The sequence below is a fragment of the Lotus japonicus genome, chromosome 3, assembly GCF_012489685.1.
Source record: "Lotus japonicus ecotype B-129 chromosome 3, LjGifu_v1.2".
NCBI lineage: Eukaryota > Viridiplantae > Streptophyta > Magnoliopsida > Fabales > Fabaceae > Lotus > Lotus japonicus.
Genome location: NC_080043.1, coordinates 91,869,500 through 91,929,459, shown reverse-complemented (window position 1 = coordinate 91,929,459; position 59,960 = coordinate 91,869,500). Strand labels below are relative to the sequence as shown.

Sequence of the window (59,960 nt, the reverse complement as noted above, 5' to 3'; positions counted from 1 at the left end):
TCTTTTTAGTTGTTCAAGCATCTGCTTTGAACTCTCAACCCACGATGAGTGAGGAATTGCAGCAAAATGGACATACCTCGAGTCAAGTCTCTCCAATTGGTCATGAACTTTAATATCCTATGCAAAATGCATATACCTTGAGTCAAGTCTCTCCAATTGGTCATGAACTTCAATATCCTCTGCAAAATGAACATAACTTGAGTCAAGTCTCTCCAAATCTTTCCGTGGTTGATCAAGAGGCGGATATGATAAACAATCATGATGACATATCTAACCGCCAAGGTTTGGTTCCTTTCATAGTTAAAAATTTTGGATGTTTGCATTCATGATTTATCTGTCGTAATTACCCATTTATTCTTACCTTATTTGGATATCTCATTTGTTTACATGTCTCTTTTATAGATGTTCAAGCATCTGTTCTTTTGAACTCCGAACCCACGAGTACTGAGCTATTGGTGGAGCAAACTGCACATACTGCCTTGAATCAAGTCTCTTCTGATCCAAATGATCTTTCGTGGTTTCCTGAGTTGGAGGATTTAACAACGGAAAAAGTCTGTCCAAGTTTTCCTCGATTTGATGAGCTGGATATGTATATGATCAATCATGAATATGATGACCAAGGTTGGTTCCTTTTAAAGTTAAATATTTTAATTTGATGTTTGAATTAATTCATGATTTATTTCTCTTAATTACCCATTTTTACTTTTCAATATCTCATTTAATTATTTACATGTCTCTTTCAGATCTTCAAGATTTGGTTCCTTTGCCTTTCCCCTTTGAATCCAGACGTGAGACCCCGGAGCCAAATGCACAGGCCTTTCCAAATCTTGCTCCTAATATTCAAGTGAGTTCAATAACCTATTGCGTATATAAAATACAATTTCTAAATCGATCATGTTATTTATTGATTCATATATATGTGAGTTAGTGCATCAGGCAATTTTTTCTAATCTATATTCTCTCCTTAGTCTTTTCCCATTTTGCTTCCATGTCCTTTATATTATTCAATCAATCAATCAATTTTTTTATTAATTAATCAAGCAATTTATTCATTCAACATGTTATTTATGTGAGGAGGATGAATGTAAACTATATTTTACATTTTGCAAACATCAAAACTTTATATTCATATCCATGTTAACTAGAGCTTAGCTAGATTGATGTTTATGATTTTTTTTAGGGAGAAGCTTCTCATCTTGCAAATGAGTCATTACCTCACTCTACTGCGGAATCAAGTGGTCTATTGTTGACTTCATCAATATTGACTTTTGAAGACTTTTATGATGATTTGCCAATAGTGACTTTTGAAGACTTTTATGATGATTTGTGAGCTCTAGTTTCACCAACAACTTCTAGCGAAATTGATGAAATGATCTATAAACTTTTATAGAGAGGAACAATGTGACATGTGATTTTGGCTCGTCGCAACTTCCTTAGTATGTTAGATTTGCTTAGTTCTGCTGTTATTTTGTTAGTTTTGATACATGAGATTTTGTTATGTTTTTCTACGTAAATCCTAAGTGTTATGTTGTTACTATGGTTTTCCTCCGCCATAAATGAGGCCCTTAATAAAAGTTTGGAGGTTCCGTCCTCCTTTAAACAAATTCTAAACACTTTAATTTATTTACCTTATATTTTGGTCTTTTATTGTATTGTGCTCATACCCATCTTTTGTTCAAATTCTACCATGTTCAATACAAAGTATAGAGTGGCTTGAATTGAAATTATATGGGGATTGTTGTTTCATAATATCTCTTAACATACTCTTCGATCCTTGCAATATTGGTATTCGGCATGCTGACTTATTCAACCTTGAAATCGTTTAAATAGGCTTATTGAAGCTTATTTAATATTTTCTAATAGATAAGCTCCAATAAGCCTATGGTCCTGTTTGTGAAAACAACTTAATTAAGTGTTTGTGGTCATAAGCGCTTATGACATAAGTTTTTATTCATAAGCTATTTTAAAAAGTTTATTGAAATAAATTGAAAATAAGCTATATATAAGCATAAGTTATTTTTCATAAGTTTTCCTGAATAACTTATGAAAATAAGCTGAAAATAGATTATGGTAGACCATAAGGTTTTTGCATAAGCTCTCTTAAACACCAGCATAAGCGCTTATGCTATCAAATAAGCTCAAATAAATTCTTCCAAACGGAGCTTATATCCAAATAGGTCCTTTGGTACTTGAAGTATCAACCTCATGTCAGAGAATTAAAAAAAAAAAAGTCTCGAGATTTAGTGGTTTTTGCTATACTGAGTGAGTGGTAAAAGCTAGAAAGGGTAGATTAAGAAATGAAATAAAAGGTCAAAAGTTAAAAAAAATTGATTTGGAAAAAAAATTGAATCCTTCTCAAGCTAATTCCAAAACATGGAAACATGAATATTAGCTTCAGCGACTGCTCCATATAGGATAAATCAATATAAATATAGTAGTAACTATACTCTCTTGTTACTGGAGCCAAAGATGATGTCAATTAATGCTATATAGGATTTAAATTTGGTCTATTGCCAATGGTTCCACACTAAAAAAAACTGTTATTTAGTGGGGTTTTTTTAGCGGGGGTTTTTAAAACCCCTGCAAATGTCGTTAACTTTTTATAATTACGGGGGTTTTACTAAACCCCGTAATAACTCACTGATTTTTTTCTAATTTTCCCTCGTTCATTTCAGATCTCTTTCCTAATTCCCTATCTCACGACCCACACCTCTCATCTCTCTGCAACTCTCACCATGAAACCCTAGATCTATTCCATGTATGCACTAGCCACTATGAGTGACCAATTTCATGCCGGAAAATGTTACTTACACACCTCAAAAAGAGGTGGAAGAGGTGGAATGAGGTGAGAGATACGAAGAAAAGAAAAAGTAAAAGAGAGAAAGTATGAGATGTGATAGATGATAAGATGAGAGAGGTAGAAACAAAAATAGGTGGAAATGAAGTGTTTAAAAAATGGGGTGTGTATATATCATTGTTGATTTCATGCCTCTGCTACAAAACTTTTACAGCAATAAGTGGCACTAAATCATTTTTTGATTGGACATGAAGTTTTACACTGAAAATAAATCAAATTCATTATTTCCATTATGGTACTCCCTCCGTCCCCATTTATAAGTCACTTTTACCTAATTCCCTAGGATTAAGAAAAGAAGTTGCTAGCATTAAATTTGTAAAAAGTTTTATTAAGTTTCCTAGATTACCCATCAACTTCTCTCTTCAAATTATTTTCTTTTCAAAATTACATTATTTCTTTCATATTAAATATGAGGGTAAGTTTGGAAAAAAATATTAAATGTTGCATTGATATTATAAAGTGACTTATATTTTGGGACTAAAAAACTCTCAAAAAGTGACTTATATATGGGGACGGAGAGAGTATATAACAAAACATGAAGCATTGAACACCATAAAAATTTGTGGATTAACACTAAGACCATTTGCAATGGTATGTTTAGAGGGATGTTGATGTTTGTTGAGGGTTTATAGTGGTTGTTGAGGTTTTGTTGAAGATGAGGTGGAAGAGAGAAGTGTTGAGAGGGTTAAACATTGTTGAGAGAGCTGCCCGGAGCCACGTGGCAGCACGCGAGTGGTCACGCCCAGGCGCGTGCACCACACGCGTCGACAGGGCGTGTCAGTTGCAGTGGAGGAAGAGAGAGAAACGGCTGGAGATTGGGTTGGGACGTGTGGCAGCACCTGATTGGTTGGGTGGATTTTTTTTTAAATCTTTTAAACTGAATTATCTCGTTAGGAATTTTTTTTATAACCAAAATTCATAACTTTTTTTCCTCTATAAATAGAGACTTGGTTCGTTTGATTTGGACACAGAAAAAAAAAGCAAGTTTTTCACCATCTTATTATCTTTCTCACCATCTTATTATCTTTCTATTAGCCTTTGTTTTGAAATTGATCCCAACAATTAGCATTTAAATTATTAAGTGTTTATTGTTTTGATTTAATTTAAAACAATAATTGTAATTTTATGTAAATAATAAAAACAAAAATATAAAATTAAATAAAAATATGAAATAAAAAAGTAGTGGGGTAGGGTGTTGAATGAAAAACTATTGGAGTGGGTAAAAGTTGAATGAGTGTTTAATTTGAGAGAGAAGATGATGTGGAGTGTTGGGAAGAGAAAAAGTGGTATTGAGAAGGGGTAAATTAAACAAATCATTCTACATGGTCTAATATACTAACCTGTTTGACTTCACCATTCCCCATAGACAATGAGCAGCCGAAAATCCGATTACAGCAGGTACAATATGATTTTGAAATATATCAAGTCCAACAAATATGCTATCATAGAAAAGAGAAGTCCTTTAGGACGATGTCTTCCGTGGGTCACGATGATACACTTGGAAATTTTTATTGTAATGACAGTAATGCCTGTAACATATTTAATTTTTGGACAATAATATTCTCATCTTCTCCACCTCTTCTGTGGCACTGTTCTTCACCCACGCATAGGCATAGCTCCTTCAAAATCAAATATCTGGTCTGTCCTCACCCACATAGCTCCTCAGATAAAAATCCATAGTTGCAACCTCTTCACCCTCACAAGTATAAAATTCAATTTCCTAACAAAACTTTGAAGAGAAAACCATGGTAATGGCTCGGTGGGAGAAGCCTACAAAACCCAAAACGTAATTGGAAGGTTACCGGGGCACTATCAAGACAGAAACAGAAAGAGAGGGAGATGCAGTGTCGAAGATCAATCAAGGACCGACCTTTCCATGACCAATCCAAACCCACAAAGATCCACCGAGTTTCCTCCATAAAGGACCAACCTTTCCATGGCCGGAAGCAAGCATGGCGGTGAGCAAGTATCGATCAGACAGGGAGATGCAATGGTGTTGCAGAAATGGTGCTGTAATGGTTGGGAGGGAGTTGCAAACCAAGGATTCGATGGAAAGCTTGAAGCTTTTCTTTTAGATCTGAACAGATCTGTCAAAGCTCCCACCGCCGCCGCCGCGCCGTTCTACAGAGGGACACAGCGTCGGAGAGGGACTACCAGAGGTGGAGGCTCTTCGACATCACGACGGTGGCCTCGAAGGCCAAAACGGCGACACGTTTCGGCCTCGGTGACGAGTTTGAGGGTTGTGCGACCGCAATAGAAAAAATTGATCGGGGGATTCAGTGAAGTGAGGGTTTGGGGATAAGGATTTTTCAGTAATTTTACATCTTTAATCTTAACCGTTGAATTTAAAATAATATATCTAACGGTGAATTTAACATGTATCACGGTGATTCACTTTTCAAGTGTCACACCGAAACCAAAACCGTCCTTTAGGGCCTTACCCCATCTATTGCTAACACGACAAATTCATCCTATTAAGTAAGGCATATGAGACAACTTGAACAGCAAGCAATCCAAAGTCCTTAAGACCTGGGAAATCAGAGTTGAGCAGCCAAAACTCAAATGTAAACTAAAAGTCTAGACAACCCATTGAAGGGTTAAAAGTGCTCGAACAAATTAATGACTGAAAAATATTTATAAAATTAATAGAAAATGTATTCTTTTACACAGATAAAGAGAGCATCATTTTTCTAACATAGTAATCACAATTGAATTGGAAAGTGAAGGCTTTTTCATAAAAAAGATGAACAGAACAGCTATCACAACAAACACTTATTTCATCTGCCATGACCAAAACTTTATTCCTGTCAAGCTCTCATGGCAAGTCCCATGAAAACTTGGTGAGGAGCAAGAGAGAGAGGAGGGGAAAAGAAACCTCCTCCTATAGCGCGCTATTAACGAGAGCCTGAGCCGGGGTTATACTCCACTTTACTAGAAAAGAAATATATGATGGAATCAAATCTCATTTAATTTTATTGCAATCAAATCTTTGGTTACATCATGTTGGGAATTCAAGTGTGAGTAAAGAAGTCTCACATTGGATGGTTAGAGGAGAGATGAACACTTTATAAGTGAAAGGACCCATACACTCATTGCCTTAAGGTTTTGGGTGAAAAATGTGGTGTCCAACCCACTTTTGTGTGTTCATGTAAGCCCAATGTGATGATCTCCCGGTTTATCCTCCTGCGGCCCAACAGTGGTATCAGAGCCGATGGTTAGTGCGATCATGGTGGCGGCTCCTTGTGTCGAAAGTCTTCCTAGCAATGGTGACTAGGCGGCGTGTCCCGTTGATGGAAATCCAACGGCGGTGCAAGTAATTGGAGGTTCCGCTTGAGATGGACTCACACTTGAGGGGGAAATTGTTGGGAATTCAAGTGTGAGTAAAGAAGTCTCACATTGGATGGTTAGAGGAGAGATGAACACTTTATAAGTGAAAAGACCCATACACTCATTGCCTTAAGGTTTTGGGTAAAAGATGTGTTGTCCAATCCACTTTTGTGTGCTCATATAAGCCAAATGTGATGATCCCCCGGTTTATCCTCCTGCGGCCCAACACATCATTGTATCACTATTGAAATTCCTCTTTGCATTTTAGCTTTAGTAAAGCAGCAATAAATCCAATTTCAGCAGCATTTTAGCTCTAGATTCATGTCAACAGTAAATCCAATCTCATTAGCATCTGACCTACACAAATGTCTACTGATGAACAAGGAAGGTAAAATATAAATCCTAACCACTGTTATTTACAATTAAAAATGGCATTCAATCAACCAACATCACCAATTCCAGTGGCAGAGGGTGTGGAAAATGGGACTTACGGCGGCGACAGTGGCGGAGGACTCGTTTCTTCCGCAGTGGAAGCTACGACAGAAGTTGCAGGCGGAAGATTTGATAGCGTTGAGGGTGGTTTCCTGTTCTCACCGCCATTAACTCCCCGCAACCGTCGAAGTTGTCGTTTATCGGAGCACACGTTGAGTTCCCGGCGATGAGGTACAAGGTGGTGGATTGGGATTTTTCTTTTGATCAAATCCTATTTAATTTCCACCGTTAGATTAATCCTACAGCTGAAAATTATTTTCATAATATAATTATTATTATTTAAATACTCAAATTATCTGAACCACTGGATTAAACATTAATGTGAGTTTTGTGGGACCTTAATTGTACATGTAACTTTTTAGTTTTTGTTTATTTTTCCCATACACCGAAAAGATAAGAAAAAATTGAATATCAAATTAATTAACAAACAGATAGATGGATAAATTAATCTCAAATAGATTTTAAATGAATAAAATATGGATTGGCCTTTTTTATTTTATATTGAATTTTATGAAGTGAATGATGAGTCTTTTTCGAAGAAGATAAAAGATATTCAAATGGGAGATAATCAGTTTTTTGTTCTCACCCCCTTATTGTTAAAGGTTTAATTTGCTGTTAAAAAACGATAAATATAGGCAAACACGTGCCAATTATCTTGAGGACATTCAGTTACTTTGTGTTTACGTTTGACTCTAACTCTTTTATTACCTTATCTTTAACTAGAGCAAGAGCAATTAACCACTATCAGATAAATTAACTGTCACGAGATTGTTGTGGTTTAACTGTTTAAGTAAAGGTCTTGAGTTTGAGTCTTTATAAATACAGTTAAATACTTGAGGAAACAATAAGAGCAAGAGTCTGTAAGTACCTTGAAATATTGGGCAAGGCAGTGGTGTATACTCCTACAACGATAGAATTTTAGGATCCTCCATAATCTTCTTAAAGAAGGCGGTGAAGGTGTTTGAAGCACTGAGTTTGATGGCTAATCCTTCTGAAAACCATAAGGTCGCCAATGTGAATCGTAACCCTCGTATTATACGCCAGTATTGGAGCGAGGCACAACAATGTGCTCTTGAAAATGAACTCGCTCGGTGAGTCAATCTCTTCCATACTCTTTTTATTTTAACTATTATCTATTGACTTGTTTTATTTTTCTTATGATTTTATTTATATTATTGAGGATCTAATATCATCACCAAACATTTATGTACCGATACGTTATTGTTCTAATTTAAGTAGAAATCTCAAGTTTAAGGTCTTGTGAAATATTTAATTGTGACACAAGTGAGTTGACTCACTTAATTTACCAATTAGTTAAGTGAGTTAGATAAGGAAGAAGTTGATGTTAAACTCCCTTTTTTTATATGTTCTTTTCCTAAATAAAAAGATGGCCTAAGACCCGAAACAAACTAAATTAAAGGGGCTTTAGAAAAATAAATTATGGTAAACTAAATTTCTACTCCTATATAAGAAGAGGAGATTCCTTTAAATGCAAGTCTACCTCCAAGTGAATATATTTTTATCAATTAGTCGCGCCTTGACTAAACAAGCAATTTAAGACGCAAGTTTGTTGCGTTTATTTTGGAAGTTTTTACCTTCCAACTTGATTCAGTTGTTTTGTCAAGATGTTCTTCTATAATTTATTTATTTTAGTTTTCCAAAAAAATATTTATACTTTTTAAACTTTAATTTTTATATTAATTATTTCATTTGAACTTTTTTGTAACAATTTCATATGAACTTTTTTAACTCACGGAAATCAACCTGTTTCACTTATCAACCTACATTGGATTGACACGGATGGACTATTTTCTTGGCTCGAGTTGGTTTCCTTTCCTCATTGTTAATTTAACCCAATCTACAACTCAGGTTATCCTTAAATAAATAACCTTGACCTGCATTAATTCTATGTCGCCTTCTATGTTTATACTTTTTTGTTTAGTTTTGTTGTTATGATTTTCACTTGGACTTGGTCCTTGTGAGCCATGTATATAGTTAGTCGTTATTAACTGATATTATACTTTTTATTTGCTTGTAGCAATGCATCAAAATCTAATATAATACGCTATGCAAAGGCTTCACTACTGCTACATGATAAGAGTATTCGGGATGTAGCATTACGTGTAAGGTGGATGAAGGTAAACTAACTTGTTATCTATTTTACTTTTGAAATATACCAATTGTATATCACATTTTGCAACAACACATCTGTTTACATATGAAATATTGAAAACTCCATGAAAGCATTTGGTGACAGAATCAAGCATGTGTATTTGAAGACTTCATGTCACTCGAGCATTTGATTTCATGTTCTGTGTCACATTCTGACATATTATACCAATCTTAACTCATCATATTTATATTCATGTTCCTTGTGTAACCAAAAAAAAAATATTCATGTTCCTTGGTTAGATATTTAAGAATTTTTTTTCTAGGAACGATCTTCTCGTCTTGCAACGAATTCATCTAATCACTTTGAAGCTCAACCCGGTGCTTCCTCCCATGCTCCAACAAATGGTATGAGAGAAAGTCATGGTGATATATCTCACAGTGCTCCAACAAATGGTATGATAGAAAATCATAATGACATATCTCACAATGGTCCGAGAGATAGTATGATAGAAAATCAGGGTGATATATCTCACAATGCTCCAACAAATGGAACGAGAGAAAATCATGGTGACATATCCCACAATCACAATGGCCCAACAAGTGTTATGATAGAAAGTCGTGATGACATATCTCACCAAGGTTTGTTTCTTTCAAAGATAAATATTTTTATGATGTAATTGTATGGATGATTTATCTCTCGTATCACTTTTTAACTTTGGATATCTCATGTACTTTCAAGCTTCTCCTCCTTTGAGCTCTGAACCCACGAGTACCGAGCTATTGGAGAGAATTGATCATTTTGCATGTCCTTAACTTTCAATGTTAAATATTTTCTGTCTCTTGTAGCCTTTTTTTTTTAACTTTTGGATATCTCATGTATTTGCATGTCTCTTTCAGATGTTCTAGCATCTCCTTTGATTGAACTTCCATGTGGGCAATGGGAGCCAAATGTACAGGCCCTGGATCAAGTGATCCCTTCAAATCATGATGTTCTTCAGGTCAATGATCATTAACCTATTTTGTTAAAATAATCCTTTTTGTTTTTAATTGATATTATTACTCGTTTGAGAAATAGTTACATGTCTCTTCCAATAAATAATGAGATATATAAAGTACAATTTAAATTTATGAATGAATCATGTTATTTTTTTAGGCACATGTGAATTAATGCACTATATCAAGTAATTTTAATTTTTTCAAATCCAAACTCTTTTTCCTATTCTGCTTCCGTGTATTTTGTATTATTAATTTATTGTTCAATCAACCATTTTTTTTTAAATTAAGCAATTAATTCAACCAATCATGTTTGTTACTGAGTGAGGAGGGTGAATGTTACCTTTAAGGTGAATGATTTAGTCTCATACTGTGATAGTGTGATTGATCGATACCGTACAGTAACAGTATTTTATCCATTAAAGTAAACTCTATATTCACATAGATGAAATATTGAGAACTCTATAGTCTATATAGTCATGTTCAATGGACTTAGATGTTTATGAAATGTCTTTTTCAGGAAAAAGATTCTCATCTTACGAATGAGTCATTTCAATTTGTTGCTGGACCTAGTGATTCCATGAGGACTCCACCATTGACTTCTAGAGAATTTGATACGAATGAGTCATTTCAATTTGTTGCTGGACCCAGTGATTCCACGAGGACCCAGTGACTCTGAGTTTGACTCTTACTTCGTGATTTGATTCCTAAGATATATTGCTAGCATATATTGTTCTGATATAAAAAGAATTGAATAATGTTTAGGTTTTCTAAATCATTCCTCTGGATAGCTTTACTCATGAGTCATGAGTGGATTAAAAAATTTATAATTCGTTTCTTTATTTTTTACAAGTAATCATATTAGTTCATAAGAGGATAAAATTCCACTCATAAGTGGATTAGACAACCCAATTGTTGAGATTTGATTCTTTAAACTTTGTAATTGACTATGAAAGTATGAAGTAATGTTCAAAAATCAAACTGGTCACTGAATTGGTTAAAGGACCGGTTTAAGATTTAATTGCTGAACCATGAATTGTGAAACTGTGGTAGTAATTAAATAATATTTTTTTTATCATATAATATTGATTGATACCTTATAAAATAGGAAATACTTGATTCGATTAGTGATTTGGATAAATTATGTAGTTGATTCGATCAGAACTAGTCAAGACTCGAGTGGTTAAATCAAGATTGCAACTCACGTTAACGTGGTCCCACATAAAATCAATGTTGTCAAGATCCGAATTTTGATATTATGATTTTATGATTTAATTTGCTATCTTTTTAGGGCTTTACAATCTGAATCCTATATAGATCTCATTAATTGGAGTATAATCTTTCAAGACTCTGATCTTTGGGGTACCATGCCACTACCAGGACACTATGGTGCCGTGGCACCACCCACAATTTTAGAAATTATAAACTGAATATAGCAGGTAGCCAGGAGCGTACGTATCCAGAATTTTCTTGTTGGGAGGCGAACTATAAGACAAAAAAATCTTCATTAAAAGTTATATAAACTTTAAATAGTAAAAAAATATTTAAATACAACTCTTCGTTCTTTCATAGTACTAAATTTATTTATTATGGTATCCCGATATAAACAACTAATAAATTTCTAAGAAGATCATCTTCAATTTTGTTGCGAAGCCGAGTCTTAACAACTTTCATTACAGAAAAAATATCGCTCTGTAGATGCTGTTGAAAAAGGGAGTGTCAAAACAAGACGTATCAATCTATTAACAAGTGAAAACATTGTTGTTTTTCCTGTTTCAACTAACTTTCGGTAAAACTTGGATAAACTAGAATTTTTTCCTAAATTAGGATCTCGGGAAACATGTAAATGATAATGTCTCAGTTGGAACAACAAATTCCTTCTTTCTAGCTTGGAAAAATACCTATAGTCGGTGACCATTTCACAATTCTTTGGGGGGCGATGGCCCCTGCCTGCCCCTCCCCAGATACGTCCCTGCAAGTAGCAAGAGGGTGGTGAGTCGATGGATAGCAAGAGGGCATACATGAGGTGGAAGAGGGAAGAGAAGCGGTGGTCTTCTACTCTTTTAGACAAAACAATATAAGAAAAGTCACAATAAAGCTTGATTTAGATTTTTTTAAAAGTGCGAATTGATCGAGAGGAAAGAAAAGAGAGATAGAGAAAGTAAAAGTTTTTTTTTCTTTATCGGAAAACTAACAAAACAACTAAACTACTGGAATAAAACCGAGTCCCTCAAGAGTAACACATCTTGCTCATCCTGAGGCCTCTCTAAAATATGAATCCCAACTGAAGACAACAATCTGATCCCCTGCGTAGCCAAAGAGTCAGCCACTTGATTGCATTCTCTTGGCACCCATGAAAGTTGTACCCTCCAGTTCCTAGCATGCATGTTATTGATGTCGCGGAGCTCTTGGCAGAATCTGCAGTTTTCTTCACTTGTTAAGGCTTGTAGTAACTCTTGGCAGTCCACTTCGCAGATCAGCATCCTGATATCTTTCTCCCAAGCCAATTCAAGTATTGTCTTTAACGCCACCGCCTCTGCAACTAGAGCGTTGTCACCAGCTGCATTGACATAAAAGCCAAGGACCCAACCACCAGATGTATCCCGGAAAACGCCACCACCACCGACGTGCCCATCTCCACACCGGTAACTCCCATCACTGTTAAGCTTGGTGAATCCCTCATGCAGCGGTGTCCAATGCACATTTTTATAAGCAAATGTCAGTTGTTAGTAATGTTAGTAAATTGGTCTTCTCAGGGTTCGAACCGTGGACCCTTCACCCTTAATCTCATCCAACCCTTATGTCCTTAGCTCTTATCACTTGAACTATCCTTCGGGGACGAGAAAGTAAAAGATTTGATGCATGATATTGAAGAGAGATATAAATCGAAAGTAAATGTGGAAATGAAGTGCAATCATAAATTAAAAATTCCTAAGAGTTTATTTATATTTTAAAAAAAATCGGTTTTTATTCTGCCTCTATGATCAAAATTACTTATAATTGTTGATTTGTTCAACTCTGCACTACTGTTTTACCTCATATCAAAGTTAATTTTAGATATATGCCACTAAAAAAATTTCTTATAAGCATTTGGCGGTTGCTCCGGTGAAACTCAAATGCTACCTCCGCCACTGCTTTGGGGGTATGATCCAAAATCCCGATCCGATTTTAACCAGTATTTTGGACTAAAAGAGAAACTCACCCGAGTTGCAAGATCTCCGCAACCGATTCCACAACCCATATCGATTACCGTAGCACATAGGTAAGTGAGTCGTCTTTCTCCAACACAACCCCATTTTAATTTTTAGAACTTTCGTTGAATTTATCTTTCAATTTTTTTTTTAAATAAATGTGATGATTTTTTTTTCGCTATGCTCATTTCCACCACCACAAATGCAGGATAAATTATATTATAAATTTATAATTTAAATTCATGTGTGAAATTATCTTTTTTTTTATATTGAAATTATCTTTATCATTTGTATAAATTTTTATATGTATGTATTTTATTAAATTTATATTTACATTTCTAGTATGATCTTACAATAAGATCTCAATCTTCCGATCTATGATTTGATTAAATTATAAGAAAAATAATGTAGCATTGTGGAAAATCATAAAATTTTATACTAAATTACTTTTAGCTATTCATATCAAATGCACAGCTAAATTTGCATTATGTTGAAAACTTGAACCATCCCTGCAAGTGAAAGTAAAGAGTGTTGGGCGCTTTTTTTTCAATTTGTTTTTAAATAGAACAGGTTGGTATTATTAAACTTTGGATTCTTTATTTGGTTTTTATTCTTTGTTAGAAAAATTAGTGGTCTTGAATTATTCCACTTTTTTTGGTAAAATTACTATCCACACCATGCATCTGAGGCAAACTTATAGCTTTCATGCACACAATTGATCTCAACTTATTTTTTTTCGTGACATAGTTACTTCAGAGATGCAAATATGCCGCTGCGGTAAAAGAGGACAAGGGTCAAGTTCAAACACAAACTTCAAAGGAGGCAAAGTGATCCCATCAGTTACAGTTTTAGACTTTTAGTTAGATTTGGCTTATGCTCTTCAAGAAACAGGGGAGAAAGATGACATGTAGAGGTGTTGTTTTGTTCAGAGTTATAAAATTAACAATGTAATGGCACATCGTGCCATGTATTCTATGGAGAGAAGCGAGATGGGAATTTATATACCCCAATTTTGATATGAATGTGAAGTTGTACAGATTAAAGGATTTTGGATATCCCTTGGTTGAGACTTTAATTAATTAGCATTAAGTATGTAGCTTTTTTGGAGGTCTGGGAAAGAATTTCAAGTTCCTTAAGGTACACTCATTTGAAAGACTTTGAGTACAGTTTATAGTTATAGGTTCTTTCCTTAAAATTAATGGTCTCTACCATTGCACCATACAAAGCTGTTACTAGCAATGCATTGCACACATGAAACATGCACATTGATTCTTCCATACAAGTTGCATTTGGAAATAGTTTATTTGAACTTATTTGACAATAATTATAAAAACAAGAATTTTTTTTTATCCAATTTATAAAAGTAGCTCATGGTGTTCTTGACTTCTTTCCTTACACCTCCAATGGTTTAAGTTGTTAAACAAAATGCACTGAATTATAGGATCTCTTCCCCTCCAGCCATGCAATATATGTTGACTGAATTATAGGATCTCTTTCCCCTCAAGCCATGCATTATAGGATTTCCGTAAGTTGTTATGTTAATTATTTAGCAGATTCATAACGATGACCATTCCCAATGGCACACGTGGCCTAACGTCAAGCATAATGATTATAGCATTAATTCTGCCAGAGATTGCAGCACAAGTTCTCTCCCCTGCAGTTGGTTCCGCCGCAGGTGATCTTTCATATAGAAATGACATTTTTATAAGCTTAAATTTATAAGTCAGTGCATACCAGATTCTCTTAATCAAGGTCTCAACTCTCAAGTATCATTATCATCCGTGGAGGATACTTACTGTTAGACAAACACAAAAATGTAAACATGTTATAATTTTTTCCATCAAACCTCTCTCAATATCTTGTGGTTTATGCTTGATAAGATTTTGGCCAAAAAGTTCATATAAAAAAATTCCATTCCATAACTCTAAAATACAGTTATCTATTTTAAGTAACAATTTTTCAAACTTACAAGTCAATCTCTAAATATTCGCATAGAATCAAATAAAATTAATTTAATTTTTTTAATATAAGTCAATAAACTAGTGTGAATAGGGGTGGAAATAAGTTAGGTTGAACTTTGCTTAAATAGACTTGACCTATTTACAAAGTTGAAAGTCTGAGTTTGGTCTGCTGCCTACCTGTTATTGACTTGTTATTATTTTCATGACAACAATTATAATAATCTTGTCAAAAAATTATTTTATCAATTAGAGCTAAAATGCTACAAACGCATTACAGTACTTTTTTTGTATTTGAAGGTCAAAAGCTAACTAGAAAGCGTGGTTTGTCTTATCCAGTATTAATTTAAATCTTGTAACAGGAGCACTTTATTTGATGCAGATAATGTGTCAGGATCCATTAGTCAACAAGATAAAACTATTAGAGTGGATCCTTTAGATAATTTCAAAAAGTACAGAGGAGGATTTAACGTCACCAATAAGCATTATTGGAGTGTAAGTCTCTTTGCCTCTTTGTTAGAATTCTAATACCTAACAGCAATGATATTTTTAACCTGTCCTTAATGTTTGTAGTCAGTTTTCTTCACAGGAGTATATGGATATGCCATTGGAGTGCTCTGGCTTTTGTGTGGAATGGTGTGTGGAGTTTTTTCACTAACAATCAACTTTTGTTGCCCAAGTGATGCAAGAAGAAGGATCAAGAAAATCCTTCATTGTAATCACAAGGGTTGTGGTATTTCACCATTTCCTCTGGCTCTAATGCTCATGATATTGGCTATGTAAGTCTTGATTCTTGAAACTTTGCTTATAGCAAAACAATTACATTTCTGAAAATTTTAAAAGTTACAATGGAAACTAAAAATGATCGCTCAAGTCCATTAAGCTACACGTTTAGGACTTGGAGGATTGTGTACCTGCCGGATTTTGAGGACCCTAGCTCGGTCCCGCTCTTGAGGGGAGTGTGCAGAAGCCCAGGTGTAAGCTTAAACTGTAACATCTGCTTAAATGTTACCTAGTTTAGCAACAACCCTGGTAACAATAATACTTAGGGGTGTACAAGGGACGGGTTGGGACGGGTTTTAGTTAACCCTAAACCGGCCCTAAATATTGATCGGGTCAATTCTTAGACCCTAACCCGTCCCTAGACCCGAAGAAACCCGACAATATGCGGGTCCAATTTAGGATGGGTCTATGTAGGACGGGACCGGGTTGACCCGAGAGACAATAAATATAAGACTATTTAATACTAATTATAAAATTTAAAGACAATAACATACTAAAAGGGTTACAGGTGAGAACTATTTTTTAGAAGAAAGAGCTTGAAATGATCAAATTCTTGCATAATCTATGTCATAATCTATTGCACTTGAGAGGTTTACATTTTATTTGATCTATATGCACGTGTCACTCATTTTGTTTGATCTCTCTTCACTTGTCTCACATGTGCATTACATGATTTTCTCTTGTTAAAGCATGAAAGTGTTCATCTTTTAACCAACGTTTATTTAATTAGTAAGATAAATGTTAAACATTTTCATATCATCCACATGGTAAGAGAAACTTGAGCATCATCTATCATATTTTGACCATTATAACAAATTAAAATTTTATAAAATATATATGTGGGACGGGTCGGGTGGCCCGAATGTCAACCCGAACCCGACCCGACCCGAAGTCAGATAACTCAATGATCAACCCTAACCCGGCATCTTTTAATGATCAGGCCGGGTTGAACCCAGCCCGAAAGGCTTGGACCGGGACGGGTTGGCGGGTAGGGCCGGGTCTTGTACACCCCTAATAATACTGCACTAAAGACCTCATAATGGGTAGGGGAGCAAAAACTGTTAGGGGAACCTAAAAGACAACAACAGACCTTTAAGATGATGTCTACCTCAACTAAATAGACATCTTCACTCACGTACGATTTTGGGGGCCCAGGTTGAGCATCCTTAACATTTGGTCTAATCCCCAGAATTTGGAGGGAACCATCTTTATTGACCTGAATAATGAATATTAGACAATCATTTTGGACAAGTGATATCTGTTATTTTTTTTAGGGCTGCAAGTGGGGTAGTTCTTGTAGGGAGTGCAAAATTCCACTCTCAAGCAAGAAGTTCTGTTCATATTATAATCAACACAGCAAATGAAGCGTCAGAAACCATACACAGTGCAACAGAAGCACTAAAAGGAATCCAAAATGACTTGGTGGAATCAAGTGTTGGTGGTGAGATTTCAGGACATCTTGACTCTACAGCTCATAAATTTGATGTTGCGGCTGAAAATCTTGTAAAGAAGGCTGCGAATGATAGGCGCATTATTAACAAGGCTTTCAAACTAGTGTAAGACTCTGTTGTTTCTCTTTTTCTTCCTGAAAAATGTAAAATGAAGAACAAATAACATGAAAATGAGAAAATGCTTTTAATTTCAGGTTTGTGATAACCATTGTGATCATAAGCTTGAACTTGATTGCGGTAACAACTTTGTCAGGTATGCCTAATAACTCCTGATTTTTTAAAATGTATATTTATGTCACATTATATATCACACCTGAAATGGATTCTATGCAGTCAATTTTTGGAGCTCACTTTAGTCATTAACTGAAAATTCAACTGCTCAAATTCAAAGAATATGTTTTATATATAATTTCTTAAACTCGAAAGCTGAATATCTAATCTTTATTTTATGGCTGAGATCTCTTGACTACAGTCACTGCACCAAAATTTAACTGCAGTGAAGCCAGATACTAATTCTCTCTTTCCTTTATCTCTCATATATTGGGGTGTAGACAACCTCAATTTGGTGTCTACAAAATATTTTCCTATGTCTAATTGATCAATACTCTGTGCACAACATCCATGACTTCTACCTTGACATCTGAGACAATTTCCAATTATTTAGATTTTACACCCATGATTGAAGAAAGTTTTCTACATGAAATAGGCATGATTCTTATAAAATGTTGGCATTTTCTGTCCAACAGCTTCAGGACTACTGAGGTTTCAGAGGGTACTTTACCCGTAAGTCATATAAACTCTATATACCTTTGCATATGGAGCTAAAACATTTATCCATGATTTTTCCCCTCCTCTTCTTTACAGTCTTGTAATACTATGCTGGTTGATGACAGTGATATGCTGGCTACTGTTTGGAGTGTATTTCTCCTTGGAAAAGTAAAACTAAATTCTTTCTAATTTACTCATTGTTTTGTTTATTGACTTCATTCTCATGATTTTAGTGAGAGAGAAGTTGGAGTTTAGTTATTGAGATCTGTTACCCCATTTTGCAGTTTTTCTAGTGATACATGCACAACTCTTTTCAACTTTGAAGAAAATCCCTATAACAACAGCCTAAGCTCCATCATCCCTTGTGATGAATTGCTCTCAGCAAAACCAGTCCTGTCTGAAGTTGGTTCAGGGATCTACAACCTTGTCAATGAGGTCAATTTTGTATAGTCTCAATCACCAATTTCTTTTTCCCACTTTCCACATTATGAAAACAGTCCAAGTTAGTAGTACCTCCCAAGTCATACAATACAACAACTATTTCTTTGGTTTTACTGTATCATTATTCATATTTTTATACTGCCTCCTCCAATTAGCTATTGTTAATTTTGCTTAAAATGTTTAATTTTTGTCTCCCTAAGTCATTTTTTCTGGTTCCATCTTGGATATAAGGTCATGATTCTTTGGTAAATTTGCAGGTGAATTCAAACATATCAAATCTTCAGGGAACATTATTTCCAAAAATTGTATATATATGCAATCCTTTCTCAGCTCCACCTGAATATTTATATCAACCAGAGAATTGCCCACATAATACAATTCAAATTGGAGATATCCCTAAGGTATGTCACAGATAAGGGACTTATAGTTATGAATTGATTTGTACTTCTTGATGTGACATGACCTAGCTAGGTATACTAACACTGTTTTAAATCCTTGATCCTGCTCTAAAGGTATTGAAGTCTTATACTTGTTTCGATGACGACAATGAAAATTGTGGTAATGAAGATTTCTTATCTGGCAGTGAATATGAGATAGTTAAGTCCTACACAAGTTCCATTCAGAACTTACTAAATGTGTATCCTAGTGTGGACAATTTATTAGGATGCCAGTTGGTAAAAGATGCTTTCTCTCAAGTCCTTCTCAAACACTGCAAGCCTTTGAAGAAATTTGCTCGGATGGTGTGGCTAGGAATCGTGTTTCTTGCGGTAATTATGGTGTTTTTGGTTGTGCTGTGGACAATGAAGGCACAACATGACCCTTCAGATGATTCAGTGCAGACACATTTTGTAACTGGAAATACAAGAGAATTGGGAGCAGTTCAAGAGATTTAGCACAACTAATAAAAATCATTTAATACATGTTTTGAAATCCTTCTATAACTTATTCTAAAGCTAACATCAATTTTGAGAAGAAGCTTTTGTCAGTAGATGGTGTCAATCAATTCTGAGGAAATGGAAACTGATCCAATCAAGCTCGACTGCATTTTTCTCCAAATGTGTGGGTTAAATCAGGTTATTAAGTAAGGAATGCTAGTGGTTAGCCTGGGTGGGTCTGTATTTTGTTATTTTCTTTTGCTTTCTTGAATGTGATTTTAATTTTACATATATCATAACTGCATACATGACTGAATAGGATAGTTTATTTTTCTCTTAATCACTCCAAATGTTGGTAAGTGGCTTGTTAAGTTAAGCATGCATCATATCATGCATGGATGTGAAACTTAGTACTTTAATTCAAATTAACACTCTAATATTTGGTTGGTGTGCAACTTAGTACATCCTATACTTTAAAAAGGTTTACTTAGTTCCTTAAGGTTTATCAGTAGAGTATTGTACTTAATTGACAGTCTTCGTAGTAACATCTTAAAATAGGTCATAGGGTGTTCTTCTTGAATCTGAGCAGATAGATCCTCTCAATCTCTAGTGGTGCACGGTTCTAATGAATCTTCCAACACGATGGAGTTACGTAGGAGACGATAGGAGAAGTACCTGCAAGGACACTCTAACGTTCAAGTTAGTGTGTGAGCAGGGAGATGAAAGTTGAGTGTCTTAAAAGAACAATGAGTCATCAAAATGAGTAATGCTTATGTAAATGAAAAAAATCAAACATGTATTTAAAGAGCATGGTGTGACTTTCAATTGAGACGCTGAGCCTTAATGAGGCGTTGAGTCTTAGTGAAACCTTTATGGAAGACTTCCGAGATAATTGGCTACGTTTGTGCATCCTTTAATCACTTAATGATTGTGTCAGCTTCGTTTTGCTTTGGTCACCCTGATCGCCACTACGACATTTGCTTAATTAAACACACCTTGCTAAACTATAATACTTAACAAGTTATTAGACGAGATAAATGATTGATATTATGATGAAGTAACCATAATACTTAATATTTTATAATTAACTTATTAATTTTATAAAATAATATTTAAATAACTTAAATTATTTTAATCTATTCCCTATTAATTTAACAATTAATGTTCTATAAAGCTAGTTAACATATACTTCAATTTTATCTTAAAATAACTCGATCCTTATTAAACAAAACATCATCAACTAAGATAAATAGTTGATTTGAATTGAGACATTACATTCCTGAAACTTGTCAAATCTCATTTAGAAGGATTTCAACATTGATGTGGATCTTATCTCGATCTTGCAAGAAGAAATCATTCATAACATTAAGAGTCGACTAGGCATGATAGATATTGTTTGAACTAGTTTCTTATCAAAGGCATGAATTTTTTTGGTGTTTTCCTTCTCTGCTTGAATATTGAACTCAATCATGGTGGTCTTCCTCGTGTGTGGATTCAGGATTTCATGGACTGTAAAGTGAGTAGCATGAACATCCAAAGAGGGCACTTGGTCTTGATCAAATTAAAGTTATGCTTGGATCTTGTCCTTGTAGAATAAGTCGAAGAAGAGATTAAAAGGTATATAAAGCTAGTATCTGAGACTAGTACTATCAAAGAGTTTGAGTTCCAAATCACCTCATTTGATAGTTAGGTTTCGGAAGATCTTGATTGCATATCCCTAAAGGACTTTTCGAATGTCAAAACACTTGGCCTCAACACATTTAAGCCCCAACATTATAGTTGTGATGGAAAAATGCATACCAATTAGGGTTATTTGGAACTTGAACTCTTTGATAGCACTGTTCTCAGATATTAGCTTTATGCACCCTTCAAAATCCTCTCTCACTTCTTATACAAGGACAAGATCCAAGCATTGCTTGAATTTGAACATGACCAAACGCCCTCTTTGGATGGTCATGCTGCTCACTTTGCGGTTTATGAAGTCCTTGAGCCACCCATGAGGAAGACCACCGTAATTGTAGTTGATATTCAAGTAGAGAAGGAGACACCAAATGATTTCCATGCCTTGGATAAGAAATTGGTACGAAAGTATCTATCATGCTTATCAATCCATAATGGTATGAATGACTTTTTTTGACAAGATTGAGGAAAAATCCACATCCGTATCAAAATCGTATCAAATTCTTTTAGAATGAAAATTGACAAGTTTTTGGAATGCAATGGTTCAATTAAAATCAACTATTTATCTTAGTTGATGATATTGAGTTTAATAAGGATAAGAAATAAGTTATTTCAAGATAAAACTAAAGTATATATTAATTACTTTCAAAAAACATTAATGACCAAATTAATAGGAAATAAGTTAAAATAATTTAATGATATTTTATAGAATCAATATATTAATTATGACTCTACCACCCAACCTATATGCTAACAACTTTATGATAATATGGAGTCCCGTTACTAATTTAAATAAATAACATGACTCTACCACTCGACCCATATGCCAACAACTATATGAATCTTATGAATGAAAAGGATAATCTTACCATCTTATTTTGTTTCTTTTTAAAGAACCACATTCAACCTATCCTCAAATTCTCTTATGTACTTTGCTCTAGCAATATGTGCATCAATTTTAAGAGATACAACCAGAAAAGAGAACAATACATAATATCAACTCAAGGCCCATATACAAACTTCCAATGTAGAATGAAATAATAAAGTATTATATTTTTCTTTAAAAAATACAATTAAAAGTCGGCTCGAAGAGGATATAATAGGGATATCATCTAGTGAAAAAAATTAGGGTTTTCATATCGTCTATCGATCAAATATTCAAACAAAATGATGATAATTTATAATAGAAAAGAAGTTCACGAGAATGTGATAGTTTGCTAGGGCGATTAGAGAAAATAATATAAATGATGTAAATGTCAACATAATGCTTATTTAGTGGGTGAATAAATTGAGTGACATTGATAATAACATTATCAAATACTATAAGTAATTTGTATGTGTAATATATATTATTAAGAAGAAATTAAATGTAACGGCGGCAATCCACCACATAAAGCATAGCTTGGATCCCGTCCAAGCAACTCACCATATCATCCATCATTATACAACAGTCGCAAATCACACACCTAAACTCTGAAAGATGAAAACAAAGAGTATATAATAAAGGACATTAACAATAGTTATTGGACAATGACTGAAGAGAATGCAAAATATTGAAATTCAATGAGCAACTCGTCATGGCTTATGGATCCATACGAACCACAATACCCCAAGACGTTACAAGTTTGACAAAGCAATGTTTGCTAGGTTTCGCCTTCACCGCTTTAGGTTCAGGCCAGAGAAGAATGAGATATGAGAAATGGATTAGAGGGATGAGAGGGAATAGAGAACAACACATGGATGAGGATAGATCAAGTGAGAACAATGGGGGAGTGGAGTGCAATTCTAGGATTCCAAGTGAAGGTTATATAGGAGAGAGGTGTAAGAGAGAAATGACTCGAGAAGGTTCCTGTCGCGGCACTAGGGTTTACATAACTAAGACGCCGCATGGTTGTCAGGTTTTGAAGTTGAAACCCTAATCTCCTTCTACCTCGTGTTGGGTCGGGCCCAACGGGTAACAAAATACACACCCAATATACATACCAACAAAAAAAAGCAGCAGCCAAAAACCCAAGTTTTTTTTTGGTCTCTGAATGGATTCATATTAAAAGACGACTAAGCCCATAGTAAGTGAGCCCAATTTGTGAGGAGTAAAGGGTTGGGCTGAAGAAGGACAGAAAGGTCATTAAGTTAATATTTAGGGGTATTGAAGTCTAGGCATTGGTATATGAACCCTAAATTCTCATCTCTGAAGTTGCAGCGTGCCGATACTGTTGAGGAGTGAATCGCAGCGAAGTCAACAATGGTATTTCACTCCATCTTCATCGATATTTCAATTTGTTGCAGTGTGTGTATGGTTGTTTCTGTGTGTTTGTTTCTGATCGATTTGCAGTTTGCTATAGGAATAGGGAACTGTTTGTCATTTTCCATTTTTTTGGTTCGAGATTTGCTTTGTCTTTCTGGTTTTCGCTCAATTCGACTTTTAGGGTTACATGAACTGTGAAAGGTGAAACGATGAGAGTGTAGGAAAAGTGCAGTATAGGGAGTGTGCTTCTCTGAGGAGGTAGAAATTTGAGATTAGAGTTTAGGGTTTAGTTTATGAACCCTAAATTCTCAACTCTGATGCGGGAGAGTGCCTATTACTGTTGAAAGGAGAGTGAAAATGCACCTTAGTGTTTTTCATTGGGGGGATGGAGGAGTTTTCATTTCCGATCTCATTTTTGCTTGATGAATGGTGGAAAATCACTATCAAGTGTTTTTTTTTGTGATTGGAATGTGCAAAGTTCTGATGGGGTGGGTGTAAATGAATTGCACATTAGTTTTTACTAATCCCATGTTTTCGTTGTACTACGCTACAAGTGATCATTGCTTTGAAGTTTTGCTCACTATTTCAGTATGCTTGGATTTGGTACCTCTAAAATATTTGTGTACTTAAGGAAAAGGAATGCAGAATCACATGCATGTGTATGAGTTTTATCCAAATTTCGACAGAGTTGTTTTTTACATTTTATTCTGTATAGTCAACCATCTCACTTAAGCTGGAGTTAAATGTGTCTTCTATATGATGTCCCTTTAATTTTTCAATTTGTACTTGGACTGTTGGTACTCCTTTTTATATGTTGTTTTTTCTATGCAGCCGAAGCAAATTCATGAGATCAAAGACTTCCTCCTCACTGCCCGGAGGAAGGATGCACGTTCGGTGAAAATCAAGAGGAGCAAAGATGTGGTCAAGTTCAAGGTCCGGTGCTCCAAATACCTGTACACCCTTTGTGTGTTTGACACTGAGAAGGCTGATAAGTTGAAGCAATCACTTCCCCCAGGTCAGTTTTTGAGAAATATTCTTGCTGATTTGCTAGTTTGCCTTATAAGTCGCATTAACATGCAAACACTTTAAATTTTAGGTGAGGTGAGTTACATTCAAAAATGAAAAATCGTATATTTTTCTGTCTTTGACCATAGGTTGGAAGTTGAAAGTTGTAATTATTTAAAACCACCTATAATTATGACCAGAAAAACACTTGAACAGTATTGCATACCTCAGCCCTTTCATGTCATATCTCAACTTGATTGTTATCTTCTCCCATTTGGGAACGACTTACACATGGTCATGAAATTTGTGGACTTTTTTTTGTGTTAGATCATTGGACTCACATTTATGTTTCTCTTTTGCAGGTTTGAGTGTTCAAGACCTGTGATTCTTATCTGGTAAAAGATGAATTGAAGATCAAGTTTTGCTTTGGCGCTTATGCTTTACATATATATTTTTGTCATTATGTGGCTTAGTTGATTAGCTTATGATTTTGATTACAGAAGCCCCAACTCCTTTGTTTAATGCAGTTTCACTGTTATTTAGCTAATTGATTAGACCTTTAATCCTATGTTGAAATCTTTCATGGGTTCTCTTCTCTCTGGATTTGAGCTAACTCAGCTAATTTATTTGGGGGTTACTTTCGGCTTCATCCACCAAATTCAATTTCAATCAGTGGAAAGCTTTTAGGAGGGAATCTGTTTAAAGGCCCTTGTACCAGTACCTTTTCTTTTTGTTAAAACCAGCACTTCCTTTTTGCACCATTACTAGCATCTTAGGGTTAACTTCTTTTTTATGATAATCAATTTTTAAACTCATAAGCTACTCACAGAAACTTCTCAATAGTTAGTGGTGGATCTTTGAAGGGATAGGGGGTAGCCATGCCCCCCCAAACTTTTTCTGAGTTACACATACATACATGGTGCTTTATATGGTTGAAATCTGAAAAAGGTTTTGCACTATGGAGGGCTCTTAGGGTCCAATTCCAAAGTTTTGTTAGCAGAACAAACAAATTCCCAGTGTTGTTTTGTGTCGTCATCAAAATTTAGGGTTCTTATGTTCTAGTTCAGGTTCTTCTTCTCGATCTGTTTTTGTTGGGTTTTCTGTTATTTTGTTATTCATAATTTCACAGAAAAAATAAAAGCCAATTTGCAGAGCAAGAGCGTCTACAAAATAATGGCGCACCTTGCCTTGAAGGTTGGCGAAAATAATCACTATTGCGGTTCTCCGTGCCTATCAAGTTGATTCACATCGTTTTGATAATGGCCTCGAACAAGTCGCTACATATATAACACAATTTTACTTTAATTCATTAAAGGACAAGGTGGAATACTGTTTGTGTGTTCAATGTTTCTTGTTGGATTTTTTCCTAGAATTTCCTTCTATTTTTTTTGGGTTCTAATCAATCTTTTTGAATTATGTGTACTATTTTTTTAATGTGAAGTATATTAATGAAGTTTATTATTGGTATAAAAAGATTAGCAAGTAGTGTTGTTAAATCTATGCAAAGTCAAATGTAGAAAATAATGATACTAACTGAGTTGTAGTGAATGAGGGTGACTATTTCTTCATCTAGATCTGTCAACTAGTTGATTTTTGTTTCCTTGTCCTTCTCAAAACAGGATCAAAATGGGTTTGTTTTCTAAAGGTATCAGTCTGAAAATCACACCCAACATCAAAATAGCCAAAGATATTGTGCATCTTCTTCTTTGTCTTATTCAGATTGTTCCCCCTAGTCCTTTATCTGTCTCTATGAGTTACTTCGATTCATTCCTCTAACTTATAGCTACCCGCCACTCATCTCATTGCTTTAAGTGAATTTCCCATTTGAAGTAGAAAATAACGTGAATTTCTTCAAATTGTTTTTCAGAAAGTTGATTGTTTCGTTTGGAATTAATCCAAGTTTTTGATAGAGTACTTAGTATTAGTATTTATTCTATGTATTATGGTGTTTAATACCTTGGTGTTTATTTGGTAATTTAATTATTTAAGTATTATGATCATGTCAATGAGTATTGATCTCATTATCTTTTCTTGTTTAGACTTTTTTCCACCTCAACTCAGCCCAGAGTACTTTTCTTCTAATATTCCATCTTTGGCCTTTCTATCTCCCTCTTGTTCTACCGTCCAGTGCTTCTCTGAAATTTCAACGCAATGGTTTGCTAGTTAGCTTCTCATCTGTTGTGTTGATTGCTCTGTTACACTAGTTAAACTGCATGGAAGCAATATATAACTATATAGGAACTATTATTACAAGATATCATTTTTCTAGGCTGTATTTTAAAAGAAATACAGAGATGATTGAGATATATATGCTTCTTTGTATAATGAACTAGATGTCCATATATAATAAATTAAGTTGTAAGGTGATCTTATAAGAGATAGATATACTTTAGTCTCATCCTAAATGCAAGAATGTAAGTAATGTAAGTAATAGATATACTTTAGTCTCATACTAAATTGAGAATGGAAATTACAATTTACAAGGCACCCAAATGTTGTTGTAACCGAAAATCAAACGCAGACATCTCTCCAGGAGAGGCCTCCATAATGGTGAATGAGTCCTAAGCAACATAAGTCAAATTGGCTAGTTTGCACGAGTAGATATGTAAACCTACATATCTAATAAAACTTCATTTAATATATGAAACACTAGATCATGTTTTTATCGCTTTCATCTTCATATTTTCTCTATTTTCTCAACAACTTAAAAGTAGATGTGAGAGAAAAGTAGATGTGAGAGGAAGTGAGCTATAATTTATATTTGATGACACAAAGACCTCTCTTGGTGAAAGTCGTTGAGATTATGTGCTAGTTACTTGGATTCTTGTAATTATTCTAAATCAACATTCTTGTTGCTGTTTTAAATAATCATTTGCTTTTCTAATGAGTGTGGCGTGGAAGCTTAAACTTGATACTTCATCTTCAATAAGCTTTTAGAGCATCAAATAATTGCAACCACTTTGACAATTAAAAACAATTGCACCCACTTTAATAAAACCCATTATTTTACAAATTTCTGATTCTCCTTGTATCCCCTTAAGTGAAACAATTTCATCGATGCAGAATCATTATTAGGTAATCAATCACTAACACTGACCAAAAGCACCAAACCAATATGCCAGCTCTTTCCTTTTCAATGCTACTAGAATGCACTTATGCAATGTTCAACTGAAAAGATGGAAACCGGCTTAAGCCTTTATGAAATTTGTTGAGTGTCTTGTGAACACTTTATTTATTTAAAAAAGTTTTGTGAAAATCTTATTTGCTCCAACAAGTTTGTTATTTTCAGTAACCTTTTTTTGTTTTTTATGGAACTGGTGCATAAAATAGTTCTCAAAATGCCAATATAGATGTCTTTTATTTTATTTTGTATTGTTACAGTGAGATATTTTTCAACTTAGTATTATTGATGTTATTTTATTATAATATAAGCTCCTTGCTTCAAATTAGACATTTTGATCTTTTATTTTTGTTTCCCGAGATATCACACAGTAGCCATGAGATTAACTCCCTCAAGGTTCGGAGAACACATTGAGGTAAGTAGACATTTCTTAACAAAAAGTCATTTTATTTATTTTATTATTACACTTGTTTTTCAAAAAAAAAATTATTTATTTATTTTATTTCTCTCCAATATATCAAATCGAAAAAAGTGTCATAAATTTTTTTTTAACGAAGTGTCATAATTTCAATAGAAAAGTAAAATAGCCGTTGACCTGCTATAGCTGAAACTGAAAAAGAATGATCCCTTTTTATCTATTGCCAGTAGAGTGTGCATTGTTTTTCTTTCCACTAAAATAAGAGAATGTGACTCTTTTTATTTGGTAGCCGACACACCACTACCTTGTACTTAGCACCACCATTACCTTGCACATGCATCATCTGGCATTCACTCCTATCTAGATCATAATTTTTATTTTATCAGAAGATAGTATCTATCATTTACAGTTGTGACCAATCTCATCGTGAATGATTGTATTAAGCGGTAAATAATTAATTATGAAATGAATCTCTAATCTCATAATTAAAGGACGGACCGACGGAGTGAACGATCATCTTTGAAAATAATATCCACCTTATTTGTAATTTAAGGAAAAATAAATAACAACAACATTGTAAAGATAATATAATTATAGCCCTGCCCAGATTCTCTTCATGTACCTCACAGAGTTTGTACTTTTACCCTTTTTGATGTAGTTATGCCTCAGCAGAGTTTCGTACATTTATAATAAATATCTCTCTTCTCTCAATCTGTTTCTGGAATGCAGCCGAAATAGGATGGGTAAGGTTCAGGTTTCAGGCTCCTCATTGTTGGAAATGCATGTGTGTTTAGATGTGTTTGTCAGACACTGACAGCTCCTTGCTTATCAATCATGCAATAAGCTTGTGCCAATTATAGCCCCCTTATACCTTTATTCTTAACATTTAATATTTGGGTCAACTAACTTTTTCTCAAAATCAATTCTAATACTTAAAAGTTACTGCTAAGATGCCTTAGCTGTAAATGGTGAATGAGTGCATCACTGAAAATGGACAAGTTTACTATTAAATTTGTGTGCTCAAGGAGTAGAGATGGTAGTTTAATCATTTGCTTCATTCAATCTCAGTCACCAGATATTTGAGTGTTACATAATGGTGAAAATGTCATCTTGCATACATACACTACCTACCTAAAGGGGCACCACTCACATAATAGCTTCTTCCTAAAATTGATTTTAAGAATTTCTAAACATGCTATTAAAACACTCATTAAAATTGAAATCTCATGTCCAAAGAGAAGCCAGTAAAGTTAGCATCTACATAAAAATTGTAATTTATTACCCATATTATAGTATGTTTTGATCAATTTCTCTTCTTCATAATCAATTATGAGTTATGACAAAGAGAAGCTAGTCACAATATTTTCACCTTAGAATTAATTCTTATTGAAGAATGAATAGTAGAAGAAATTAGCATCCACTTTAATCTTACTTTTTGTTGTTGACATATAAAACTATATAATCATCATTGTTAAGTCTAGGAGATTCCAAAACTAAAACCCATTTCCTAGGGAGAAATAATTTTTCCTTTTCTAGATTTAGCATAATTGTCACTGGCTCTATGATTGTTACATTCTAGCTTGCATTTGGTGGATTCTCTTTCTCATGTCCTAGCTGTACCACCACCCAATGATACAAACCAGAAGATAAATATTAAAACCTCTTTTTCATGCTCTGGTTATGAAATTCTTTCTGATATTAAAAATAACCTGTCCTTTTCAAATTCTGCATTATTCCTCACTGCACAATTTTCTCTCCATTTGGATAGTCCATGATAGAGACCTTATTCAAGAAGTTCAAACTCTTACTTCTTCAGTTTAGATTTGGCATTTCATCAGTTTCTAGTTTCTGGGAAAACTTCTTCATTTTTCATTGTTCATCTGGGAGAGTGATGCATAATGAGCGCATGTTTGGATACACGGTAGATTTTTCACATTGGAAGGAGAATTAATTCTGGGAGAAGCTACTAGTAATAGCTTTTGTGTAGCAGAATTGATTCTCGAAGATCTTAATGTGAATCCAAACATAATCTGAAGCTGCCAAAACAACAAAAAATGGCAAATCTTGTACCTGGGGTTCTTCTCAAGCTTATGCAGCACATGAACACTGATGTGAAAGTTGCCGGTGAGCACAGGTCATCACTGTTGCAAGTGGTGAGCATTGTTCCAGCACTTGCAGGTGGAGAACTGTTCTCAAATCAAGGCTTTTATCTCAAGGTTTCTGATTCCTCACACGCCACCTATGTCTCTCTCCCTGATGAACAGGATGATCTCATCCTGAGTGACAAGATTCAGCTAGGCCAGTTTGTGTTTGTTGATCGGTTGGAGGCGGCTTCGCCGGTTCCGATTCTTCATGGGGTTAGGCCTGTTCCTGGGAGACACGCTTGTGTTGGAACCCCTGAAGATATTGTTGCAACTCGCTCATTGGGATTCCTTAGTAATAATACTAATTCCCAAGTTAACAAGAACAGTGTTTTTTCTGGTAACAAGGACTTAGAGAGGTCAAAGTCTCCAAGGGTAGTGTTGGGGAATCATAAGGAGAAGAAGGAGAAAGTGAGATTGAATGGTGGTGGCGGTGCTCATGAAGAACCATTTGAAAAGAAATCTGTTGTTTTTGCTAAATGTAAATCTCAGACAAAAATAGCTGCACTTGATGACAATATTGATGTGAAGAAGGAACAACCTTTGACAAGATTAAGGTCCTTGAGTTCAAGGTCTAGTGTTCCTTCTTCGCCAACTAGTTGCTATTCGTTGTCTACTTCTTTTGAGAAATTTGGCAATGGGGTCAAGCAGCAGGGAAATGTTAAGGGATTGGAGAAGCTAACTGCTAAGGTGGGAGTGGTGGAGATAGGAAAGGGTGTCCGTGCGGCGAGTCCTATTGGGAAGAGAATTGCAATGGGAAACTCAATCAGAAATTTGGTTCAGGGCTTTGATTTTGGGGCTAAGGCTCTGCGTAGAAGCTGGGAAGGGAACATGGAAGTTAAGAGTAAAGAGACATCCAAATCAAGTGCTGCAAAGTTTGATCCTAGGCCTGAAGTTCGTAGTACGGTAAGTATCCCCATAATTGATTTTGACTTTAGAATCAATTCTAGAAGGAGTTCCAACTATCAAAACTTGTTGGATTTAGTTTCATTCTTTTTTTCCACTATATATATTTAGTGTGTTTGGATAAGTGTTGTTAGAATCGATTTTGGTAAAATTGATTGTGGTAAAAGTGAGTTGAGAGTGAAGTAATTTCTGTTTGGATATGTTTATGAGAAAAGTGATTTCTATAGGGTAAAGTTGTGAAATCCATTTACAAAATCCCAGAATTGATTATGACATTTTGTCAACCGCAAAACCGCTGCTCTCACTAGCTTCTCCGCATAGTTGATCTTGGGGCTAAAATCAATTCTATAAGTGGACTGCCAATAGTCTATATATCCACTTAAAAGTGATTCTGGTTAATGGTAATTGATTCTTAGGCTCCCAAACGTGGGTGAACCAAACACACACTTAGTATCTGCTATATTTTGAGATATCTGTATTTTACAACCTTTATCTTTTTGAGTCAATTTAACAATTATGTTCTCCCTTTCACTTCCAGACTCCCAGGAAAAGTACTTCAAGTGAAAAGTTGTCCTCTAAAGAAGCACTGATGAAGTCCTCTAAGGAAGAGCACAAGACCCAAATATCTACAAAGAAAGTTGTTGCTGATGGAAATGTGGAAGAGCAAAATAAGTCAAGTAAGCCAAGAAAATCTATTGGAAAGAAATCATCAGAAGTTTCTAACTCTGGATTCCCTGGAGACTTGGTCAAGTTTTCTCCAAAAAGTAAAAAAGTGACTGATGCAAGTGTTCAGTGGGCTTCACTTCCTTCATCTATTGCAAAGCTTGGGAGGGTATATCCCCGGAAAACTCCTTGTTTTCTAGCTTTGGCTTCATTTCTGAGTGCTGAAGATTCATTTGCAATTTCCTTGATCTGTTTTTCATGTGGCTAAATAATGAGGAACTGTCCAAAGATGCTATCTGTCATGGCTTCTAAACAAGTATATCATGAGTTTTGTTAAAGCAATTTTCATGACATCATAAACAATACATACAGAATAAGTATTACAACAAATATATTGTTGGATTTTGTGATTGGCTTATACTTCAATTTTCTGAATCTGACATAGTAATGGATGCATTATTCATTAGATTATCTGGCTCATTGAATCTTTCTGTTTGAACAAGAAACTCTTGACTGTTTTGCTTCATTATTAATCTATCTTTTCACATCTGTGACAGGAAGTAATGAAGCACAGAGATGCAGCGCAAATGGCAGCGACTGAGGCTATGCAAGAGGCTGCCGCTGCTGAGAGTTTGCTGCAGTGTCTAAGGTACGAATATATTAATGTGAATAACTTTACTCCCTTAATTCTTATGGAATGCTGAATTGTTTTGAATTTAGATGGCAAGTTCAGATCCTTAGTACTTCTCAGTATAGCTGAAATTTTGGAATGCTCATGTATGGAAATTGCAATTTAAATTTCGAAGCATGGTGTATTATTGATATGGGTCTTTTCCCTAAATCTTTTGAGCAGAACATCTCATAAGGATATGCAATAAACAATGTGATTTATAACCAATGAAATAATTCTTCGATGAAATATGTGCAGTATTTGTAATACATACAGCCATCTGATAATGTCAAGATGAATACTGAATCTGAAGACTTTGGGATGAAGAGTTGAATCCTAAAACTTTGTAATAGCAATGTCACATATGGGTTTTCTTAGTCATTTTTTTTCTAATTTGGTGTTACATTTTCCCTGAGTCTTGTAGTTATTGTCATGCAGCATATCAAGTTATTTCTGACACTTATTTGGGATGTTTATGGCAGTGTATATGCAGAGCTAGGTAATTCTGCTAAGGACAATCACCCACAGCCTGCAACAATAGAGCAGTTTTTAACTCTTCATGCTAGCCTGAATGGTGCGCGGACGATTGCTGACTTGCTATCGAAAACCATTCCAGATGGTTCATCTCCAGATGTTGAAAGAAGCACCACAGAAGAAGCAGAAAAAATCAAATCAGAGAGACAAAAGCTTGCAGCTTCTTGGGTCCAGGCTGCTTTAGCCACCAATCTATCATCCTTTTCTGTTTTTAGCCGCGAACCTCTATCATCCAAGCTTCCAGTTTCAAGTAATTCTCAGAATCAAAAAAATGTCCTGGGAAGTAAACCAATTTTAGTCCTGGAAAATTCAAGTGAAGATGCTTCATCAAAATCTCATGGAAAAACCCGTCATGCGGCTCATTCTAAACATGGAACTCCTCGCAAAACGAGTGATGGATTAGCAAATGGGAACAAGCAGTTACTAGTCCAACCACCCCCACAATGGGTTAGAGGGAATGGCCTTGATGAAGTGGTTAATTTGGCTGACATGCTGCAATTGCGATCGCGAGACTGGTTTTTGTTATTTGTTGAGAAATTCCTGGACACTGATGGGGATAATACTGGTTTGTCAAACAATGGCCAAATAGCAGGCATGCTCAGTCAACTAAAAAGTGTAAATGATTGGTTGGATGAGATAGGTTCAAGCAAGAATGAGGGAGAATCGTGTCAGATACCGGCAGAGACGATTGACCAGCTCAGAAAGAAGATATATGAGTATCTTCTTACTCATGTTGAATCTGCTGCTGCTGCACTCAGTGGTGGATCACAGTCATTACCTCAGATTCAAACAACTGAGATTAAAGGCAAAAGGTGAATGAGTTCATAGCTTAATTTACTTAAGAATGCGTTATTTATGATGGCGTGTGAGGAAACTTGGCCACTGAGCCAAGTGCATGTTTGGAAATCTTTCTATAATTGATTCTAAAGTCAGAATCTATTCTGGGAAGATGTCGGAATTGATTCGAAAGAAAGGGAAGCTAATTCAGATATAATTATTTGTACATATATCCTACATGAGTTTGACGGATAGATGGATGGAGTGCTCATTATTTATTTCTCTGTGGAGGTAGCAACTAGCAAATGTTGATTTGTGGTTGTCTTCTGTTTTGCTTTTACTAAGTTATTTTTCAGATGAACATATACAAATTGAAATAATGGAAGATAGAAGCTGAAATGTTCTTTGCTAGTTTCCTTCCTTGATTTTTGTCCTTTAATGTGTTTCCCCCCAAAAAAGAGAGCATATGGTTATCAAGACATGAAGGTGATATAACTTGTGCCAAAATACAAAAAACAAAGAAAAACATGTAAACATCAATCTTCTGGTCTTAACCAAGTAGAACAAGAAGCAACATCCAACATTACAATGTGAACTGGTTACGTAATAGAAAGATGACTTGATTGCTAAAGGTATTACCAATTTGATCCAGCATCTTTAACAAGAAGCAACATCCAACATCCAAAGATGACGTGACTATCATATGCAACTGTTCATCTATGAAGTTGGTTGCAATCTAGTATTCTTTCTTCTTTTCAAAAATTAGTCTCGCTAGTAATAAGATCAGCACAATTGGTAGGTAGTTGGACTCCTTAAACATTTAGTATAAGATTCAACCCCTAGTTGGACTTCTTCAGCATAATGTGATCTCCGAGGCTTGAGAGGATTCCGTCTACTGTGAGGATACCTTGGAAAACCAAAAAAATTAACTTCGTTTGGAAGAACTTATTTGAATATATCTCATAGCATAAACGTTTATGTAAGTGTTTGAGAGAGTTTATATTTATTAGCTAGCTTATGTCCTATCTATCAGCTGTTTTTGTTGGGGGAGACAGGGGAGCCCATGGGCTGAGGAACAAGACACCAAGAGATCTCGACGCCACATCTTAACCCAAAACCTTAAGGCATTAGGTTTATGGGTCACATCTCTTATAAAGTCTTCTCCTCACCCACACTTAACCAATGTGGGACTCCAACTCCGCACTTGAATTCTCAACAATCTCCCCCTCAAGTGCGAGTCACCTCCACATTATCATGGCCCCCCTCCGCAGAAGCTTATCCACTCTTGCACCGCCGTTCGCTTCACCGCATCAACGGAACCCGCCGCCTAGCCACATCGCTAGGAAGACTTTCGACACAAGGAGCCGTAACCATGGCTACACCAACCATCGGCTCTGATACCACTTGTTGGGGAGAGTCACGGCGAGGGCCCATGGGGCAAGGTCGAGGGGAAACACCAAGGAGATCTTGGACACCACATCTTAACCCAAAACCTTAAGGCATTAGGTTTATGGGTCCATTGTTAGAAATCTGGTTGTGATAATCATGAATAAAGTCAAGAATCGTGAGCGTCCACTTTCCGAACAAATTATTTCGACCCTATAATTGCCTGGGTTCACGAAATCTTTGTTGGGATAATACTTGACAATCAATCTGTTTCTTGGCACAAGAGAACAGATCAAGAAAGTAGAGAGTTCTGTTTTCGAATATCTGTTACTGTATTCGGTTTTCTGTTTTTCTATGTCCATTCCTTAGGCTGCAGGTCACCTTATATAGGAGGCTGCACGAATGATCACAACTGTTCGAAAATAAGTTACGATTTTTCAAACAATTTCAAACTAATGTTTTAATCATCACATTCTGTTGCAATTCAACTTCAGTTTTATAAACTCTAAATTTATCTAAGGCTTCATCTTTAGAATGCAACAAATAAACATAGCAGAATCTAGATGCATCATCTATGAAAGTGACAAGATACTTTTTATGTCCTAATGATGGAGTAGCATGCAAATCACATAAATCACTATGTATCAATTCAAGTATGACAGATTTCCTTGTTATGCTTTTAAAAGGTTGCTTTGTGATCTTTGTTAACATGCAAGTTTTACACTTTTCTACATTTCCATCAAAAACAGGAATTAAATCATCTTTAGACATTTCAAGCATTCTCTTATAGTGTACATGTCCTAGACGAGCATGCCATAAAGATGAATTGGTAACATTCAAAGAAGACATAAATATAGAACCAGAATCTTTAGGAACACCGTTCAAATTCATCATAAACATTCCATTATTATAATATCCAAATCCTACAAACCAGACTTCGATAAAACATATTTATCGGATTCATACACTTGCTGGTATCCAAGCTTATTCAATACAGGACCAGAAACTAAGTTCTTACGTAGTTTAGCAACATACAAAACATTAAACAAAGTAATAGTTTTTTCAGAACTGAATTCTAACACCACGCTTCCTTTGCCTTCAACAGGATCAAAGTGATGATCTCCCATATAGAGGACAGATCCATCTTCCACTGGAACAAAAGTCTTGAACCAGAAACGATCCTTGCAAACATGTGTTGTGGCGCCAGAATCAATCCACCACGCAATAGCATCATCCTGCACATAAAATGCTTCAGAAATTAATGAAACTGAATGCTTAATCAAAATATTCAAGTTATGAATTGATTTCTGACCTTGTTCTTGGGATTGGTCCTTAGACCCCTTTCCCGAACCACTTGCATTCGTGTTATCATGCTTCTTTCCAGAACAGCAATCCCTCTTGAAGTGGCCTGTCTTACCACACTTCCAGCATTCTAGTTTCGGTTTCTTGTTAGAACCGAAACTTCCTTTGTTGTTCTTGAAAGCACGCTTCTTTCCTTTGTTTTTGTTATTATTGTTCTTACTACCCTCCTCGATCATATTAACCGAGGGACCAGCAACTTCTTTTCCTTTTCCCTTGTCACTCTCCTGCGCTCTTAGAGATTCTTCTATGCGCAAGTGACTTCCAAGTTGGACCAAAGACAGGTCGTCTTTTCCATGCTTCAAATTGTGTTTGAAATCCTTCCATGAAGGGGGCAATTTGTCTATGATACTTGAGACAGATATTGTTTCATCCATCTTCAATCCATGCAGTGTGAATTGTCCAAGAATTCGTAGAAGTTCATTGTATTGTTCCATGACAGACCTTGATTCAGCCATTTTGTAATTGTTGAAATCAGTCACCAAGAACTTCTTACTGGATGAGTCCTCTGCCATGTACTTGGCTTCAAGACAATCCCACAATTCCTTTGCAGATTCCACATTTTGATAAATATCGAATAAAGGATCAGACATACCGTTAAGAATGTGTCCTCTGCATATGTAGTCGTCATTCTCCCACTTTGATCTGCTTCTTATATTTTCAACAGTTTCTTCCTCCAGAAGTTCAGGAATCGGTGTAGACAGGACGTATACCACCTTCAATGTTGTCAACAAGAAGTGCATCTTCCTCTGCCAACGCCTGAAGTCTTGTCCTTGAAACTTGTCCAATTTCCCGAACTTAGTAGTCATCTCCTTGACAGCGCCTTCTCCAGCCATGATTATCAGTAAATAATTTGTTCGTTTGTTAGAAATCTGGTTGTGATAATCCTGGATAAAGTCAAGAATTGTGAGCGTCCACTTTCCGAACAAATTATTTCGACCCTATAATTGCCTGGGTTCACGAAATCTTTGTTGGGATAATACTTGACAATCAATTTGTTTCTTGGCACAAGAGAACAGATCAAGAAAGTAGAGAGTTCTGTTTTCGAATATCTGTTACTGTATTCGATTTTCTGTTTTTCTATGTCCATTCCTTAGGCTGCAAGTCACCTTATATAGGAGGCTGCACGAATGATCACAACTGTTCGAAAATAAGTCACGATTTTTCAAACAATTTCAAACTAGGGTCACACCCGTTTAGCAGCGGGACCCCAGCCAGGGGCTTCGCCCCTTGGACCCCGGTTCGTATTCGCGGTCAATTATGCGTTGGCTCACCGAGCGTGCACTCCGCACTAACCTGACTCGATTCCGAGCCTAACGCGTAATTGCATCAGCCTATAGTAGATCACATTACTACTAAAATACATTGATGATTCTAAAATCACCAACATCCATCTCCTTATAAACTATCCCTCTTACCTTGACTTCTCTGATGTGGGACTTGACTCTAACACTTGATTCCAACAAATCTCCCCCTCAAGTGTGAGTCCCTCAACCACATCACTCATGGTCCTCCCGTCTGCGGAAGCTATCCACCTTGTACCGCCGTTCGCTGCTCAACGGAACTTGCTGCCTAGCCACACTGCTAGGAAGACTTTCGACACAAGGAGCCGTTACCATGGTCCCACGAACCATCGACTCACACTTGTGGGACTCCAACTCCGCACTTGAATTCTCAACAATTTTGAGTATATCTATGACCCTGTTTGGAATAGCTTATTTGAGCTTATCTGATAGCATAAACTCTTATGTCAGTGTTTGGGAGAGCTTATGCAAACAGCTTATGGTCTACCATAAGGTGTTTTGAGCTTATTTTCATAAGCTATTAAGGATAGCATATGAAAAAAGAGTTTATGCTTATATATAGTTTATTTTCAATTTATTTCAATAAATAGCTTATGAATAAGCACTTATGTCAAAATTAAGTTGTGTTTCTTTTTTTTTTTTTGGTCAAAATTAAATTGTGTTTTCAAACGGGGCCAGATCTGTTTAGAATAGCTTATGAAAAGAGGTTTATGCCAAATTATAACGTATTTTCAACTCTTTTTTGTATTTTCAACATATTTAAATAAATTTGTTAAAATAATTTATAAATAAATATTAATTCATAATGGGCTCAGCCCAAAAAGGGTTACACATGTGGCCGCTTATTAATGAAATCATTTTCTTTTGACCAAAAAAAAAAAGAAACTGGGGCTCACCAAAAATTGGAAAACAGCGATGACGACGAGGGTGGAGTTTTGCAGCGGCAGTACGCGGCCTTCGCAGAGACTGCAGAGTAGTTCAGGTGCCATTACTTTTTCAATTGAAATTGAAATTATTCGTCCTAAAATTGCATCTTGCATTGGTTTGCCCTTTTGGGTTATAATTTGTTTAATTCAGCACTGCACTAAACTAGCTGAATTATTCACTTCACTTTATTGGATTCCTTGGTTCCCTTGGAGGTCATTTGATTTGTAGAATAGAGAGTCCATTTCCTATGATTTCAATCTCAAAATTTCGTTGCATCTTCCACACACTAGAAGCCACAAGAAAACAAGTATATGTTGCATTGAGAAGTTGTCATTCTAGGTCTGAATGGGTTCAGAGGGGTTTGGATAACTTGGCACCAAATGAGAAGCCAAAGAGGGTTGGGCTTTTCTGGGACTTGGACAATAAACCCCCCAACAAAATCCCACCTTATGAAGTTGCCAATAAGCTCAGAATAGCTGCATCTTCCTTCGGGGTTGTTCGCCATATGGTGGCTTATGCAAACAGTCACACTTTTAGCCATGTCCCTCAGCCAGTCAGGGAGAGGAGGAAGGAGAGGGCGCTGTTGAATCGGTTAGAGAATAAGGGTGTTATCAAGCGAAACGAGCCGTATCTTTGTCGGGTTTGCGGGAGAAAATTCTATACTAATGAAAGGCTTGTTAACCATTTCAAGCAACTGCATGAGAGTGAGCACAGGAAAAGGATGAACCAGATTGAGTCAGCCAAGGGGAACAGGAGGGTCAAGTTGGTGGCTAAGTATTCTATGAAAATGGAAAAGTATAAGAAGGCTGCAAGGGCTGTTTTGACTCCGAAAGTGGGGTATGGTTTGGCAGACGAGCTGAAACGGGCGGGGTTTTGGGTACAAACTGTGTTGGATAAACCAGAAGCTGCTGATCTTGCGTTGCAAAGTCACATGGTAGATATGATGGATCATCGGCGAGTTGAGTGTGTGGTTCTTGTATCTGATGATTCTGATTTTGTCGATGTAATAGAAGAAGCAAAGCTTAGATGTCTCAAAACGGTTGTCATTGGGGATACTCCTGATGGAGTCCTGAAGAGGACTGCCGATGCTGCATTTTCTTGGGAGGAAATTCTGATGGGGAAGGCTAAAAAGGAGGCTGTGTCAGTTGTTGAAAACTGGAAAGATCGTGATATCTTAAAAAGGTTAGAGTGGACATATAATCCTGAAGTGGATAAAAAGAAATTCAATCTGAATGATACGGTTGCTGAAACATCTGAAGATGATGATATCATAGATATCGGTGATGAAGTTGATGATGACCATGAGGATGATAGAGGTTCTTGGTGGGAATTAGATTCTGACGATGATGTCTCAACTGGACAGTTAGACAAATTATCTACCATGTCTGTGAGAAGGTGAAGCTCATTTGTCCTTCTACTTCCCAAAATTTCCCTGTGCAAAAATAATGTTTGGGTCATCAATTTGTGAGATGACATTGTAACTTAGAAGTTGAGGATGGATGTGGTAGTTACTTTGAAAATGAAATTCTTGTTTCCTCTGTTTTCCATTCTTAAGCCTACTGCTTTGTTTATTTCATTTTGCTTAGTTATCTGCTGTGATATTCCATTCAACCCTAGATACTTATTCTTAAAATCACTAAGCAGATATTTGTAGGTATATGGTTGTGAAATAATAGTGTAGCAGCTGAGAGTTGGCTCTCCTGAGTATGATCATAATCATATTGGATTGTTAATGAACTCAACCAATTCACGTTTGAGTCATTGTTACAAAATCTTGCTTCTCGGTTGATATGTTGGGATGTGTGTTTTCCCCGTTTGCGCAATGCAAACAGAAAACCAAATGGGCACCAAGATTAACTGTAGGTAAAGTAATCTCAACTATCATTTTATGGCTGTGATGTCAAAATTAGCTCATCTCACCTAAAAGACCTTAGCAGTGAGATACTACTATTCTGGATGTCCAAATCAAAAGGCCACAAGAAATCAGAGGCTGGCGTTGGGACAAGATACTGTGTGTTCTTTTTTTATAAGCAACAAGATACTGTGGTGAAAATTGTGAGGTTAAAAAGACTGAAATACCAAAACATGTTTGGTTAAAAGATAACAAATCTGTTTTCTGCATTGAAATGACGAATTGTGAGCTCCAGAGAAAAAAATGTGATGAGTTTCTTACGTTTTACTTCATGTTGAACGCAATGGTTTAACAGCATCCTAAATGTGGGGCTTGGTAACGGCGGTAAATGGTGATTTTTTTTGAAAGGAATGGTGATTCTATTTTGGTTACAGGTAAATGGTGATTTTGGTAGCACCTCAAATAGCTCGACCACTTTATTTGAATTTAACATGCACTTTATTATTGACCAAAAAAATGCAATTTATTCGTACTAGTATCTGTACCTGTTCCCGCATGGAGAAATAATAATGCTATTTTTTATATGAATATAACAACTAAATTGATGAACTTGATAACATAAGAGACAAGATTACGTTATCTTAAATTTCAAAAAAAGAAAATTACATATCTTATTTTATTTATGGAAATTACGATATCTTATCTTAACAAGCAACAAGAGGATATAATTATACTATCAGTGCAACCCTTAATATCCTACCTAAATCCTACTCACTATCATTCTTAGAATCTTTAATCCTTTTTCAAGGTTTCTTTTCTCTTTTTGGGTTTCTTCTGTACTGAGGGAAGTAAGAACACGGGTTTGAATTCTTGGTGATGGAGCCCAAGTGCTTCTGTGGTGCCTCTTCTTCTGATTTCAATTTTGGCTTCGCATTCAATGACCCCAATTACCCCGACAGGGTGCTCCGGATCGAGATCATGACTGACCCGCCACCTAATTCAGATAACTTCACCACCACCATGGATACAGTTGTTAGAGTTCAAACACTACATATCAGTTCTCCTATCCTAGCTGCTAAAAGCCCCTTCTTCTATAAGCTTCTCTCCAATGGTATGATGGAGTCAGGGCAGAAACATGTCACCCTTAAAATTCATGCATCTGAAGAAGCTGCATCCATGGAACTACTCAATTTTATGTACACAAATACCTTGAATAATATTACACCTGCTTCTTTGCTTGATGTGCTTATACTTTCTGATAAATTTGATGTCTCTTCATGCATGAGATACTGTACCAAGTTATTGCTAAATTCGCCCATGACACCTGAATCTGCATCACTTTACCTGAACCTTCCTCATACCCTCTTAATGGCTGATGCAGTCCAACCACTGGCTGATGCTGCAAATCAGTATCTTGCTAGCCCATACAAGGATATAAAAATGTTTGAACAAGAGATTATGGCCTTGTCACTTTCTAGAATGGAGGCAATCTTGGCTAGTGATGATCTCCAGGTTGATTCAGAAGATGATGTATATGACTTTGTATTAAATTGGGCTAGACAACACTACAACAACAAGGAAGAAAGACAGCAAATTCTAGCCAGGCTTGCGCGTTTAATTCGCTTCCCTCATATGACAGTTTCAAAGCTTGAGAATGTCTTAACCTGTAATGACTTTAAACATGAGGATACATCTAAGCTTGTAAATGCAGCCCTACTTTACAAGGCAAGCCCTCTACATGACCAATGGCGGCATGCTTTTTTGGACTCTCATTTTGTGGAGAGGGCATATAAGTGTCGGCGTGGAATTTAAACTCCCCCGGCCGCGATGGGTGGTGTATTGGGATCTGAAGCGGGAGGAGTTGGCCACTTTGTTTCCATCATGCGATGAAGTGTGTTCTCAAACATTCCATTTGGGCACTGGACAAGAGTTTTATCTAGCAGCAAAGTGCTTCATGGATGAATTACATGGCTCTTTCCATAGCTTTAAGTTGTATTTTGGAACACATAAATGGTACTTAATGGATAGCCTAAATGGTACTTGATGGATTAGAATTTTCAAATCCTGGGTTCAAATCCTACTGATATCTAGATAAAAAAAAATTAACAATTTTTTTGTTTTGAAATTCCCTCATTCATAGCACTAAACAAGCCTAGCTAAAAAAAAAAAAAAAATTATGTATTCTTTTTTAAGCAATTGAACTCTTTTCTCATTTAAGTATAGCCACCTTTTAATTGGAAGTCAACCATCACTCATTCTTTCTTGGTCGTTTCTCTAATAGTAATTCACTTGACCTACTATTTTCAATGCAACACAAAAGGTCTCGCAACCTGATAGATAGTCTCCCCCGCGAATACTCATACTAAGCGATAAATGTCTAACTTAATTATCCGCTACATTTTCATAGACGATTATCAAAACTCGTTCTCATGATTAAGGAACAAAGTGAATTAACCACGCCTAAGACACATTTTCTCTTAACTTTAGTATATAACTACTAGTATTTTAATGTATCAAGATGATGTTCTAGAAAGTGGTATTACTATATTAACTTTGACATGTTTCAATTTACATTAATTGTGTTCATCTGTGCACTCTTTCCAACTCCAATTTGAAGCATCTTCTTCTTCAGTTCCCACCATTGTCAGTCAGTGAAGAAGGAATGAGATGGGTAACACCAATCTTGTTCAACTCCTGCTTCTACTTCTTCTAACTCTTCACTCTTCCTTCGCCGAGGTTTTTTTTGAAGAGAGATTCGAAGGTAATCAATCCTGTTCCTCCATTCACCTTAGATTCCTCAATAGGTTCCTCGTAGATTTCTTAAGATTCCAACCTTGAATTTCTTAGATTCTTTTTGTATTTGGTGCATGTAGCTTCCAACAGGATAATCAGCAATGTTTTCTATTAATTTTTTTTTCTGTAATGTTGTGTTTGCTTCAGTTTCAGTTAGTTTGATTGATTTTATAGCAAAAATGATTACTTTTCTAACTAGTTGACATGGGTTCATGTGGAATAAACATAGATGGATGGAAGAGCCGTTGGGTTTTGTCAGATTGGAAAAGAAGTGAAGGAAAGGCGGGTACTTTTAAGTACACGGCAGGAAAATGGCCTGGAGATCCTGATGATAAAGGTATTCAGTTCACATCTGTAATCTGTAGATTATTTCATTTGGCATTGAATTGATTAATGTAATAAGTGATTTTACTCAAAGAATGCTAAAAATGCTCTATTTTTAAAAGTTTATGATCAGTTTCACTTTTCATTGTGTATTAGAGATATGTGAAGTCGCGTATGCCTTGATTGAAGCAGGAAAACATTCACACTCTAAGTGCATGTTTGAAAGTCCTTCTATAATTGATTTTAAAGCTAAAGTCAATTATGGGGACAAACTTTTGTGAGTAGCTTATGGGTGCCAGAATTGATTGAGGAAAAAAAAACTATTCCAAACTTGCTATAAGTTAATTATGGGTCAATTGTGAAGAGCTTGTTAAAGTGTGTCTAAATAAAATAGTATGTTGCGAGCATTCATTTTGATTTAGTTTTACAGGTTGATGACTATTATCCCATTTGTTGCAGGTCTACAGACATATAATGACGCAAAACATTTTTCCATATCTGCAAAGATTCCAGAGTTAAGCAATAAGAACAAGACCCTGGTGGTCCAGTATTCTATTAGATTTGAGCAGGACATCGAGTGTGGTGGTGGTTACATCAAACTTCTTTCTGGTTATGTTAATCAGAAAAAGTTTGGTGGTGATACGCCTTATAGGTCTGTCAGCTTCTTATGCTGTGCATTTTTTTTGTTTCTTTATTTGCAATTTAGAAGTTCTTTGACTTGGTAATTTATTTGTGGAAAACGGTCAATTTCATGACTATGCAGAGTTTAGTTCATAATTACTTATGATCACAATGATAAGTTTGGTGTCGATTATATTTCTTATATGCCTCCATCCTTTTCACTGCTCAAATGATCACGTAATATGTGAGAGATATACTAAATATATACTTATGCTCTGATGAAAGCCTTCTTCAAAGAGGAATCTCTGAGCTACCTTGGTGGAAGAAACGATGAGCTTTTATAGACTTGATGTGTATATCGCACTTAATAGTTACTTTTTTACATGCTAATGCTAAGCTTCTGGTCATTTGATGTCAAAGAAATCTACGCTTCACTTCTTAGTTCGTCTATTGAGAAGACTGCAGAGTCAACTAATTGGTCTTTCTTATTGCAGTTTCATGTTTGGACCAGACATATGTGGCACACAGACTAAGAAGCTCCATGTTATACTGTCCTACCAGGGCCAGAATTATCCTATCAGAAAAGATTTGCAATGTGAAACAGACAAATTAACTCATTTCTATACATTTATACTAAGGCCTGATGCTACTTATAGTGTCCTTGTTGATAATCGAGAAAGAGATTCTGGAAGCATGTACACAGATTGGGACATCCTTCCTCCAAGGAAAATCAAAGATGTCAAAGCAAAAAAGGTAGCACTTCTGGATCATAGTTTGTGGGTTAGCATGTATCAATGTCTGTGACTTTTGTCTTAAGTCAAAGATAGTTATGTATTGTTATAAGGCGATAAGCTGCAAATGCGATGTTTTTAGTTATTGCTGTCTGGCTCTCGAAGGTTGTATATTAAAAAAAACTGAAACAAACATTATGTGAGATTCTAAAATTGAGATGGGAGACGTTTTGGTTCTTTTTGTTTTCCTTCTTCATTGTGATTCTAAAACGAACATTCATTATATTCCCTATTGCAGCCAGCAGACTGGGATGATAGAGAGTACATTGAAGACCCTAATGCTGTCAAACCAGAGGTACGTTCCGTCCTTCACCCAAATCTTCTCACGGTAACTTGTAATTTTTCATCAAGACGTTTACCTTTTTTAGCGTTTGCATTCATGTGAAAAACCAAATCGATCACCTCTAGGAATTTATACAGCAGTATGAATTTTCTTAATACGTTATCAAACTTCTGCAGGGGTAAACAGAAAGCATATTCTTATTTCTAATAAGGATAGATCATCAAGTTGATATATTTTCAAAATAACTTTTAATGGCTGACCTCAGTTTAAAGTTTTAGGTGGCAAATAATGTCAACTTTCATTTGTGTGCTTCTTCTTGTCTCGATATTGCAGGGATATGATTCAATTCCAGCTGAAATTCCTGATCCAAAAGCCAAGAAGGTTTGTTTGCTTACTACATATTTAAGTAAAATTTAAAGATCGCTACACACTTTGACAGAAGACTTGATTTGGCATGAACTTACAAATGCTCTTTTCCTTGTTTTCTTTGTGTTTATTTTTCGGTTTGACTAGCCTATTGACTGGGATGATGAAGATGATGGACTTTGGAAGGCCCCCAAAATTCCTAATCCAGCATACAAAGGACCGTGGAAACGCAAGGTTCTTGAAGCTACACACTTAAAAGTTGAATTCATATTCATATATATATATATATATATATATATATATATATATATATATATATATATATATATACTTTTCTAATTGTTGAATTGAATCCCAGAAAGTCAAGAACCCCAACTACAAGGGAAAGTGGAAAACTCCATGGATTGATAACCCAGGTAAACTTATTTTATTAGCAGGTGATATCAGGCCTTAGAATCATAAGCTTCAAAGCATTAATTGGGTGGTAAACACAAGTAAAATAACTTGCTCGTATTTCAGTCTTTGTCATTTTTGTTTGTCAACTTGTATCCTCTGCATACATGAAGTATCCTGACTTTATATTGATATGTGGAGCCAGAATGATGATTTTTGAACTTATAATGGGCTAGGGGAATTCGATTAGACATTTAAAGAAATTAAAATTATATATGGTTTTCATTTCATTAGTTGGCTACCAGCGTGCAGGTAAACTATTTCAGTAGCTAACAGCCTCCATTGCATTTCACTTAATCATATCCTCTGCATGAATATTTGTGAAATCCATAATTAATTTGTGCAAACTTTGAATCACATCTATATCTTTTAGACATTTCGAAAATTTATGCGACACTTTGTCTCTTGCTCCCAAAACTAAGAATTCCATCTCTGCTTATGAATTTTACTATCTGTTTCATGCAGAATTTGAAGACGACCCTGATCTTTATGTGCTGAGACCAATAAAGTATGTGGGCATTGAAGTGTGGCAGGTGTGTGTGTGTGTGTGTTTGTCTGCATTTTTTTACCTTTTTTTTCTTCCTCTTTAGCGATTGAGAACTAATTGCCGTGAACATTAGCTGAACTTGAATATTTAGCTATTAATGAATATTTGAAGCTTGATAATATTATAATTTGAATTTTCAGGTGAAGGCCGGTTCAATTTATGACAATATCTTAATTTGTGATGACCCACAGTATGCAAAGCAAATTGTGGAAGAATATATGGTTAATTATAGAGAGGTGAGTGTTTGCTTTCAGACTTTTGCATCTGTCGAACCATAGTATTTGCATTCTCATTATGTGTAAAATCTCAGGCTGAAAAAGAAGCTTTCGAAGAAGCAGAAAAAGAAAGAAAGGCTCGGGAAGAAGAGGTAATTAATCAAAGCCTAAATGCTTCAGCACTATTATGATATATGCAATAATCATATTTGTTTCTAAATGGCTCCATTTGATGCTATGACTTCACAGGAGGCCCAGAGAGCAAGAGAAGAGGGTGAAAAGAGGAGGAGAGAGAGGGATCATAAATACGGAGATAGGAGGCGCCGTAGAAGGGTAACTTTTTCCCTCCTGATTGTACTCCAAAATTTGTTTTCTGGGTTGCATTTATGTATGTAGACTTTGTAGTGAAGTTTTGGTTTATGTTTTTCTATATTGCATGTTAGGAATTAATACTAGGGCAGGTGGGGGACTACTCAAATAATGGACTTCCTTCTCTCTTAACTTTTGCGTTTGTGATGAGAGAACATACAAGATAGGATAATTATTGAAGCGAGGTTATTTTCATCATGGTGCTTTTGAAACTCTTTCCTTTAAAACATCTAGTTAAGCACTTAGGATGATAAGTTTGTCTTGTAAGTACCAACTAGAGTACTGGACCAATCAGGAGAGAATTCAGGCATTCCCTGCCCCAGGCTTAAGTTGACAGTGTTGGAATAATAAATTATTTAGAGGACTTTGTAAGAAAAAGAATGTATCCAGGCTTCATGTTCAAAAATATAAGAGGGAAAATCATTGGTCTCAGTTATTCGGGTTAGGCCTATCTCTACCCAAAAGTTGGCTCTGGGGTGAGTATTACATGAAGAGTGAAGTTTGCAGGATTGAGCATCTGCTGGTGGCTCTTTTATGGGTAACTCAATAAACAGGTCTAGGGTAGACTCTCATACAATCTTAATTATTTGGGCTAGGCCTAACTCTACCTTCAAAGCTAGCTCAAGGGCAAAGATTTCTCTACCCTATATAAATAATAAATTAGCTACATCTGTAGTCAATGTGAGACCATCCTTAGTTATATTATTCAGTTTAGGACTAACTTTACTTCAAAGGCTCGCTCGGGAGTGAGAATTCCTCTACCCTTTTATATGAATTTATTTACCCGTATCTCTAGTCAATGTCCTTGACAACTGGGGAACATAAATTTGGGGCACTGGAGGGGGGAGGGAGATAGACATAACAAAACCAATTGCTGTTTGAGGTTTGAGTTTTGAGTTTGTTTTCTCTTCAATCCATAATCCAACTCATGTAATTTTATTTTGCCCACAAGCTACATGAAATATGATTTTCTGACTTCGTTTTGCAGCCGGATCCCCACGATTACATGGATGATTACCATGTAAGCCTAAATCTCTCTACTATTTAATATATGTGTGTGTGTATCAATGTCTCATTATATTTTATTGCTTTCTGTTGTTCCTGTGATAACTTGTAGTCATTTAAAATCAAACCTTTTCCATATCCAACTAAATACAACCAAGAGATTTGTATAAAGAAAGACCTTGCGTAGTTACACCAAAAGTAGAGGTAACGCTAAATAAAAGCATTATTCAATCCTCAATTTGTACCCCCCTATATATGACCACAATGTCATTGGTTAAATCTGTATTTTCTCAGCACCTAAAAAAATGAAAATATCCAAATGATTGAAAATAAACAATGTTCAGGGAGTATCATCATAATTAATGTTGTTCTAAGCTGTAAAATTGGAAACAAGTTCCTGAAAATTTCAGCTATTTCTCAGATATAAGCCTCCATGCATTTGAAAATTTGAGTCCGTTTCTTCCTGTCATAGCTTAGGATTATTGTAGGGGTATTGGATGTTAATTATGTTAGTTGTATTTGATGAACTTTCAGACTGGGGAATTATGTAACTAAGCTCTCTTTTAAAAAAAAATTCAAAGTCGATAAAACCTATGCCTTGTTATATTAGCTGTGTGAGTTGATCACCTAACTCTACACATTTATTTCGAATTGGAGAACTAACAAATATATTTGTTTAGTTTATCTTACATCTGTGTGGAAACCATATGTACATATAAATCATTATTACTATTAGGCTATAAAATTTGCAATTTTATTGTTTGCCTGTATGCTGGCACCAGATGGCTTATCGGAAAAAAAGAAAGAAAGACTAGTGCAAACAGACACCAGCACACATTTCAATATTGAAATTTAACGGAACTATTTTTATAGATTGAGATGAAAGTTCGTTTTAGTTACTCAACTGATATTCAAACACACTAAAATCATGTTTGGAAATCTGTTAGCACCAATTCATATAGAGGTTAGTACTCGCTGAGGTAGAAAGTGAATAGAATTCATCTTATGGATTGAGATAAAAATTCATTCACTCTAAAATTCAATTAGTATCCAAACACAAATTATATTGTTGTTACATGTGGTTTGGCTATCCATTTATGGCTTTAAAAGGTCTTTTAGGAGCAAAATGTATTGCAGATGACAAATCCTTTGGATATAAATTACATTTGACACTATGCTTGAGGTGTTCAAAGCTTTTCACTATATTTAGTTATTTACACTTTTCTTTTCTCGTTTTGATTACTCTTATTATATGCATTTCCTTGTTTTTTCTTCATTACAGGATGAACTCTGAAATGTGCACCGTGCGGGTAGTTGGGGTGCTGCATCATAATTACAGCAATCTTCAATGCCACCTTCCAAGTTTGAAATATTTTCGAGTGTTGTGACCAAAAGCTGCATCTACACTGACCATACCAACTTGTACAACATGATTAGATATGTGTATGACTTATGTTTGAGCGTCATCCATTATCTTCTTTTCTTTTGGATTGTTCATTGCAGCTGTGACTGCACTCAAAGCATGGAACTAAAACTTTCTCTATATCTGTGCCCAAAAGAAAAGAAATTATCCATATTTTTTTTTTCTTTTTGGTACTTTCTCATGATTGAAAATTCTTCTATAATTGATCCTGAAGTCAATCAGTTATGGGTAAAAGTTGGCCGTAAAAGTTTATGGAGTTTCATCTGAGTTTTCAGAGTTTCTTATGCTATAAATGGATTATGATTTTCTCAAATTACAGTGTTAGGCGAAACATAGTGTTTATTTGTGTCTCCAACAATATGTAGAGGGTCCTACTTATTTAAAACAAATGAAAAGAAGAGTTGGACACAATTTCAACATCAGGGAACCTAGTTTTCAAATGAGAGGATACTATTTGAGAATGGTTATGAGTCCTTGATTAAATAGATCTTAACGTTGCACTTAAGGTTTACTATATGGTAGGTAAGCATGTGATTTCTTTCTTAAAATAGACTATAGGCTTTTCCCCCCCTTCAGCTGGAGTGGTAATGATTAGTTTTATTGAGAGTTTGGTAACAAAGAGGGTTAGTAAGATGCAGTATCCTCTCGTCTTAGGTAGCAAATTTGAAAAACTGTAGAAAAGGATTTGATAAAGCTACAACACACCCATGTTGTTATGTGTGTGTGTGGGGTTTATAACACTTTAGTTGGGAGGTACTTTCTAAATTTATGATATAAATTAATTACTTTTTTAAGGTCTCTATCTTTTGAAGATCCAATCCATAAAGTTTTTAAATTACTGTTTTAAAAGATAGTTTTAACTTGTAAAAACAACTTGATTGGGGAAGCATTATGAAAATCATTATAATTAAATAAACAATAGAAGACATTAGAAGATGAGGCTTCGACTGAGGTTCATAAGTACCTTTGTTGAGAGTTAGGTTACCAAAAAAAAAGGTTTATAAATTAGATTAAGGTCCTGTACTCTTGTGAGCTAGCCTTGACTTTGACATCAACTGTTAAGGGAATGACAATATAAAATATAAAATTCACATTTAATCCTTAAATACTTTTATCTGGTTTATACTAAGTTATGCTCTGTTGGCTTGATTCATGATATACAGGAATTACAAAATTGTAAGACAAGCATAAGCATATTTGTAAATGGAGATTCTTTTGCTTCCTTTTTTCATTATATTTATTGCTTCGTTTAATTTATTTAATGAAGAAAATAAAGAAGAAGACAGTGATGATATATTATATACTACTCCCTACTACAGCTCTTGGAACAGACGGAGGGTTCAACAACAAAAGTCAAAAGCTTCATGAATAACAAGGAAGCAACAATCAAAGTAAATAGAAAAATAAGAAGAGAACAATTACTAGTTGAAATTAAACTATGATTGAGGTACCAGATTATTGATTATTAGTAGTACTATATTGAAATTTTGGTGGTGAAAATGAAAACACAGGGAATGAATGAGGCATACGGTGGCACCGTATCACGTGGCTGTCATTGGCCGGCACTTATATATGATAAAAAAGCAGTCGGTGCCACGTGGTGTTAAGACATTGCATCATCATCATTCCACAAACATGCTCCCCATTCTATTCTCCTCCCCCCCCAACCTCCCCACCTACACGTGAAAATGTTTCATATTAAAACATAATCAAATCTAAGTGCATGTTTGGCTAATGTGAAAATTAATTATGTGGAGAGATTCTATAAGTAACTTTAAAGTGTTGAAATTGATTTTGAAAACGTTCTAGGTTAAACTCACCTTCCATATGTCGAGGATTTGAATCTCTCTGATGTCAGTAAAATCTCAATTGGTGGTCAACCTTCCTCGGGGAGATTCTCGTCTCTCCTACTCAGGAATGAGCCTCTGGCCTCTGCTGACCTCCATAATATGTTATTGGCGCCCTGCCCAGACGTCTGGAGGTGTTTTTTTTCTGTTCTACCATTTCTTATAAAAAAAAACTTCAAGTGGATGTTTGGAAATTCTTAAGTTAAAATTAATTATGAGAAAAACTTATCCAAGTAATTTATGAGTTAAAAAAATGATTTTGGGAAAAAGAGGTGTTTTTCATAGCTGGCTCAGTGGTATATATGTAATTCTTCGATAATAATGCAAATGTATCTAACTTAGCTTGAATAAAATTATATGATAGGAAGGATTGTGAGATAACCAAAGTTACTAAATCATCACGCTTTCTTGAGGTGTCCATTGTTATCCTTGTTAGTTGTTAGCATCCATTAGGTGTCATCGAAGTGACAATCATGTTAAAACAAATAATTGTTAACTACCATAAGATGGAATCTTCATGAAGACATAATTCACCTTTTGTAATCCTGCTCAAACCGGCTGAATTCAATTACTCTACTATATTTACTTACTATGAGTAAAAGTAAAACCACCCAAATTCAATAATATTTTTACAATTATTGAATCACACCACCCAAATAATATTTTTGTTTAAAAAACCGTTTGTTTTAGAAAATTATAGCTCACACCACATGTCAATTTTATTTTTTTTAAAGGCACATGTCAAAAATATTGAATAGCCTAAAATTAGAATGATATCACTCAATATTTACCTTAAATAATTTTTTTCTGAAAATATTTTTCCTTGTCTCATAAAAATCAGACTTTTATTTTTACAAAAATCTTTGACTTTGTTAACAACGACAAAAGAAAAAATCTCCACGTGGAGGGCATAAGAACACGCGTGAAATAATTGAATGTAATTAAAATCAAAATCTAATAGATACTGTAATAAGAACTCTGTTGATATAAAGATATAAAGATATATTGATCAAGAAAGCATTTTTTTTCCTGTAATGACGTGAACGTTTAAGAGCATTTTTCTATATTTTGTGATTTGTTTTTCTCGGTTAATTAGCACTCATAAGCCAACAGAGACGTAATAATTCAACATTTAATTCCTTAAGTAAGTAATTGAAGCTTTCATTTTTAACTCTTGTGAATGTAAAACTCACGGTTGATTAGTCTCTATTGCTTAGTGGTGCACTTAATTTCAAACAACGAGAAATTAGTCTCATAACTACCATCGAGTTAACGTAGTGATTCAGTACACGGTCTCTTAAGTGAGTGATTGAAGCTTTAACTCTCAACTCTTGTAAATGTAAAAAACTTATTGATTAGTCCCTAATGCTTAACTAGTGATGTGATGTATATGAGATAAGAAATTAGTCTCATGATGATTATGTTCGTCAATTAAAAAATTAAGCACTCATTACCTTTCCCCACTTAAAAAAACTGGTTTAAAGTAAAGAAAAAAGAAAGGAAAGTGAAGATGGTGGGGAATAGAAAGATGGTGGGAGGAGAAGAGGAGGAAAAAGCAATATCATTATCAAGGAAACAGTAGTAAAGTGAATAGAGATGATATGATAGAGTTGAATTGAATTGAATTGAATTGAGTACATACATAAATGCAACTAACTGCCTCTCTTTCTATTCATTCAGCAGCAGAGATGCTCTCAAACCCATCCTTCTCCTCTGCCATGTCTCCCTCTAGGGTTTCTCCTTTTCTCTCACCACCAATTGCTTCCATCATCCCACACCAAAATTGAAACTTTATCATCAATTCAGAATTGCAATGGAAGATCATAAATTGGGTCTTTGACATTTTCACCTTTTTTTTTCTTCTTCTTGCCTCTCCTCGTTTTCCCCTTCTTCAACACCGCATTCGATGAATGATATGAAGGTATTTTGATTTTCATTTTGGTTTTTTTGCTGGAAATTGTTTTCCCCTGCAGAAACAAACAGTGATCATGAAAAGTTATATTCAGAAAACAAAAAAATAAAATATTCATTATTTGATAGGATGAATTTTCTTGTCTGATTTGTTGCAACTTGCAAGTGTTGATGTTTTGGTTGGGAGGGAGCAATGAAGTGGAACTGATTTGCTTTGTAATTTGAAAAATGAGGTCTTTTAGCTTGTAGGATGGAGCTTCATTGTGAAATTCATATAATTTATCATAGCATTAGTATTATTAGCACTGACATTGCAACTTTTTCATTAATATTTAGATAGTGGTTTACTCTTTTGCATTCATAAGCTGATTTTATTATTGTAATCTACATATAATTATCAGTAAGGGGGTTGTGAAAGAATGCTAATGTTCTGTCTACTGTTGTTTGTCTCTCCATGTACCTTGGCTTTCCCGATTTTAATTCCGTGTTAGCATTTGTTTTAGCTGAAAAAGGTGATTGTTGATCATGATTTGGAGATAGGAGTTGATTATTCTTTCTTTTTCAGGCAAGAAGGGGTTATTGCGGGTGGCCAGATGTGAGACAACTTAGCTTTAGAAAAGGTCTTCTATATGGATTTATGCGATTGTTTTCTTTACCGTTAAAAACATTGCGTGGAGCTAGTCGGTCACTAAGGGTAGATCGATTTTGCAGTGTAGTGTATACTTCTTCCTCATTGCAGATTGAATTGGTGAGCTGATCTCTACTTTTTCTTTTTTAACTTTTCATGATGTAATTAGATTAATATAAGCTTATAATGTTTCTGAAGCAATATGCTGAAATCCTATACCATGTCATCTCATTTATATTTTTTTTTTCAGGTTCCCTGCCTTAGGGACAATTATGCATATCTCATATATGATGTTAATACGGGAACTGTGGGTGTTGTTGATCCTTCTGAAGCTGCGCCAATCATAGATGTTTTGAGCGAGAAAAATCTGAATTTGACATACATACTGAACACCCACCACCATGATGATCACACAGGTGGAAATGCAGATTTGAAAGAAAGGTACGGGGCAAAGGTATGGCATTTCAATCTCCTGCTACATTTTATTTTACCAGCAATGTTATAAATGTGCTTTCAGCAAAAATCATTCTACTATTATAATATAGTATTGTGTCCGAACTTTGAATCAGAATTCACATTATAAACTATAAAGTGACGTTTACGTTGCTTTATTTGTAACACTTTCCATCTTTTGTTATAGGTAATTGGTTCCGGACTAGACAAGGAAAAAATTCCTGGTATTGATATCCATTTGAGTGATGGGGATAAGTGGATGTTTGCAGGCCATGAAGTGCATATAATGGCCACACCTGGTCACACCCAAGGTCACATTTATGGTCTATTTGCACTAGTAAATCCTCGTAGTTGTTGGCCTTTATTGTTAGGTGTACAATGATAAGCCACCAGGATTGGGCTAGTAAAATGTCGGCTCATTTTTTGCTTATTCAGAACTTTGGCTCTTTTAAATGTATTCGACTCCATAGAAATCTAAGCTCTGTTTTCTTAACAGCTGGTCTATTGTTCAAGTCACTTAAGTTTTTTTCGGAAAAGCAAGTCACTTAAGTTATCTGTCCCTCACAGAAATCTAAGCTCTGTTTTCTTTGCCATTTTATTGACTGAACAGCTGGTCTATTGCTCAAGTCACTTAAGTTATTTGTCCCTCACAGAACCCCAGTCTTGATCTTCCTTTTGTGTTGTTAAACTTAATGATTTATTTTGTCAATACAAAGATTTCAGACTGTTCCATGATCCATCTATGACGTTTGGGTTATTGCCTTGGATTGTTCACTTGTGTTAGGTTATACAACTCTTCAATTAACATGCAAATGTTCTAATTTGAGACTTTGAGTATGTGTTTGTTTGCACTACGAGCAGGCCACATAAGCTTCTATTTTCCTGGATCTGAGGCAATTTTTACTGGAGACACCTTGTTCAGCTTATCATGTGGCAAGCTGCTTGAAGGAACTCCGGAACAGGTTGATTTGAATTGTGCATTCAGTTTTTCATTTAGTTTTCAATAAGTGGATTTCTATCTTCTGTGATAAGTCATTGATTCTGCAATATTTCTTTCATGTTTTGTTTGAGTTGTTTTATCCCTTTTCAAGAGTCCTTAAATCACATAAATATCTGCATAAAAGGACTTGAACCATGGTTGTTTCAATTGCAAATAACTGAGGACTTTATGATATTTGAAACTTGTATACTTCTCATCAATTCATAACTTGAGTGTATAAATGACTGTATTATTCGACTTATTTCTGGAAAGCCTTTTTATGATACTGATTGGTCTTTTATTTGGGTGTGAATTGTATAAAAACTTTCAATTCAATGGTTAGATTTATTAAATTTTCATTAAGAAAGTTATTAAGTGGTGTAATTTACTAATTTTACAAGTTTGACGCTTGATGTCAGTTAATCATATTCCTCGCGCGCATGCACACATTCAGAAGGGGGGGGGGGGGACGCTGATGAAACCCTGATATTATTCAACAGAAAAATGTACAAGAAACAGATGTGTATTCGAGAGACTCATCACTCTCCTAATTCCCAATTCCCAAATGATCCCAAAGATACCTAAACCCTCTTCACACTCCCTTATTTATAGGCTAAGCCATAACTAACTAACTAACTCTAAATGCTAACCCTTAACTAACTAACTAACTCCAAGTACTCATCAATACTCCCCCCTAAACATCCACCTTGTCCTCAAGGTGGGGTAAAACACAAGCTTCTTTAAACAAACAAAAAACAAATACTCCAACAGTTGGGCCTGGCCCATTAGAGTAAGGGAATGAACTGGTCTGTAGATGATTGAGAAAGAAAAGTTCCTCTTGGGCCCGTTCCTTCTGTTTAGCATTATGGGCTTTGGCCTTGTGGTCAAACTTTGACCCAATTCTGAAAAATCTAGCTGAGCCAGCCTTGCTCTGCTTCGTGTGAACGCGTGTGCGTGTGAAGACAACGGAAAGACCACACCCAACCAGCGACGACGGAAACGAACGTCCCCCGCCATAACTGCAAAGTCCGGTGGCTTCGCCGGCGGCCGTGAAACGGTTACCGACTTGCGAATGAGCGAGCGCCCTTTACTCTCCTCCGTGCGAACTAACTCGAGGCCACAGTATCCCACCACCACTGTCTCAGCCAAATCCGGTGACATAGCTGGAGGACGGTTGGCCACCAAGTCCGATCTGCAAGAATCGCCAAGGATGAAGTGTGAGCTGCCACCACTGCGGTCTGGTGGCTTAGTCTCCAGTTGAATGGCAACCATCGAAGAGCAAAGAACAGAGGTCTGAATGAAGACCTCCGTCCAGCAAAAGAACGTGTCCGGCAGTCGATTGGCGGTTACCGCCGTGCAGAGACATGAATCCGGCGGTTTCCGCGGCGGCCGTCTCTCCCAATCGAATCCTAAATCACTGATTTGGGGCAAAACGATTGGTTGCACCTTCTTCCTCCCATGAATGCTGCAAATCTGCCATTTCTCCATTGAAGAACCTTCCTGTAACCGCTTGATTTTGATTTCCCCTTCGGCGTCGATCTTCTCCCCTTTCGCCGTCAACGTGCAATCGATGTAATCAACCACGGTGACCGGTTGACACCGTGACACCTCCGCTGTTTGCTCCGCCGCCATTGCAAACTCTGAGTCTTTCCGCGACGCTTCCATCTCAGAATTCTCCGGCGAATATGGCTTGATCTCTGATTTCGCCAACAGCACTGAATTGGCCTCAGGTTTGGCTTCCACCACAACAGTTCTTCGTTCTGCCTCCAAGACTTCTTGCTTCCCAGGGATTTCTTCCTCCTCTGAATCTTGGACTGGTTCTGGCATGTACGGTTCCAATTCTGGTTCGAATTTCCTCAACAGAGCCTCCACAAATTCCCACCATGTTGCCTTCTGATTGCGTCTTCTCCAGCAAAACCACCACATGAAAGCTTCACCAGTCAAAGCCTTCTCTGCCCCTGAGAATTTCTCCTCTTCGGATACTCCCTTGGCCTCACAGTGTTGCTCCACCATAATGAGCCATCCGTAGGCCTCTCTTCCATCAAATTCTGGAAACATCTTCACGAATTGATGGCAATCACAGCACCTAGATCGGTGCTCTGATACCAATTGATGAAACCCTGATATTATTCAACAGAAAAATGTACAAGAAACAGATGTGTATTCGAGAGACTCATCACTCTCCTAATTCCCAATTCCCAAATGATCCCAAAGATACCTAAACCCTCTTCACACTCCCTTATTTATAGGCAAAGCCATAACTAACTAACTAACTCTAAATGCTAACCCTTAACTAACTAACTAACTCCAAGTACTCATCAGACGCACGTCAAACGCTTACACTTACCGGACACTCAAATAAGGCTTACCAGTTACCACTTAAAGAATACTGACCAAAAAATATTTTATATTTAAATAACTTTAGAGAAGGACAACTTAAGATATACAAAAAGTTAAAACTTGAGAAAATATTAGAAATCTCTATAGCGCATTTGATTTGGTAATGTTGCTTGTTCCTCTATTCATCCTTGTACCTAAAAAATGTGAGTGTGTGTAATAGGATCATTTGACACCAAACGCCAAACTTGTACAATTATACCACTTAATTTTTTTCACAATGTGAAACTATCCTATCCAATCGTTAATTGATATGTTTTATAGAGTATGGTAAGTCTACAATACTTAACACAAATAAAAAAAAAAACTAATCTGTACTTCATCATACCACTATAATGTGTTATTTAAAATGTAAGTAAATTTCCATTCTTAGATTTAAAACCTTCAAATGATCAAATTATATGAAATCTGCTATACTTGATCAATCAAAATAGTACAACAAGTTTCAATGGTTGGACTGGTTATTTTCACATGGTCCAAAATTTTATTAAGTTGTCTAATTGTACAAATTCGACCCTTGATATGTCCAATATGTGTTGTAAGTGTCATACCAATGTTCATGTCAGATGTGTTTGTCACTGACAATCAAGAAAAGAGTATCCATGCTTTGTAATAATTTCTTACTTATTACTGTGTTAGTATCAGAAATCACTGTATCTTTTAATATTATTTGTGATTATAAAAATATTTTCCATGTGGTGAACTCTAATATATGTTGATGAGGATGTATAATTTGAATATTAGATGTTGATTTCTCAATTTGTACTTGCTGATGTACAATGGTCATAAACACGGGCCATATCTGGTGTCTAGTCAGTTACTTGATATGCTTGTATGTATTTTATCTTCATTTATTAATAAATTTTTTCATGACACAGATGCTATCTTCTCTTGAAAAGATAATGCTGTTACCAGACAATACGAGTATATACTGTGGTCACGAATATACATTGGTTAGTTATTTCTAGTTTCATCCTTTTATGTTCCCTGCTTTATTTTCTAAGCCTTTTGTTGTAACGTTGACTTTGGTGGTTTGAAATTGGGCAGAGTGATTCAAAGTTTGCATTGTCTATAGAACCTGGAAACAAAGAACTTAAATCCTATGCTGCCCATATAGCTCACCTTACGAGTAGGGGCTTTCCCACGGTAATTTTCAGAACTGGTGTTTTTTTAATGGATGGTTTGCATGGAATTGACTCTTTAGAAGCAAGAGTGTCACTTTAAAGAGTAAAGTAAATCACCACAACTGTTGATTGAGAAATATATTCTTGAGATTTTGAGATCACCATAATTTCTTACACGCTAGTCAGTACATGATGTCGATTCATCGCTCAACAGTTGTGATAATTTACTTTACTCTGGACTCTCTTACTTTAGATGAGGCAAATCCGGATTGCGGTGCACTTTCTTCACCAATGGGTCACTAGTACTCACTGTTATTAGGCTTTCGTACCCGCATTAGATCTTGGTCTCTTGGAATGTTGAGTTTTGTGCTTACCAAATTAGTGCTGTTTCCCAGATTCCATCTACGCTGAAGATGGAAAAGGCTTGCAATCCATTCCTCCGCACAAGCAGCTCAGAGATCCGACAAAAATTAAATATAGCTGTCACGGCAGATAATGCAGAAGCCTTGAGTGTTATCCGGCAAGCAAAGGATAAATTTTAGATTTTTTTCAATTTAAATTTTAAATTCCAATTATACCTATTATGTATAGATTAGGTCAAATTAATTCATCCATGAAATAATATTTACTTGGTATCTTCTTCATATAATTCTTCAATCTTCCTTGAGTTTATTTGGAATTTGTTGTTATAAATTAGATTACATTGTGTTGGCACAATGGGGGTCAAATTCCTTTTGCATGGAATAATAGGTGTTTGTTTGGATTAACTTCTTTCAAGTAGTGATTATGGGGCTCGCAAGAGAACCTCACTATGAGCTCATCATTTACTTCATGTGTGGATATTTTGAAAGTTGTATAAACATGTTGAGAATGCTTAGGATTGAGAAAGTTGTATTTTGAACCATTGCATATATGTGACCTGAGGATTTTTGGTATTTGAAAGACTTGTTTGTATCTAAGAGTAGCCCTGGCTTTATCTTTTATGAGGTTAGCTTCGTAGAAGGTAGAACATATCACCATAAGCTGTTCCATCTGTTTCCTATGATCATTTTGTAAAATATAATCAAATTTCTTGACTAAGAGTGTGTTTGCAACCGGGGAAAACGTCCGTTGCATGAGCCGACCCAAGAAAAAATGTTTGCAGACACTCTTTGCCACTAAACACACGACTTGAGATGATAGGATCAAAGATGAA

General features: G+C 35.6%; 5 protein-coding genes, 1 non-coding gene and 1 pseudogene across 6 annotated transcripts; all 7 read left to right on the top strand.

Annotated features, from left to right (window-relative positions):
* Window positions 1-23,063: 23,063 nt before the first annotated feature.
* Window positions 23,064-24,773, top strand: LOC130747391 (60S ribosomal protein L38). The gene is made up of 3 exons (XM_057600327.1): window positions 23,064-23,173; window positions 24,005-24,188; window positions 24,541-24,773. The coding sequence occupies exons 1-3, from the start codon at window positions 23,171-23,173 to the stop codon at window positions 24,561-24,563; spliced, it is 210 nt and encodes a 69-aa protein (XP_057456310.1). The 5' UTR covers window positions 23,064-23,170; the 3' UTR covers window positions 24,564-24,773.
* Window positions 24,774-24,918: 145 nt separating this feature from the next.
* Window positions 24,919-33,819, top strand: LOC130747390 (uncharacterized). The gene is made up of 4 exons (XM_057600326.1): window positions 24,919-30,764; window positions 31,303-31,596; window positions 31,985-32,076; window positions 32,580-33,819. The coding sequence occupies exons 1-4, from the start codon at window positions 29,772-29,774 to the stop codon at window positions 33,445-33,447; spliced, it is 2,247 nt and encodes a 748-aa protein (XP_057456309.1). The 5' UTR covers window positions 24,919-29,771; the 3' UTR covers window positions 33,448-33,819.
* LOC130709661 (small nucleolar RNA snoR86) lies at window positions 25,330-25,462 on the top strand. The gene has a single exon (XR_009010138.1). It is a non-coding gene; the product is annotated as a small nucleolar RNA snoR86 (small nucleolar RNA).
* Window positions 33,820-38,302: 4,483 nt separating the features above from the next.
* LOC130747388 (uncharacterized) lies at window positions 38,303-39,931 on the top strand. The gene has a single exon (XM_057600325.1). The coding sequence runs from the start codon at window positions 38,632-38,634 to the stop codon at window positions 39,781-39,783; it is 1,152 nt and encodes a 383-aa protein (XP_057456308.1). The 5' UTR covers window positions 38,303-38,631; the 3' UTR covers window positions 39,784-39,931.
* A 1,192-nt stretch (window positions 39,932-41,123) lies between these two features.
* LOC130747389 (BTB/POZ domain-containing protein At2g46260-like) lies at window positions 41,124-42,337 on the top strand (annotated as a pseudogene).
* A 464-nt stretch (window positions 42,338-42,801) lies between these two features.
* LOC130747387 (calreticulin-3) lies at window positions 42,802-49,628 on the top strand. The gene is made up of 14 exons (XM_057600323.1): window positions 42,802-42,997; window positions 43,259-43,366; window positions 43,813-44,005; window positions 44,469-44,727; window positions 45,004-45,060; window positions 45,382-45,429; window positions 45,562-45,648; window positions 45,773-45,830; window positions 46,333-46,400; window positions 46,555-46,650; window positions 46,725-46,781; window positions 46,879-46,962; window positions 47,987-48,019; window positions 49,286-49,628. The coding sequence occupies exons 1-14, from the start codon at window positions 42,904-42,906 to the stop codon at window positions 49,295-49,297; spliced, it is 1,254 nt and encodes a 417-aa protein (XP_057456306.1). The 5' UTR covers window positions 42,802-42,903; the 3' UTR covers window positions 49,298-49,628.
* Window positions 49,629-52,784: 3,156 nt separating this feature from the next.
* LOC130747385 (probable hydroxyacylglutathione hydrolase 2, chloroplastic) lies at window positions 52,785-59,707 on the top strand. Its single transcript, XM_057600321.1, has 8 exons — window positions 52,785-53,194; window positions 53,750-53,932; window positions 54,063-54,266; window positions 54,453-54,576; window positions 55,127-55,227; window positions 58,520-58,594; window positions 58,689-58,787; window positions 59,161-59,707. Exons 1-8 carry the CDS (start codon window positions 53,180-53,182, stop codon window positions 59,305-59,307), a joined length of 948 nt encoding a protein of 315 aa, XP_057456304.1. The 5' UTR covers window positions 52,785-53,179; the 3' UTR covers window positions 59,308-59,707.
* The last annotated feature ends 253 nt before the right edge of the window (window positions 59,708-59,960 follow it).

What these genes read in the sequence shown, in the direction of transcription:
- LOC130747391 (XM_057600327.1), top strand. An exon ending in GAAGCAATCACTTCCCCCAG is followed by an intron (nt 24,189 to 24,540) that starts GTCAGTTTTTGA and finishes TCTCTTTTGCAG; the next exon opens with GTTTGAGTGTTCAAGACCTG.
- LOC130747390 (XM_057600326.1), top strand. Translation starts at nt 29,772, where the DNA reads ATGGCAAATCTTGTACCTGGGGTTCTTCTCAAGCTTATGCAGCACATG. An exon ending in CTATTGCAAAGCTTGGGAGG is followed by an intron (nt 31,597 to 31,984) that starts GTATATCCCCGG and finishes CATCTGTGACAG; the next exon opens with GAAGTAATGAAGCACAGAGA. An exon ending in AGTTTGCTGCAGTGTCTAAG is followed by an intron (nt 32,077 to 32,579) that starts GTACGAATATAT and finishes TGTTTATGGCAG; the next exon opens with TGTATATGCAGAGCTAGGTA.
- LOC130747388 (XM_057600325.1), top strand. Translation starts at nt 38,632, where the DNA reads ATGATTTCAATCTCAAAATTTCGTTGCATCTTCCACACACTAGAAGCC.
- LOC130747387 (XM_057600323.1), top strand. Translation starts at nt 42,904, where the DNA reads ATGGGTAACACCAATCTTGTTCAACTCCTGCTTCTACTTCTTCTAACT. An exon ending in AAGATGTCAAAGCAAAAAAG is followed by an intron (nt 44,728 to 45,003) that starts GTAGCACTTCTG and finishes TCCCTATTGCAG; the next exon opens with CCAGCAGACTGGGATGATAG. An exon ending in TCCATGGATTGATAACCCAG is followed by an intron (nt 45,831 to 46,332) that starts GTAAACTTATTT and finishes TGTTTCATGCAG; the next exon opens with AATTTGAAGACGACCCTGAT.
- LOC130747385 (XM_057600321.1), top strand. An exon ending in CCTCATTGCAGATTGAATTG is followed by an intron (nt 53,933 to 54,062) that starts GTGAGCTGATCT and finishes TTTTTTTTTCAG; the next exon opens with GTTCCCTGCCTTAGGGACAA. An exon ending in GTGGTCACGAATATACATTG is followed by an intron (nt 58,595 to 58,688) that starts GTTAGTTATTTC and finishes GAAATTGGGCAG; the next exon opens with AGTGATTCAAAGTTTGCATT.